The following is a 72,089-nucleotide window of genomic DNA, read 5'->3' as shown; positions in this document are numbered from 1 at the left end:
AGGAGGTGGACAGCAAGAACAGGGTCAGGAGGCTAGAAGTGGCATAAATGGTGGGAAGGGCTATGGAAACATGCAGGAAGAAGGTGGTGGATGGCAGAAATAGGACTGAGAGACGGCAGAAAACAAGGGCCAAGAGGCCGCAGCAGGGGAATGGAGAAGGAACAGAGAGGAGCTGAAAGGTGGCAAGGAGAAGTGGGGGAAAGCTGAGAGAGAGACTGGAATTTAAGATGGGGAAGGGACAAGAGCTCGATAAAATACAACCCAACCCATGGTTACAAATGTCAGTGGTTTTATTGAACAGAGGAGATGGTGACACAACATCTTATTGGTTCCTTTGTGTGCACACACACACATACACAATGGCAGCAGGGGTTAAAGAGGCTTGGTGCCGGGGGTGAAGTCCAGGAGAAAAGAGAAAGTCCAAATTGGAGGAGGAAATGTGCAGGTGATATCTACCTATCCCAGGTGGAAAGTTGGTCCTCCATGGCCAGGAGGGGTCTCCTTCAGCTTGGTGTTGTCCAGAGGGGGTCGCTGGCAGGGCCTCTGGGGTGGATAGGCAGCGTGATGTGGAGCTGGTCTGGTTCAGATAGAAATGTCATTCCCACTGGGTCTGTCTTCCCTGCCCCTTTTTATAGGGACAGAACTTGTGTGACCCTAGTGACAGGAGGCATACCCAGGGAAGGGTCAGCCGCTGGCATACTGAGCATGTGTGCTCCATGCAGGGGTGTGCAGTTTTGGGTGTCTGTAAGGGTGGGGTACAATAGTAGAGTTGCTGGTTTTGCAGGGTCTTTTTTACTTTCAAATGCTGGGTTCTTGTCTCTGTTCCTGGGTGAGGTCTGTGGTTCCTGGATGAATCAATGCGAGGTGATGGCCCGGTTGTTACAGGCCATTCAGTAGAGGCCTGCTACCATTGTATTTCAATCATTCCCAATCACTCCCATTCATCCAGGAACTGATTTACATGGGAGGGGTACATGAATCACACAGTTACAACACAGGGGATGCCCAGGCAGAGGACACAAGATGGAGGCTTGACATATAAAATGGAAACTTGACATTACCTTGGTTCACTTACAAACACAGGCCTAAAACATACAATATACATATGAAACAATAAACATCAATACGAAAATGATAATAATACAATATACAACAGTAAAAATCAATACAAACCTAGCAAAACACTATTTACAATATTAAAAAAAGGGGCTTGTCATATAAGAACTTAGCTTACTTAATACTACCAATAACTACTTATAAGGATAAAGATGTCTGAAAGAAAGTTAGAAATGGTTAGGAAAGAGGAGGGAATGTATTTAAAAACAAACTGGGGGGGCTTGCTACACATTAAGTTTAGTACTTGTATAACCACATTCTAAATCAATGTGCAGTAACTTATGCTATTGTGCAGTAGCGCTGGCACATGGTTTTCTAGTGACAGTAACTGCACAGTAGCCTAATGCTATTGCACATGACCATATTAGCATGGTTTTCGCCCTGCATGCTAATACATAGTACAATCAGGCTACTGTGCAGTTAGCATCTCATGTAGACATACCCCCGTGCCCAAAACCTTATCTAAGCCCTGTCCCAACTATGTAGTTGGTCCAAAAAGAGTTTGTCCCCCAAATCCTTGCTTCTCATCTATTTTATAACAACATCATTCCAACTCTACACCAATTTTCAACTAAACATTTTCATTAAAATTGGCAACATTTTAACATTTTGGCTGGTATCTATGATTAGTGTTTTTAAGGAGCCCAGTATAAGGTATATTCAGTAAAGCCTCATGTCAATAGATTTCCATAGCTGTGCTTCTGACTTATTAGGCTATAATTAACAGAAAGTATTCACATGTAAATAGAAAAACAGATTCTGTAGATTCTTCAGCCTCTAATATTTACTTGCATCATTGAAATCATTAATTTGATTTCAGTGATATGGAAATGGGATCTATGGGGGAGAACAACACTACATACAGGATTTATTGTAGTTTGATGCTCTGTGTTAGTGGGGTCCCCTTGATAAAATAAAAGAGGAAAAATCATTCCTTTCCAGATTCTTTTAAATAATGCATTAGGACATATGCTTCTGCATTCCTATAACTTTGGAAATGGTTTGGAATATGAGTCCTGTAGCAATGATCTATAGCACAAAGCAGTGACACAAATCACAGTAAGTTTGTGGCATCTCTTAACCTGCAACTTCTTTATAGCCATGATAAAATTTATGGTTAGATCATAACATTCTGTGTCCTAGAACCAGAGGCTGATCTACTGTCTGAGTTCATCACTCAAGTAAACAAACAATCTTTACCTTGAACTGTTTTAACTTTTTTCTTTTTTAAATTATTGCAACAGATGGCTAATAATCTTTAATAGTAATATGTAAAACAGAGCTATTACAGAAAGCCTTTAGTGCTATGATGTTATAGCTTCTGTAATGCTAAAGCATATACAAAGTTACCCTTATCAACAAATCCTACGTTAAGTTATAGTTATCCTAAGTTATCCTAAGTTATGGTTTCAAAACCAGCCCCTTAGCTTGTTACTAAGAAATGCCAGAGTACAGGTTGCCTGGCCAAAACTAATTCGATCTTCTTGTATATGTGGTCTGTTATTGAGTTAGTCCTTAGGTTCAAAAAAGGAAAGAAGTTCATCATGTGACATTATATTGGTACTTATCTAAGTCACTATTGTGCAGAATACATAGCACAATTTTTTGCAGCCTGAGCACAACAGAAACTGATAGTAAAAATAAGTTCTCACATTCTTTATGCAGCAGAGGTGGATCCTGAAGAGACGAGTGAGATTTATGGTCCCTGCCTAGGCTCTGTTCTAGACCTTTCAGTGGTGTTTGTGAAGTAGACCTTCTGCTCTCTTTCTTTCAAAATTGACTCCTCTTTCCCTTTCTACATTACCTTTCCTAGTTCTATTCTTCCTCCCCTAATATTTACACATAGAAGAGTTTATTTACTGTGCTTATATTCAGTGATTGTCTTCTTAGCTACTATTTTCCTGTAGTTACCTGATTTGTACATATATTAATGTATACCCACCCAAGAGTTTTCAAAGCATAGGGTATAGCATCATTTATCATTTTCTGGTTTCACCCACATCTGTAGATTTAGTCCTGTACTTTAACAAATGCAAGGAATGTAAGTGCAAGTATAACAATTTTAGGTAACTCCATGCTTTGAGTAGCAATCATGTACTTGACTGAATTGTAAGGAAAATCAATAATGCTGTCTGAACATGCTGATACCCAGCTACATACTGACAGTCCTAAGTGATAGCCCATGAGGAGCTTCACCGCTATGTAGGGAACCTGAGAAATGATCATGCTTCTGGAAGACAAAATTCCTCATAGACCAAGTACACAGGGATAGCCATTCCATATGGTAGTGTAGCTTGTTCAGTGAGGAAGCATGGTGGGGTGTCTAAGACTGAGGCTAGGGACAGACGTTACATACAAACTGGTATAAGAGCTCAGAAATTGGTTTAAACATGTAACAGAACAGATGTTCAGTACATACAAACCAGTTTCAAAATGGTCAAAACTGTTTTCAGATAAACCGGCTGAATGAAGCATCACACTTAACTGATTGAGCTCAAATTGGTTTATGCAATGTCTGTCCCAGGCCCCTTCCCAGTTTAAGTTAAACTAGAATCCCCCAGCATCTCAGCATGATCTCTGGGCTGGGCACTCTGGTCCAGTGGAGAAGGGCTGGTCCCACCCCTCTGCTCCCCAGCCAGAGCAGGGACAGGCAGGGGTTCAGTTCTGGCCAGACACTGGTTCTGAAACCGAGCACAGAAAAAGTTTATTCTACCCCTCCCTCCACTGTCTCACCAGCATGGACCTGCACTTATCCATGCTGACTACTCTAGCGGTGGGGGCATGGTCAGTCCCGACAGTAGCCTTGTCTGAATTGGCCAGAGAGGGGTTTAATTCTCCCCTCTTTGTCCCCACCAGCAGGGACCCAAGCCAGGTCCACCAGGCACTCCCCGCTCACTGCTGCAGCAGCGGGGCTGGACACAGCCAGAGGCAGGCCAGCATGGCCCCTGAGACAGAAGGGGCACAGAGGGGTGGTATTTCCCACTCTATGCACACTGTTTTCAGGGGACCACAGCCAGGTTTGCCCTCCCTGAACACCTCTGCTGCCACTCACTGCTTGCTTGAGGCAAGCAGCAGAATAACCTCCTACCTGCCCCCCCCCCAACGGACACCAGAGGGAGGGGGAATAACCCCCCTTCCTGTTCCCTTCCTAAGGGGCCCTGCTGGCTGGCACCTGGCCATGCCCCTATCCTGCCACTACAGCAGTGAGGGGGCAGGGCTCTTGATGAGGGCAGCAGTCCTGGTCATGGTGTCTGGAAACATGAGCCCCTTCCCAGTGGTGGAGCCACGCTGTGGGGTAGGCAGAACTACAACGGCCTGTGCATGGCAGCGCTGGTGCTCAGAAAGGACAGGCCCCCCCCACACACGCACACTTCTGCTGCCACCACAGTTTGCAGCAGCTTTCCCTACCCTGCAGTGCAGCTCCCCCCCGCTTGGGATGCAGCACACTCTCTGGAAACCTTGACAGGGGCTGCCATCCCAAAGCTACTTCTTAGGCTAGCCCTGCACACCCCTCCCCTCTCCACACAGCTGTGTTGCAGCCAAGGGCTTGCTCTAGAGTCCCCGGCTCCTGGCTTGAGAAACTGCAGGTATGTGCTCCATTTCCTCAGTCCAGAGGGAATGTCTGTATAGTTGTAGATTGATTCAATGCAGGCAGGTTAGACAAACCTGCAAAGATTCAATCAGTTCAGGCTCTAGCTTTTCGAATGTGTGTCCCTAGCCTGAGGGTTTTCCTCTCTCTCCCTTTGTGGATGTGTTCATCCCCTGTAAGTGAATGGATTGGGCTATCCTTGCCTTTATACAGAAAACACACAAAAAAGCAAAAATTCTAACCATCTTTGCCCTCGCAAAAAAAAGGGGCAACCTTTCTAAATACATACATGGTGCTTTTGGCTAATGTTCTGTTTAATGGAACAGTTTTGCTGTAGAGACTGGAATTATCAAGGAATACTTTATAAACAAAAATGTGCTCATTACATTTATAGGAGTATCATAGTACTGAAACACAACAGAGCGTGGTTTATTGGTCAATTAATGTACAATTTGGGTGCATTGTGTAGCTGAGTGCTTTTAGCCACCCGAAGAGTATATTAATGGACTAATAAAACATGCCCTGGAGTGCCTTAATGCTATTACAATATGGCCCTTTAATCTTCAATTAATTTATTTAAATTATCATTTTAAAATATTTCTTTCTCTTATTTTAAGATTACCTTCCACTATGTAAAGGGAAATTAAGTGGTAAAAAAGAAGTCTTAACTGTTGTATCTTTTATTTCTGTTTATAATTTATTTTAAAGCTATTTTTAATTTGAATTCCTTCTTTTGTTTTTCATCTGATCTACTCATCTCTCTAACTCCTGTGTATTTCCTCCCCACTTCTAGTTCTTTACATATTTCCTTAGATTCACATATAGCAAACAAATGTATTTGGTACAGTAAATATATACTTGTGATGGGTTATTTTGTGGGTGAGTTGGATTTTAGGTTTGGGGTTTAATTTCCTTTTGAGATTTTACTCGTGTAAATAAATGTGTTTCTTGTGTCAGAATCTGATTCTTCATGGTCAAATTTTGCTTGTTTGAAGGATGCATATGTAGGCCAACAAGTTGTAAATAAAAATATTTTTTTGTGCCCAGCTCTGTTATAGCACTTGAATAATTATTATTCGTACACACAAATGATATTTGACATGAAAATATGAGCTATGAGAAGATGTGGAAATTTGGGTGTGCATACTTAAGAACATATGGTGGTGCCATATTAGGTTCTGAAACTTCAGCTGCCTTTGAAAATGTTGCCCTTTAAAGTCTATTATAACTTAAGAGCTAAATTGGGAACTCCCCAATTAGCTTTTTAAACAAAATCAAAATTAAAAAGTCACTTCACCATCTCTGAAATGCTAATGAATTGAGCAGATGAACTTCAAAGAAACTTGTCACTTAGTTCAAGAGTCCACCAGTTACAGCATTTCCTAGGTAGCAAGGCTGCGGAAGGCTTGACTTTCACCAGAGAAGGTAAATTAGTTCCCTCAGAAGTGTTTCAGTCAGGAAGGGAGGACAGTTTCTCTTTGAAGTCAGGCCACTAGCACTTCTCAAGCAGCTAAACTTCAAAGGGAAATACTGTTTCTCTTCCTCTTTTATTCTGTACTGTTTGAGCAGAGGAGTTCTGGAGTTCTACTTTGGGGGAAGGGGAGAGTGGTAGATGCTTTCCATTTATTCATATGCATCTATTAAAAAAAATCAGTTAGAAATGGACTGTCTGGTTCCCTCTCTTTTTATTTTTTTTTGCCCTCCATCCATTTTATTTACAGTATGGGCCTTTCTACATAGTAATTTTGGGCAGCTCCTGGACCTGGATAAACCCCTGGATTGTCTACACATTAACACCTGAAACTAGTCTTAAGCACTGGTTATGCACCTCAAAGTTACACCACTCCACAGCAGGATTATCTCTGATCCATGCTACCCAACTCGTGTTACATTAAGGTGTAGCCACTCTAGGCTACACCTTAGTTTGAATACCCTACCTATTCCCTCTCCCTTGCTGGCATGGATCAGGCCTGCTACCCCTCCTACACTCCACAGCACACTAGGTCTCTGCTCACTGCCCCTTCCACCATCCGCTGCTTACTTGTGGCTACCCACTGTCCCGGGGAGAAGTCAGGGAAGGGTTAATCTGCCTACCTGGCCATCACCACTACCCTCTAGGCTGGGCTCAGCCCGGTGAAGAGCAATGGGCTGGCAGCAGCAGCCAGGCAGGCAAGTAAACCCTTTTCTACCTGCCCCTGGAACAGAGACGGGACCGCCACAAGTAAGTTGAGGGGAGGGACAAGTTTTTTTGGGGAACTGCAAGGAGCAGGGATGTAGCTCAGGGATGGGTGGGGACTGGGGGAGCCCCAGGGGCAGGGGGCAGGCACAATTTCACTAAATTGTGAAATTTAGTATGTCATTGTGAAAAGTGATCCTAAACAGTCCCCAGACTTTACCTATGTACACATTAGTTTTTGTAGTATGCAGTTGCATTATAGCATCCCTCCATCCTATCAGAAAGTTGTTTCTCCCAAAATCTATGTGAATAGAGACTCTTGCTTTAAATTCTGTTTCTTTAATTTCAAAAAGAAGGCTTTATTTAGCTAAATACACCATTAATTGGAGTTATCAACCATAATTTTTAAAAGGAACTTATGTTTTCTTGTGATATCCCAAGTAACGTGATTTTCAGAGCAGAATTATTAAACATTTTATGAAAACCAGATCCCTTCTTGGTGTCTCATATGAGGTACCCTAAATCAGTAGGTCCATTTTGTCCCTTGTTCTCAAGACAATATCGAGTACAATTAATTTCTACCCATAACACTGACAGTGATTAGATTAATCATTAAATTTATTATTGGCCATCTCCTGAGAAGTACACTTTGATACAGTGACAAGGCTTATGTGTTCCAATGACCCAGAGAGTGATGAAGGTAAAAGTCAACTATTTTGGTTTCCCTACTCTTAATAAACCACCCAACTCAGATAAATCAAAACAAAATCCATAGGTCCTACAGGCTGTATCTTGAGCACTAAAACAATACCCTATCTCTATAAAAAGTTGTTACGGAAATACAGTAATATAAATTCTTGAAAACAGCATAGTATACAGGCATAGAATAGATGTGTAAGTATTTAATCAATGTGTGACAGCATGGCAAGAATTCTTTTAATTATTTAGATAGTGTTCTGTGAAATAAGCATTTTAAGGCTTACATTACAAGTATGGACAAAACTTTCACAGATTTCATAAACGTTAGGGCTGGAAGGGACCTTGAAGATCATCAAGTCCAGTCTCCTGCTCCGGGAGCAGGAAGTCAGCTAGGGTCAAAGGACCCCAGCAAGATAAGCATCCAAGCGTTCCTTGAATAAGTCCAGAGTAGGTGCCTCAACCACACCTGGAGGGAGTCTATTCCAGGTCCTGGGAGGTCAGACAGTAAAGAAGTGTTTTTCTTACGTCCAGCCTAAAGCAGTCTCATAGGAGTTTATGACCATTGGTCCTTGTTTTTCCTTGGGGCGCTCTGGTGAACAGACATTCTCCCAGATCCTGATGAACACCTGTCGTGTACTTATAGGCAGCCACCAGGTCCCTCCTGAGCCTGCACTTTTCCAGATTGAAGAGTCCCATGGCTCCAAGCCTTTCTTCATAAGGCCTATTCTCTTGCCCTCTGATCATGCGTGTGGCTCTCCTCTGGAGTTTCTCAAGCTTCTTGACATCTTTCTTGAATTGCAGAGCCCAAAATTGGATGCAGTACACCAGCTGCAGCCTCACCAAGGCCAAGTACAGCAGGAGGATGACATCCTGAGATTTACTTGAGAAGCATCTATAGATGCAAGTGAGGGTTTTGTTTGCTTAACCAGTTGCGACATTACATTGGTGGCTCATGTTCGTCTTGTGGTCAGTCATGAACTTTAAGTCTCTTTCCACAGTGGTGATAGCAAGTGTAGCACTGCCGAGCCTATAAGTATGCTGCAGGGTTTTTCCCCCGAGGTGAAGTACCTTGCATTTATCAGTATTGAACATCATCAGGTTTGTGTCTGCCCACTTACCAGGGATTGGGGTCAAACTGATTGGCCTGTAATTCCCTGGATCTACTTTCCACCCTTTCTTAAAGATGTGTACCACACTGGCCTTCTTCCAGTCTGCAGGTACTCCACCTGAGCACCACGAATTTTTTAATATTTTTGCTAATGGTTAGGTTATGACATCTGCCAGCTCTTTGAGTACCCTAGAGTGTAATCTGTCAGGACCAGCTGACTTGAAGATGTTCAGCCTCTCAAGGTGATCCTTTACTAGATCAACACCAATGCTGGGTATAAATACACTCTCACCCTGGCTGTCCTGCATCTTGCTAGGCAGGGTGGTACCATTGGAGTGATGAGAAACTGACACAAAGTACCCATGAAGCAGGTTGGCCTTTTCCTGGGCGTCGGTTATCAGCTGTCCTGTTTGGTTCAGCAGGGGTCGAATATTACTCTTGCTTTTTTTTCTGACTCCCTACATATCTGAAGAAGGACTTTTTGTTATCCATGATATGTGAAGCCAGATGGAGCTCGGTTGCAGCCTGGCTTTCCTGATCTGCTGTCTGTAGGTACAGACCAGTGCTGAGTACTCCTCCTTGGTGGTAATTCCAACCTTCCATCCTTTATTAAGTCTCTCTTTTGAGGCTTAGGAGGTAGGTCCTCAATTTCAATGCTGAGCCAAGGGGGTTGCTGCACTCTTTTGCTACCTTTCCTCCGAGATGGGATGGCCATCCCTTGTGCTGTCAGGATTGGTCCCTTGTGGAGCAACCACTCATCTTGAATTACTCTTCCAGTCAAGTCATGTTCCCTTAGGGCCTCAACAACAAGCCTCCTGAGCTTGTCAAAGTCAGCTTTCCTGAAGGTGAGGACTTAAAAGACAATAGCAGGCAAATGAAAAGTAGTGGAAAGAAAGACTTAGATTAGACCATGGGTAGCCAACATTTTTCACAGACCCATAAAGAGTTAAGTGAAAGTATCCAATAATGACACCCCTGATTATGCAATAATAATCAGACACTGTTGCTGAATCTTGTCTCCCCTGGGATGTGGCTACACTGAATTTGTTGGCATCTACCCCAACGTTTCCCATAAGGCCAAACTCTCAAGACAGTATTATTCTCTGCCCCAACTGTCAGCCTTGGTGACCCATTTAATTTGAAGCCTGGGGACACTTGCTAAACATACCATCTCCCCATGTCACTTGGCACATGTGCTGCAGGTTGGCCATCACAGTAGACAGTTAAAATGACTCATTTTGGCTTTCTATGTTTTTTAGTGACTCCAAATGAATTTATTTGGCCTTAAAGTTGCACATTGCTAGGAATGATTATGAATTTAGGGAAGTATGCTTTGCAGAGGATGAAGGGAGAAGCAGCTGAAATGTTGTGACAGAAGTCGTGTACAGGAAGAGGAGGAATGGGGGATAGTTATTTAGATGAAGTTGGCAAGGCAAATGAGATTCATGGTAGTGAAGTGTAAATTAATCTTGGCAATGGAAGGGACATGAAGGTTAAGAAGGTGACAGAAAGACAATTAGTGATACCCCTGTAACAATGAAAAGTTCAGTAATGAGTCCCATTAATATCCCCAAACCTGGTTTTATTCTTCCCTGACTTCTGGGCTAAAGTACTATCTGTTGTTGGATAGCACTTTCAGAAAATAGGGTAGGCAACCATTGTTTAAAAAAGATCTCTCGCCAACAACATCTTCTAGGTGCTCTCAACTTTAGGCCTCATTAAAATCCCTTGAAGCCAATAAAATATTTTCCCTGATTTCTTTGGCATAGTATCTAGAAGAGACTCCAGATTGGTTCATTCCTTTGCTTCTCTATGGGCGCATCTATGTGTCATGCTGCATCACCATAGCAATGCACTACAATGACGTTGCATCCACGGACATCTACATATGACCAACAGCTACTTGGCCATAGCAACTCTCTCCCCTGATATAGCATGCTGCTACAGTGAAGTAGCTGCTAAAAATAACCATGTGCCATGCCTACAGCCAAGTACAGGCTATTACTGAAGCATGATTTAGTATTTCTAAGCGGAAGTACTAAATAGCAGTGCAGTAACAACATCACCATAGTGACACATGTAGACGTACCCTATGAAATCCAAATCTTTCAAGTATTGCATGATTTGAACCTCTCATGTTTTTATTATCAATACTACTAATTTCATGATACTTGGTACTTTCTTAAGACCTCTAGGGCCATGAGAAATTTACTTTTCATTATTTTATTTTTTAAAGGCAAATTTTAATGCTGGAAATTGCAGGGAAAAAGCTTGAAAATGTGAGCCATGGTATCTGACAGTATTAAAAAGCCAGTTCCATGACATTTTGTATCCAGTCCATGATTTCTTAGTTACCCAGTTGGAAATTGTGCATCACACTATTGGTTTATGCTAAGGTTTTCTCTTATTTTAATATTTACCTGATTATTAGTGAGCCCTTAATGAAACCATTTTTCCTACATCCCTTTAATATTTTTGATCTAAAGGGTAAAACCAGCATGTGGTCTTAAGTGGTTTTCAAAAATGTCTCATTAGCTCCTCAATTGCCTTCAGCATTTTTGGAGAAAAGTTTTAATTACTATCCAAATGAAGGCAGAACATTTTGCAGACCATAAAGTATTAAAACTGCCATGACTAACACCACAGCTGGTCTGATTCAAATCATGGAGGCAAGTTTATATCTGCTAGTTCAATCAGGCCTAAGAGTAGCTCATCGTTAGTAGAGCCAGTTGGAAAATCTCTATCTGTTCAGAGTGTAAGACATAGTTTATGGCTATCCAGCTTGCTGCTGAACAGGGAAATATCTCACCCACTAAGAATATTCTGAAATTCACCAGAATGTACATAAATTTGGTATGAAAGGTAGAGGCATAGTGACTTCCAGTCCCCTGGCTTAGTTGGAAATTTATCCTTGGATTATTTTTCCCCCAGTGATTAGTAACCATGGTCCTCTCTCATTAAAAATAGACTTGAAATAGTGGTGATAGTATTTTCAATTGTTCAAAACTTGTAACAGTAGACTTTTTTTGATCAGCTCTGAAAGAAGACATTTGGGGAAACTTGTTATTTTTAGGACATGTTATAAAGGCAGAAAATATCAATAGAAAAACTTTCATCAACCCCAACAGGCTTTGGGTCAGATTCTTAATTTTGATTTCTAATACTGACTCCACTATCCTGGGATATACCAGGAGGCCTATAGCATGAATGGTGTGAGTACATTCAAGGGTTCTGGTACAGAGAATACCCACTGAAGTCAGAAAGTGATATAGTCCTAGTTCCAACTGAGTGTGTCTACACATGCATTAGATCCAGGAACAGTTTTCTCACCAGTTAAGTACTTAAGAGAAAATGCTCCTGGGCAGGCATCCACACATGTAAGAAAGTGGTAGAAGAGTGGGCCCAGCTGCCACCAGGGGGACCTAGCAGGAGAAGCTCTAGGCTCTCCCTGGGTACTAACCCAGGGGCCAACAAGGAGCACCAGGCCAGGAGACAGCTAGCAGGGAGTCACTGGCTGGGTGGAGATTCACAGCCTGGGGCTCACTGCTAGCTGTCCCACTAGTAGATCAGGGTAGGGGGCTGGGATCTGCCCCTGCCCAAGACAATTCCAAGCCCCTGTTCCATGATTGCAGGGTGGGGGCTGGAGAACTTGTTCCCTGCTCAGCTCCATGATTGCAGAGCTGGTCAGGGAACAGACTCCCTACCTCCCACCAGCAGGAAGCTCTCAGCACCACCTCTGCAATTGCAGGGCTGGCGTTGGGAGATCTTTATCTCCCAGCCTGAGCTCTGTAGTTGCAAGGTTGTCTGGGTCATAAGGACCTCCCAGTGCTGGTCGCACAGTCATGGAGCTGGTATTGGGAGATAAGGATCTCCCAGCCCTGCCCCCCTGCTTCTCAATCATGATGGCAAAGTGGGGGCTGGGAAATGTCACGACCCGATTGCAATCTTACAGTAGAGGGGTTACAACTCCCTGCTGCTGGGGCAGGGGGACATAGTCCCCTCCCACACTCTAGTGGCCAAGCCTACTCCAGCAGCAGGCAGCTCCTAGGGGTAGGGAGCAATCTCCTGCCCCCTGCTGGCTGGCTGACCAGGAGCAGATTTGCATCTACATGAGCGCTACTACACAGTAATGAATCACAAGTACATTTGCTACTTGCAGGCATAAAAGTAGCAATGGACATTAAATCTTAGCAGAAAAATATGACTAGCTGGACTTCAAAGCATCATAAAAGTATTTTTCTTCCTGAGTTATTTCTTATTTAGTTTAAAGAATGTGGTGAGCGTTGTTGGTTCTGCTAAATTGAAAGCATCCTTTAGAAGCAGTGACTGATGGAACAAATGTTCCTGTTCCCCCTGGACTTAGTTGGCTAACACTGTATCTCCTGTAACCTAGTTGCATTCCCCTCCTCACCCCAATCCCTCTAAAGAATATGGTGGGCATTCGTGGTTCTGCTAAATTTGAAAGCATCAGTACCCATGCACTGGGGTTGGGCAGCAAAGAGCTCTGTCAGGCTAGGCAGCTTCTAGCTGCACAATTTTTCCTACCTTCCCAGCTCTAGTCCAGCAGGGGCTGGGTGTTTTTTTCATTGCATCAGTGGTGGGAGAGGGTGCTGCACCTGTACCAGGGACACACAGCTGGGTTCTGCACCCACACGGCCATCATTTCTCCCATCCTCCAGATCCCTGGCTATGGTATAGGCACAGCTTCTAGCCTGTGGGATGCCATTGTTTTGACCACACCTTCCACCTGCCCCAGTTTCAGCCTGGGCTCAATTTCCAGCCAATGGGAAGCTGCGCTGGGGCTGGGCATCTTCCAGCTGTGCCCACACCACAGTTTGGGTGAGGGGAGGGTGGAGCAACAAAAATTGGCAGAAGTAAAGACACAGTTTGCAGATGTCTACCCTGGCACAGCTCCTCACCTGTTGGCAGCTGTGCCCCTGCCACAGCTGGGGAAGGGAGTGCTGGGAGAAGCAGCAGTGGCACAGGAATAGCTCCCAGCTGGCTGACACTGATGTGACCACAGGGAAAGCCCCCGTGCCACTATGTGCTGCCAAAACTATTTAGCCTGCATTGGACCAGAGCCAGGTTGTTCTGGCCTGCAGCTTGTAAAAATCTGTCTGCTCATGGTAAGGAGAAATGCCTCCAAAGTCTAAAAATGCTTTGCTTGCATTTCCTTAGTTTACTGAGAAAAATTTACAGAAGAGCCTAAATCTCATCTGAAGTCCATGGGATTTAGGTGATTTTTTAATATTACCAATTGTGTTTTGGATTGACAGCGAATACATATTTTGCCTGCAGTTTTTTCCCCTATAAAACTGATAACTGAAACTTAAATTTTCTAAGAACTTATATAATGGCATGTAGAAACCACTTTGTAGATGTCTGTAAGAATCCTGTTCCTCTCTGTTTATGAACTGGAAAGGATCTGATTAAATAAGCTTGGAAGTATGTAGAGGGAAACAGTCAGTCTTTAGGTCTGAAAATTTACCTATCCAGCCTTGATTTATTTTAAGTAATATTTCACTGTTTTGTAAAGACCTTGTGTGAATTTTCATGGAGATAAATATTTTTGTTTTGAATGTAGTAATGATTAGGTAGACCCTAACTGATATGAAAATAAGAGCCTTTTCTAATAGTAGAGGTCTGACATTTGAGCATTGCCTTATCTTGACAGAAATGTGGAATTTGTTGTTGAACTGAAAAGTGCCCAACTCATTTCTTCCTCTAGCTGAGGCAATGGCCAGGATGAAACTCTATTAAATGATCTGACAGTTAAACAATTTGTTTAATAGATGGTATCATTAAGCTTCTGATGACTGCCAAGTTAAGATTCTATATTGCCTACTTCTGATTGTGTGTGCAGGAGCGAGAATAAATCCAGGCTACCATTTGCACATTTCACAGGAAATATAAGGATACATACTTGAGATTTGTCTCTTGGAAGTACAGATCTTTTTAATCTATTCCTGAATGATTTAAAACGGGCTAACAGGGAATCAACTCCATGCACCCGCAATATTGAATGATTCTATCACTCTCTTGCTTGGACTAGTTATTATTTGAGCTACTGACATGGTTAAGCACCTTAGTGAATCAGGGCAAAGGGTCTGATAGAAGATACCTGCAGTCAAAGATAGCATTATTACTTATCTGTTAACTTTAGCACTATGCAGGAACAGAAAGGACAGCATTGTTCCTTGTTTGAAGGAGCTTATAATTTAAGTACCTGATCCTTTAAGAAACATCATGCAAACTGATCCCTCCATTTGCATGGACCTTCAAAATAAATCAGTCTTCATATACCACTCTTTTGAGGATCAGGGCCCTGATATAATGTAGAATTGAATGACTTTTCTTTAACAAAAAGCTTGGACAGCATTTCCAATATTGATAAGTATTTTCATAACTTTTGTATTCATTTTAACTTTATGTAATGAGCAGTACAAATTAGATGCAAAGTATGTCCAGTGAGGTGCTGCCTAAAAGACTAGGGTTATTTGTGTCTCCTGTACATATGTGAGGATTTTTTTAATATTATTTGTATACTTATGATCCAGATTGATTTAGATATCTGGAAAGTGAGAAAGCATGTCTTTGTTCCTTGTACAAAATACTTGTGCTTTGACATGTGTGTAAATGCCTACACTAATGACACATGTCAAAGAAAAGGCAACTTACTGCAATCAATATAGTACTGCTGTTATGCTGAAGCACGCCACTTGTCAAAATCTTTTAATAAGAAATGGAATAACATGATGTTACATAGATGTTGTTGCTTCAAAGGAGTCTGCACTATACAGCTGGTGGCTTGAAATGAATGCCAAATAACATAAAAAAGCACATGTTATAAGCATATAGTTCCCAGAATATACTTTGTAACAGTGACACATTCGGTTTCAGTTGTCAGTAATCTTACCTTAAAACATTGTTTTGCCTGTAACACTAAAGTTGTTTTTCAGAAGTTCTTGCTCATTAATCTTTGCTTGAAGCCACATAATTAAAACCTAGCAAGGTATTCTTTGGTATAATATACGTATTTTACATATAGAGTTACAATGTAAATCCCACTCCTAATACAATGGACCTTCTAACCTGGCACTTTCATAAAACCAAGATGCTGCCAAGTAAATTGGCCACTGGTGCTATCAGCGCCCTGCAGTGTTTTTGTTAATTATCTTGCCATAGTGTCTGATGCAGATAGCAATCTTTCCAAAAGAGCAGACAGATTTAAAGAGGCAGAATTAATTAAAATTGATTTGTGCAGTCTGTCATGTTGAGATCTGCTGGGAGACTTCTCCGTCCTCCCCTCTCTGATTCATGCTCTTGTAATACATGGAACAGGTAGGCTCCTCACCTTGGAATACTAATTATGGTGAATGAATAGGATTTGTGTGCTGTGATAGGTAGTTCAACGCATGAAAAGCCATCTAAATTTAGTTCATTTGTGTTGCACCCTGAGGGAATAGCTCTTTCTTCCAACTTTTTGGGTTGGAGAGCAAGGGGACTAGAAAGCAAACTACAAGGTTATAAATGTGTTGCTAAGGGCATACTTAGATTTCATACTTGCAAAAATATCAGACTGGAAATGTTCATTTCAAGTAGGATGGTAATTGGTGATGTGAAAAATCAGAGTAAGAGGTAAACTATCCAAATAAATACAGAAGAATAAAGAGTAAAATTCAAGCATGTTAAACTATTTATGGCCTTCATGAACAAAACCCAAAAAGTACTGAGTTCCTCAATTAACCCCTATTGTTTTTACAATTTTGCCAATATTGAAGACACTTAATTATAACCACTTAAAAGAAGCCTGTAATAGGACTGCTCTGAGATGACAACCGATTTTCTGAGGTGTCCATGTCAAGGTTCTTGACTTGCAGGCACTGCTAAGCACTAGTTTTCTGGAAAAAAAGATCTCCTTGAAAGACACTAATGTAAAAAATCCTCTATATCTAGTCACTTTTGAAAATCCTGGGCTTTGTCTCTCACTCTAGCCATGAGCTGAAGATTTGTTATACTTTAGTTGAGAGGGCTCGAGATTTGATGGCTGCAAGCTCAGGGCCTTGCTCTAACTTCTCACCTTTCCTTATATGTGAGGGGTGCCTGGGTGATGGTGACAGGTCATTGAAGGTTGGACAAGGGTGTTTCTGGGAGAAGGTGGAGGCCACCAGCAGGACAAATCAAGGAGCAACAAGCAGAGTTCTCTGAAAAATCCTTAGTGGTCTTGACAATGTTACAAGTAACATAAGTTAGCCACTGGTGATTTCCAATTGATTGGACAAGGAACTGGTACAGGGATATCTACCCCCCCATAGTGCGGTATTTAGGAAAAGATTATAATTACATTGATTCTGAATAAGTTGTTATGATTAATAAATTACATTATATATAAATATATATTGTAATATATACATTCTATGTACTATATATCTACATTATATAGAAATGTTTCCCCTGACATTGGACATTTTCTTTTTCTTTTTACAAAGGCTTTGCAAACATATTTAAAAGAAGTTAATTTTTAATTCAGGAGATTATAGATTATAGGGTAACATGTGCATTAAAAAAGAATTTTTACATGAAAAATCTTAGTTTTCCTTAAGATAAAATCTTTCTATATTTTTTCAGGTTGGTAAATTCTGCCTGGGCCTTTGATATGGAGATTGTTGCTGAGAAAGATACCGATTTCAGTCATCTAACTTTGAAGGGGGATTATAGACAGTGTTGAAAACTAGAATATATACAGAGTGCATTTAAGTAAGAAAATATTTTCATGTGTCACCATGTTGCTTCATCAGAAGCTAAAAAAGCCTTTAAAAATGAAGTGCCCACACCAGTCAAAATGAACACTTGATATATTAGGAGAAAGAAAAAAAATACATTAAGCAAAATGCTCACTTTGACAATGATGTATTAGATACATTTGCACAGTGAACTCACAAGCCAGCTTATTCTGTCCACTGCTACAGCTGCCTTTCTTCATCACTTTAATAATAAGAACATTCCCTGCTTTTCCCAGTGTAATTTCTACAGGCAGGATTCATTGCTGGAGGCAAGCTTATTTATTTTTGATACACTTTGACTTCAAGAAGAGATGCACGTGTCCCACAGAAGAGAAATTGATAACAGAGGTAGTCAATCAAACATGTTCAGCATGATTTTTCACTCCCATTCACCTGTAAAAACTTACACATTAGAATGGCAGTGTAAACCCCTTGTACTGAGAAGGGAACTTTTCAAAATGTGTCCATTTTGGAAAGGTTAGTGAGCCTTTCTTGGGCATGCTAGGTGGATAAATGGTGGTGGCTGGAGGCCAAGCTGGGAGTGTCTGGAGAAAACTCTTGGTGAACAGAGGGAGGACCTGGTAGACTGAAACAGACTGTCCTATTGAAAACATTGATGGATCAGGCCTGTGAGACCTCTAGTTCCTGCTGGTCAACCCCCTCCCCGCCCACAAACTCCCCCCCCCCAACCCCCCAAAAGCTAAACAAAAAAACCTCTGGCTGGTGTCCCAGGCCAGGTACAGGTTGAATTTTATTAGTAGATGTTTAGGATTGTGAATCCAAAAAGATTACAAAGCTAGTAGGGAAATACAGATTACCTGAGCGAGGGACTAACGTAAGAGGGATGGGGGTGAGGAGAGGAACACAACCAGGTTACAGAAAATACAGTGTTAGCCAACTAAGCCTGAGGTGGGGAGGGGGACTTTTACCAACATAAGTGATCAGAAACTGGTCTATACGTATAACAGAATAGAAGTTTGGTGCAAATGTATTGGTTTAAAAATGGTAGAACCCAGTCTAAGCTTCCTCACCCCCCCTCCAAAGAATGAATGTGTGCTCTGTTTGCTACTGATCTAAACTGCGCCACTTACAGAAAACAGCATAACTTAGATTGATTCTTGGACTTCTTGAATGTCTATACCTAGTCCCAGGAATTGAAGGAGGTAGAGGGGAAAGTTGGATGACTTTTCTCTCAGCCAGGGAGTCATGCATCCTACTCTGAACACTGGCTGGGAGGAAGAAGTAACACAAGCATGTTGGACTCGTCCAGAGAAGGTGGATTCATTCTATTGCTGGCTAGACTCAAAATATGAGAGGTATCAAGGACAGTGAAGCTGGTTAACAACTTATTTGCTACCAAAGAGCAATCTAATGTTTATATGAATCGGTTGGGTTTTTTTTACTTGTAAGGCTATCTTTGGTTGTTTGTTGTTCAGTTGCTATTGTATCTGTTATTATAACAAAAAGTATGAGTGAAAATATAAAACAAAACATTTGATTTCTTTCAATTCAGTATTATTCACTGAGAAAATGTGACGCCAAGTATTCCACACCAATTGCTGCTGGTTTTTATATATGTGTAGTGAACTCAGAGAGCTTGTGCATCTGGCATTGTATAGCCATTTTATTAACATTTTGTAAATATTTTGTATGATATAAATGTTAACTGTTTCACAAGATGTAAGTCAGTGGAAAAATCTGATCCATTTGGCTCAATAAAACTGATAGCAAAAATACTAAGTATGCTTTCAGGATAATTATTATGTATTTATATGGAACTTTATGGAGGTAAGCAATATAGTATTAGTGATTGTGAAACATTTAATTTCAGTTTTTCTATGGACTGTTCAATTTCTTAATGCAGCTACAATAAAAATCAAATTATTAATTTTTCAGTGTTAATAAGAGATCTGGGGCTTGATTATTGCTTTTTATCTATCTAGATCAGTGTATATTGGGTATAAAAACCTGTTGTGAAGGAAATGAAGGACAAACTTTAAATAAAAAGAAGCACGGTGCGAAGCGGATAATCAAGCCTTTAACTCTATTCCCCTTAAATAAATAAAAGCAAGAAAGAGAAAGAGTCATAAACCACTTTTTCTGTATTCCTCCAGGAAGAATCCTGTGTAAATAGATTGTCTGTTAATGTCTTGAGCATGCTGAATGTTCAGCTCTTACTGATCAGTAGAAAAAGAAAGCTCCCAAGGCATTTTTTTATCTTAGCACTAGCCATCTAATACTGTCCTGTGTCTAAAGTGGTAGTATGAAAGGAGCAACATCTGTTAATGCAAGAGGAGTCATTTGCTAATCATAGCATGGGGAATAAGTGTAGAATCTCCAGAAACTTGGAATTACCATATCAATTTGGAAGACTTTTACTGTTGTAAACATACAGAGAGAGCCTTATCCACAGGCAACTGAGTTCCTTCATTCTTTGATTGTTAAAGCAGAATATGAGTTTGCTTTGAATTGTGCCTATGCAATCCCAGTCAGTAAACTTCCAAGAATGGAAAGAGAGAGAGGCTTGTTTGAATTATTATCTTAATGAATGCCCATCTTCAGTATGGATTAGGAATAGGAATATGACAAAAATGTTGCTTTTTAAGTTGATATGTATTCATTTATATAATGGCTTCATTTCTTCCTTTTTACTTTTTTTTAATGCTTCCTTCTCTTTTAGACTAAAATAAATGTAACTGCAATAAAGAAAGTGTCCTTCCAAACTTGAAATGAAAAACAAAGCATGCTGTTTACTACCCTTAAACCATTTTTATGTTCTTATCTCAACTTTCTTTTTCAGCAGCTCATATGAGTTACCTGACAGTTGCTCTTCCCTTAATTTTCAGCTGCTGATCTGAACAATTTGAAAACGCAAAATACAAAAGATAAAGTGAATAGTTGAACACAATTTTCTGGGAGTATTTGCCAATATCATTCACTGTGTGCATCAACAACTCTCATTTCATATCTAAGTTTGACTTCAACTCAAGTGATTTTTGATGGTGTGCTCTTTATGTGTATTTGTTTCTATAATGATAGTACTAGTAACAATAAATCTTTATGCTTGGAGATTTATTGTTGGAAAGGACATTTACAGGAGGACAACAGTATCTTAGGTTTCAGTGGGTGCATCTACATGAGACACTATGTTACCATACTGATGAGGTATGGCAATGTAGCATCAGCAGGCACAAACCGTGACACTAACACTATCTTGCCATAGCAATGAGCTATGTCATAGAATCATAGAAAATTGGGGTTGGAAGAGACCTCAGGATGTCATCCAACCCCCTGCTCTAGTAGGACCATCCCCAACTAGATCACTTCCCACCCAAAGCTTTGTCTAGCTGATTCTTAAAAACCTCCAAGGATGGAGATTCCACCACCTCTCTGGGTAAGGATAACTGGCTGGCTCATTGCTACGGTGACATAGCATCAAAAAATAGCCATGTGCCACTGGGACTGCGCAGTACCAGCAGGTACTGTGCAGTCATTTAATACTTGCCTAGTGTAACAGGCATGCCTTTTGGAGCTTGGATTGAGTCCCAGGCTTGAAATCTTGCTGTTTTGATTGGTGGAGCCCATCCACCAATCAGACGGCAGCAAGAGGAGTAAAGCCACGCCCCTTTCCTAAGGGAAGGGGGAGGGGAGTTCCCCCCTACGGACCTGATTGAAGACTGCAACACTCACGTCCAGAAGATTTCAGGAGCAGAGCCCTGGAGAGTATAAAAGGAGCTGTGGACCCAGCATAAGGAGAACACATCCAGGACAGAGAAGAGAGATGAGCAGGGCTTAGAAGACCTGAGGAGAGCTGCTCAGCAGTAGCCCAGAAGCTCCCGCTGAAGACTCCCATTAGCAGGGAATGGCAGACAGCTCCAGCAACTAGGCTCTTGGTGTACAGCACGGCACATGGTGTCCAGATCCTGGGAGCTGCTTGAGGTAGCTTGGGTCTGCAACCTCTGGCATGTGGCCAGAGACATGGAGCACAGGCTGCTGCATAGAGTAGGACCTTTGGAGCGCTTGGTCAGCTCGGGTCCCCAACGGCTGGAAAAAGGCTGGGAGCTCAGTGTGGGAGGCACTGCGGGAGCAGACCAAGCCTGGTGCTGCACGAGCCAGCCCAGGCCTCTGACCCATAACAAAAGGCTGAGTCCAGGGAGCTAGACAGTGCTCAGGCTACTGAGCCAGCAGACAAGGCTGAGCCAGAGGCCCCAGAAGCTCTACATAGAGGAGCCCTGTTCCAGGGGACAGCAACCCCCACAAAGCCCACTGCAGGTGAGAGAGCAGCTTGGCACAGAGGATGAGGGCCACCCTGTGGGCCTGGGAGCCATGAGTTGCAGGGAAAAAGGATTCCCACAGGGGAGGGAGCGTTCCCCCCCCCCACAGTTAGTTAAGGGCTCCTGCAAGTGGAGGTCCCACTGGAAGGGCTCCCCTATCAGCTTCCTTGTAGGGCTTGGGAAAAGCCTAAGGGCATTGGGGTTTCCCCTTGGGATTAAGTTTATCTTTGAGGTTCTTGTGGCAAAAGCGGTGTGATGGTATGCTTTATATTTTGTGAACTCTAATGTTTGTAAATTAGTAGATGAACAGAGACCTAGAGCTCTGCTGGGACACCCTGGTGCTATTATTTCACCTGTTGTTTATTTGTACTTGCTTGTGAATTATTAATGTTCACCTATACTTATCGATAGTTTATCTGTTGCCTATCTATGTTTATTTAGGGGTTTATCTGTTTCAGATCAGATACTTACCTGTGAATTATCTGTATCTAGAGCACTGGTGTAAGATTTTATGTCATTTACCCAGAGAGTATTGTTTATGTTACTTGTTTAGATATCTTTTATATATATATATTGTACATATGTTTATACCCATGTGCCTTTCCCTTGTGATAAGTTAATATAAATACATTTGTATATAGATAGCCCTAACTGGCCTGGGCTGGTTCTATAGGGATGGAGGGAAACTGAGTGGTCTGCAGTTCTCTCCACAGCACCCCTGCCAGCTAACAATCCCCTTCAATTGGAGAAGGGGAGTATATACCCAAGTTACCTGGGCTACACTAGCAAGAACTAAATAACTATGCTATAGCAAATGAGCTGTCCTGGGCACATGTAGATGTGCCTAGCAAGAAGCAAAGAAATTAAGAGAATTCTGGAAATCCTGCCTTAGGAGACACTAAAGAAACTCATTCTGGTTTTTCAAAGACAGAGTTCAGAAATGACAGTCTACAAGTATTTGAACACAGAAAACAGATAATTGATAGGCTGTTCCTTAATATAGCAGAAAAAGATATAGTTTAACCAGCAACCAGAAGACATTTTTTCTTTGCACAAATTGAGACTAGAATTAATGTACACATGATTAAAGTGAGGGTACTCATCATGGGAACAACTAATGTTTAGATTCTGTGGATACTCTTATAGCAAGTCTTTACAGCAAGATGGGTGTATTCTTAACAATAAATTATGACTTGGAACAGGATATCCATTTACTGAACGCAGTCTTTATTTTCCATGGCCACCTTTCCCTCACAGGAAACAACACAAACATAAACGAGCAATCAGCAAACAGACAAGGGTATAATCAGAGAGTAACTGTGTCTCTGTGTTGCTTCCTGACCAGCACAATTTTCCCTTTCCCCCTCTCTCTCTCTCTCCTTCCCTCTTGAGTGATTTCCCCAGATCACTGCTGCAGCCTCCAGCTCCACTGTCCTCCTTCACTCAAAGTCTTTCCACAAACCCTGGGAGAGTCCCTGGCTCAGTGCTGCAGCCCACAGCCCTCTTCCTTTCTCAATTCATAGTTTCATAGTTGGTAGGGTTGGAAGAGACCTGAGCAGATCATCAAGTCCAACCCCCTGCCATGGGAAGGAAAGAATGCTGTGATCAAACAACCCTGGCTAGGTGATTATTTAGCCACCTTTTGAAGACCCCAGGGTAGGACTGAGTACCACTTCCCTTGGAAGTTGGTTCCAAATCCTTGCCACCCTGACTGTGAAGTAGTGCCACCTGATATCTAGCCTGAATCTACTCTCAGTCAACTTATGGCCGTTATTCCTTGTTACTCCCAGTAGTGCTCGGGGGAACAGGGACTCTCCCATTGCCTGCTGGTCCCCCTTGGCAAGTTTATAGATGGCCACCAGATCCCCTCTCAGCCTTCTCTTGTGGAAGCTGAACAGGTTCATGTCCCATAGCCTCCTCTTGTAGGGCCTGCCTTGCTGCACCCTGATCATGCAAGTGGCCCTCCTTTGGACCCTCTCGATGCTGGCTGCATCCCTCCTGAAGTGCGGCGCCCAGAACAGGACACAGTAGTCCAACTGCAGCCTGACCAGTGTCGCATAGAAGGGGAGGATCACCTCCATGGACCTGCTCGTGATACGTCTGCGGATACATGACAAGGTGCAGTTGGCCTTACTGACCGCATCCTCACATTGGCAGCTCATGCTCATCTTGGAATCAATAGCAACTCCAAGATACTTTTCTGCCTCTGCACTAATGAGAAGGGAGTTCCCAGCCTGTAGGTATGCTGCTGGTTCTTCCTCCCCAGGTGCAATACCTTGCACTTATCAATATTTAAACCCATCCTGTTCTCATCTGCCCACCCCTGTAACCTGTTTAGATCTAGTTACACCCTGTCCCTCTCCTCTAGAATACCCACTTCTCCCCACATCTTGGTGTGATCCGTGAATTTGAACAAGGTGCTTTTCACCCCCTCATCCAAGTTGTTTATGAAAATGTTGAACAGTGTAGGCCCAAGGACAAAGCCCTGGGGAACCCCACTGCCCACATCCGTCCAAGTCAAAAATGACTTGTCCACCACCACTCTCTGGGTGTGGCCCTCCAGCCAATTTGCAACCCATCTGACTGTGTAGGCATCAACACCACCATCACTTAATTTTTTTATGAGAATGGGGTGAGAGACAGTGTCGAAAGCCTTTCTAAAGTCCAGAAAGACTACGTCCACCCCAACACATGCATCCAAGGATTTTGTGACCTGGTCATAGAAAGCCACCAAGTTGGTCTGACAGGACCTGCCTCTAATGAACCAATGTTGGTTGCCCCTAAGCCTAATCTCCCCTGCTGGTCCCAAGCAGATATAATCCTGGATAATTTTCTCAAAGTGCTTCCCCAGGTCCGAGGTAAGACAAAGGGGCCTATACTTTATTGGGTCCTCCTTCCTCCCTTTTTTTGAAAACGGGGACTACATTTGCCCTTTTCCAGTCCTCTGGTACCATGCCAGAACACCATGAATGCTCATAAAGCTGTGCCAAGGGTCCCACAATGACCTCTGCTAATTCCTTCAGCACTCTGGGGTGGAGATCATCAGGACCTGCTGATTTGAACATATCTAGTCCCACCAGAAGTTCCCTGACTAGGTCCTCATTGACTCTGGGCATGGCTGCACCACCCCTGGGTCTGTTGGGGATCTCAGTGTGGGGAATGACCCGGTCCCTGCTCAAAAAAATGGAGGCAAAGAAATTATTAAAGAAGTTAGCTTTGTTGTCTGGTGTGACCCCCAGATTTCCTAGCATGTCCTGCAGAGACCCCACATTACCTGGTACCTTCTTTTTACCCTCTATGTATTTAAAAAAGGACTTCTTTTTATCTTTGTTCTGGGTCACTAGTCCCACTTCCATCTCTGCCTTTGCCTGCCTAACAGGCCCCCTACAGTCTCAAGCAATGGAGGAATAATCCTCCTTGGTGATGGCCCCTCCCTGTCATTGGGTGTACGCCTCCTTTTTAGCTTTGAGATGTTCCTGGATGCTTTTGGTGAGCCATGGGGGCTTTTGAGCACTCTTGCCCCCTTTGGTCCACATTGAGATTGTCACTCTTTGGGTTTGGAGGATCGTCTCCTTAAGGAACAACCACTCTTCTTGGACTCCCAACTTCCCTCCCCTCCAGGACCTCAGTGCCTCCCTGACTAGTTTCCTTACATCATTTAAATCTGCCCTCCTGAAGTCCAGGGCTGCTGCCTTGCTGCAGGCCTTTGACACCCTGCACTGGATGGTGAATTCCAGTATGCGATGATTGCTATCACCCAGGTGGTCGAGAACCCTCAGTCCCCTCACCAGGTCATCACCTTTGTTTCCCTATGAACCTTTTAATTCCCTTCCCTATGAACCTTTTAACTTTAGGCCAGCCAGTTACCCTTTCAGCTGGCCTAGTCCTCTAGGCAAGACAGTAATCCCTTTCCTACTGCCTGCAGCTGGAGCTGCTGCCTCTGCTACATGCAGCCTGCTCCAGCCTGTTGCAGGATGTTAGTAAGAGTTTCACATTAAAACAATGAAAAAGTGACTGTTCAGACCAACGTCAATTCTTGTGTCATGAACACCCTTTTGCATGGGAGTGAATCCTGAAATATATTCTATTCAAGAAAAGTGCTTCTGCAGTTTCCATGTACATTGGCTTCATTGCATTCTAGGAATTTCTTGGTAGGACAGAGTTCCCCACACTGAGGTCTTGGAACATGCCAATATTCCAAGCACCCATTCTCGTCTTAGTCAGCTTTCACTTCAGTGGCTTGGACATCTGTGTAGAATAGCTGATGGCCATATAACCAAGGATCTTTTGCATGGAGAACTCCTTACATGAAGTAGATCATGTGGATGTCCTTATCTATGATTCAGAGATGCTTGCAGAAGAGATATGAAAGCAAGGAACATTGAAATGGCTGGGAGAAGATGGCTGAGGATCGAATTGCTTGGAAAGAGTCTATTAAGTTTGGAAGGAAAGCTTTTCAGGAAAGAAGATCCCAACATGCAGGGGAAAGAAGAAATCTCAGAAAGAACCCCATAACACTTTTGGGATTGTTCAGTACAAACTTCACATGTAGAAGGAACTGTCATGCAAGAATTGGACCCTGCAGCCACACCTGCATATGTTCAGTGAGCTGTTGCCTCACTCAGCATAATTCTCTTGTCTTGTGAGACAGACAGGTGCATACTACTACTCGTAAGAGTTAAAGGCTCAGTGCAGAAATTACTGGGTGAGCTCTTTGGACTTTGTTATGAAAATTTTAAAAAGTAGATGTCTTTCTTTGAAGGTATTCTAGATTATATATATGGCTTTAGAAGTTTGGTTGAAAAAACATATGAATGTTATATATATTTCATTCTGCATATATAAAATGGATTACATCCAAATAGATTGATCCTGACGCTATTTGGGGTAGCTGATAAGATTTACTGTCCAATAATATTGTAGCAGTGGAATTAACATCTAATAAAATGAAAAGTAGTAAATGAGGATATGTCAACATAGGTTGTTTCTTTTCACTTTCTTCCTCAGATATTTTAGAAATGTCAGAAGTTTAACCATTATTTTTAGGACTGTAACAGTTGATTTATCTTCTGTATTAATAAAAAGGATAATTCTGTGGTCTGGCTGGTGGGCTAGATGTAATGTAATTATTCAGTCCCTGGGAAAGGAGTAGGTACTTTTCACTGAACAGTTTTCACTCTGCATTGTTTACCTCTGAAGGTAAAGCAGGGTTAAATTAAGGAGAGTTTGCTTGTTTTTCATGCAATTGAACATGAGGAGTCAGTATTCAGATATGAGTTAATAAGACTGATGGATTAGGAAGAGGATTTTAATGTGGACGATTTATATGCTATTCCAGGTGCTGATACAGTATGGAGTGGAGCATAAATATTGATGCAAAATAACTATTAATAACACTTATCTGAATACTTAATCAATCGCAAGAAATGACTGAAAATAGTTTCTAGCCATAGCACTTGGCAAATATAATGATCCATGCTTATATTGTTGGCTGGAACATCTTTAATGTCAACATCTCTTTTAATATAAACACATATTTTTAAAAATGTTCAAGATAAAGACATTCCAGGAGGGTTTTTTTTCAGTTTTGTCACATACAGTCAGTCATAAGTGTCAAAAGTGGTAACAACATTGGCTATAAAACATCTAAATGTGCTTAAGGACCTTTTATTATACATTTGACCTTGCCTTAACTTTCCATACTTTTTGTCTTTGAGGACTAAATGAGTGGTACAGGGTAGATGAGTGGTACAGGGTACAGGGTAGATGAGGACTAGATGAGTGGTACAGGGTGGATCCATACGGTGAATTCAGTCTCTGACCTCAATCATTTGCATGCCAAATTGGGCCCTGGTCCCTCATGATCTGGTCCCACACCAGATTGGGCCTCTTATCCTCAGCCCCATATGTGCTGGGTGGACCTACTCAGTCCCAACCATGGCAATGTGCACATTAGATCAGATTCCTCTGCCCTAGGTCCACATGCATGGGATCAGGCCTGCTGTCCCAGCTCTGCATGAGGAGGTTTAGGTTCCACCTCCCCAGCCCTGGTTCTGCATATACTGAATCAAGTGCACTGCTTCAGCCCTGGTCCTAATCCCATGCTTGCCACATAGGGCCTGCTGTGCAGACCCCAGCCCCAGCCCCATGTGTGTCATCTGGCCTGCAGGGATTGTAAATTTGGCAGTGGGGGAGTGCTGGCAGCATTAATTGTCACTACTCCCCCACCTGCCAAATTTACAGACCCCTGCTGTGGAGGATCCCCATGAACCAGATCACATAGCACTGCAGATCATAGATCTTGCCCATGGTCCAGGGTGTTGGGCCAATTATCTATTCTATAATGGTAACTCTGTGTATCCTTTCTCTTCATACTCTTGTTATGCAGATTTAAGGGGCTACTTGTATCTGTTTCGATTGCTTGTGCACTTGAGTTATAGTATTTGGGGTTAAGGGCAGGTGGGTAAGATTCTGTGTCCACTGGCCTTCCCTTCCAAATTAGTGAAGTGTATAGGCACACAAATATTGTTAATGCAAAGTTATACAAGAGTCACTGAAAGGTCAGCCCTCACTGTAAGCTTTACAGAGATCATCAGTGGGGTGGGGTGGATTTCAATATTAGGTTAAAGTTGATGTATGCATGTGTCAGAGAGACCACATGGTATAAGGAGTAGGACAGATTCCAAAATAAGTTGTTCCCTGGATTGCCTTGTGGCTCATGAGCTCATCAAAGAAAAATGTTTGCGAGCACAGGTCCCTGTAGTAGGTTCAGAGGAAAACCTAACACTCACTATTGCTAAAATAACTGAAATCCTTGAGCCTGCTTTTGAAGTAAATCAAGTCTGAGAGAGCTGAGGTTGCATAAGTAATCTGAAACCTAGTGGTGGAGCGGTGACCCCTGGAGGCAGCAGCCACTGCTAGAACAGTCGGACAGAGCTGTGGTCCACAGCATCACAGACTAACAGCTCTCCTCACCAGGAGGCAACCCTTGCTGCCATCCCTTTTCCACCTGACTTGAGTAGGTGGAAGCCCCCCTGGTTTATTTGTTGGTAACTGGATGCATCTATATGTGCGAAAAATCTGAGAGCAGTTCACTCAAAAATAAAGGTCTCTAGAGTAAACTCTCCCAGGCACGTCTACATGTGCAGGGATGTGGGAAATGATTTCCCGCTCCTAGCAGCAGACAGCTTCTGCTGCCTGAATCCCTGCATTGGGCCCCTGAAGCATCCAGGAGAAGCTCTAAGCTCCCCCTGTTGCTAGTCCCAGGATGGCAGGAAGCACAGGGCCAGGAGACAGCTGTCTCTTGGTGGGAGCTGGGACATTGCTCCCTGCCCCTGAGAGCTACCTGCTGCTGGGGTGGGATCTGCCATCAGAGCCTGGACAGAGACAATGTCCCCCTACCCCGGCAGCAGGGAGCTCCAGCCTCTGGTCCATGGTCATGGGCCCAGGCTGAGAGGTTCTTCTCTCCCAGCACCAGCTCTGAAGTTGCAGAGCCAGTGCTGGAAGATTCTCCTTTCCCAGCGCCAGCCCCAGATTACAGAGCTAGCACTGGGAGAGAAGAATCTTCCGGCATCAGCTTCATAGTCCATGGCTAGCACTGGGAGAAAAGAATCTCTCAGCACTGGCTCCACAACTGCAGAGCTGGCACTGGGATAAAAGAATCTCCCAGCTTCAGCTCTGTGACTGTGGGGCTCAGTCTGGGAGATAAAATCTCCCAGCCTGGGCCCTGTGACTTTGGAGCTTGGGTAGGAGATATGGTTCTCCCAGGCCCCGCTACCACAGAGCTTGAGCTGGAAAATAAGGATCTCCCAGGCCGGGCCTCCCCACTGCCTGACTTGGGCTAGGGGATAAGGGTCTCCCAGCCTTGTCCCTGTGATTGTGGAGTGGGAGTTGGGAGCTCCCTGCTGCCAGGGCAGGGAAACATTGTCCCCACCCAGGCTCCAGTGGCAGAGCCTCCCCCAGCGGCAGGCAGCTCCCAGAAGCAGAGTCCTTCACATCCATCTTCAGGTGGAGCATCGCTGGGCAGTAGCTGCCAGCACTCTGGCTGAGTTTGAGTGTCATTGGGTGCTGTCTGGCGTGCTCTGCTCGGTGTCCCCGCAGGGAGCCCTTATTTTGGCTCTATGACCTACACGTGCACACGCTGTTTTCTTATGATTTGTCCCCAGTAATCAGTTGAATTTTTAATGGCTCTGACCACCCAACCAGTGGCAGCCCACAATTTTTAGTGGTCTAGGCCCATGGCCTTTTAAACTTTCAAATAGGCCCAGGAGCAAGGAGTAATCTCCCACCCCTTGCTGCCCAGCTGACCAGGAGCAAATGTGCTCCTGATCAGGCATATACATGTGAGCTACTGTGAAGTAAGTAATCTAAAGTAGATTTACTACTTGTATTTTCAGGTATAAAATTTACTCATAATTAGAGGAAATTACTGTGCATTAAGCATCTGCACATGTAGACGGTGACACTTACTGAGCGGTAATTAGCACTAATCTCAAGTAAAGCATCCTGTGTAGATGTGCCCACTGTGACTGTGATCTGCTCTGGGTTTCAGTAGTTCAGTTTTCTTTGAACATTGATATTTAACCCCTAAATTTTAACCTGGACCTTCTTCTTACTGCAATCCAGTGCCAGGTATAAGAGTTGCAAAAGAATAGAAACTTTGCCAGAAAGTTCTGCTTTTGAACAAGACCTGATTGTAAAACATTTTTCAGTCAATCATTGATGTTGTTTCTTATGAAACATTCCAGTTTTACACAGGATAGTGCTTACTTCAGATTAACCCATACTTTCTCTCAGTGTTGGCTATTTTTAAATGTGTGATACTGATGCCCTGTCTACATGTTTACAGGTATAGCGCAATCAACTGCTTAATTGTTCAGTTACCTTAAGACCAGCTACATGTGCACAGTACTGATCATGTAATTAAAAGCTCCAGCCAACTATAAAGCTAGACTTAGGTGTACTAACTTTATAGCTGATTGCTACTGATCTTTAATTTGCATGTGTAGCAGGGTCTCCCCTGCAGCAAAGAGCCCCATTAGCTAAGAGGGCTCCTAGCCACAGGGGTGCAACAGGCCCAGTGTGAGAACCCTGGGCCCTGGTGATGATGGCAGTCACAATGCCTAGGGCTTGAGGGTGTGTGAATTTTTTAGGCTTATGGGATAATGGCAGGAGTGAGTCCGTGGGCTTGGAGGTTTCATGTACTCCCGAGCCTAGGAGACTGCATCTGGGAGCCCCTCAAATGATGGTTCTTCCAGCCACAGGAGCTTGTTTCTTGGCAGTGCAGGTCAAACCCAGGATTGGGGTCACCTGCACAAGCAATAAGGCATAATAAAATCTAATGCATGATTCCACAATCCTGCTGTAATGGGGCTCCCACCCTATTACTAAGAGGGGGAAAGAACCCAGGGCCTGCTGGCCAGCCCAGCACCTTGAACAGACTTAATGGCAAAAAGTCTTAAAGTCTTAAATCTGATGGCCAATTGGCCCAGGTGTAAATGAAGATTGGCAGGCCTGGGATGGAAGTAGAGGGTCAGGTGACCCAGGGAGAGGCTCAAAAGCCCAGGGCTTGGCCCAGAAGGGGTGGCCTGGAGCGACAGGAGGAAGCGCCAGCCCAGGCTCTCTGGGAAAAAGGACTTTGTATCACAGAAGTGCAGAAGAGACCCTGTACTATCATCAATACAAGATAAATGCATCAAACCTTTTGTGTTGGCACTATTGCATGGTAACATTAACCCCAACAGGGGAGCTTGTTTTGGGAGTAGATGCTCATGTTTCAGATTTTAGTTTGGATCAGAGGACAGGAGTGGCTGTAAGGGGTTGTTTGAAGGCCACTGAGGTGCAGCAGAGGCACACAACTCTGAGCATTCTTGGGGCCTGGAACCCCTAGAAGGAGTACAGGCAGGAATCTGAATGCATTCAGAGAGAAGACTGTAGTGTGTCAGAGGACTGCATATCTGATGGCAAAGTCTGGAGAGCATAACTATTCTGCTCCAAAGCCTATGAGGAGCTAGAGCTGGAGCCTAAGAACTTGGCATTTTGGTGCAGTGGACCCCGGGCAGCGGAACCCAGCCAGATTAAAAGTAGGCCAAGGTCAGGAAGGACCCGGGTTTAGGCTAGGACCTACCCCAAACCCACATCCACCTCTTGGGGACAGCCTCCCTATGAAACTGGAACATCAAGTTGTGGCAGGCAAGATAACCATGAGGGCAAAAGACACAGAGTGTGTGTCCACAGCTCAAATAGAAGCAGTGCAAATTTAAGCCAAGGCTTTTTGCCTCAGTGCATGTGCCTGGAAAAGCACTTTGGTGTGGGAAAAATTGTGGCACTTGGGGCAAAGTAACCCTGGCTTGCACCTCCTGGATCTACAGTCAGGGGAAACTAGAGCTTGGGGACAGCACCTGTGACGTCCCCAGCAGTATAAAAAGCTGCCCTGTTCTGGCCCCACCAGTACCAAAAGCTGCCTTGGCAAGTAGTTAGGGCTACTCACTCTTAGGAGCTTCTGGGACCCAGCCCATTAGTAGCTGGGGACACTACCTCTTGTGCCAGCTGGACTACTGAAGCAGCCCTGAGACCTCCCTGCACCTTTTACCCACTGCAGTAATCTGGCAGTGGGGGCTGCTGCCTGGCTGTGACCTGCTGCACACCTGCCAGATCTGAATGGGGACTGCACAGCCAGTAGAGGCATCTGCCCCTCTGGGCCAGCTGCCGGTGGGCCATGGCTGCAGAGTTGGCCTTTGTGTGGCACTACTGCCATGTGTGCCCCTGCCTGGCCATCTGGGTAGCTGTTGCCTGGAAGATGTTTCGGGTGTGGTGGCCTACTTTGAACTGTCAGAGCATATCCTCCTGGCCACTTGAGGTTCAGCCACTTCCAACTGGGTCCAAGGTGCCAGCTCTGAGCAGGCTTCTGTGCCTCCCAAGCAGGAATTCTAGTGTTCCCTATTTGAAAACTGAAAAATCCCCCATAAAAAAAAATCCCAAAGTTACTCTGTAAAATAAACCAAAATCCATGTTCCTCCACAGTTAGAACAAAAGACTGTGGGTGGCTGTGGAGGGATGTGAGGTCAATGTGCAGGGGTCTGCTCAGGAGGGGTGGGCCCCCTACCCCCCAGCAGGGTGCAGCCCCCCCTGCACAGCTCATGGATTGCCCCGCACAGAGGCCACAGCCCCACACTCACTGCAGTAGGAGCTGCCATCAGGATCACTGAGGCCTCATGACAGAGCCCCCCACACAATACAGAACAGCGGGGGGCAGCAGAGCCCAGCCCCAGCTGCCTGGCACCTGCACTGTCACTTCCCCTTTGCATGGGTGTGGCCAGGGTAGGCATGCTGTCAGACAGCTGGGGCTGCTGTAGCTGTCACCCAAGACCTGTGCCTTGTGGTGGGGCTCTGCCATGAGGCCCCAGTGACCCTGATGGCAGCTGCTACTGCAGTTGAGTGCGGGGTTTTTTTGTCTTAATTGCCATGATGCTGGGGCCACACGGGGCAGCCATTAGTGGGGCTGGGGTGAGGAGAGATGGGGGATGAGGCCTGGTGAGGCAGTGATCAAGGGAGCTCGTGGGGCATGCAGGGGATGGGGCCAGGTGAGGCAGCAATTGGTGGGGTTGAGGGGTCAGGCAGGAGATGGGGCCAGGTGGGGCAGCCATGGGGGGCTCAGGAAGGCAGTGATCAGGGGACTCGGGGGATAGGTGGGGAATGGGGCTGGGGGGTCAGTGATCTTGGGGGCTGGGGGAGCAGGTGGAGCTGGGTGGTTCCCCCATGCCCTGCTCCCTTCTCCTCCAGCCCCTCACCACCCCCTGCTTACGAGCAAGAGTCTAGGTCCAGGTCACTGCAGCTTGTACTGCTGTCTGCCCTGCATGGGCGGGCAGTGTGCTTCAGCACCAGGGTGAGGGCCAGCCATAGAGATGCTCTGGCTAGCTACCAGAGCATCTGTGTAGAGGACCAAGCTTCTGATTGCCTGCCCTGCTTTTTTTCCCCATTTTTTTTTTACCCCTGGATTTCTAGGAGTTTGGATCCTGGCAGTGAGCCAAGGCTGGAACCTTGTCATACCATCACAGAGCATTCAGGCTACACATCTCCTGTGGCACAGCAGGAGGTGTGATTGTGTAGATTGTGCATTAGATTCCATTGCACCTTGATATGTACATGCAGAGGGTGTCATAGTGACTTTTTTGAGAGGTATAGTTGCAAATATTGTCCATCTTTATATAAACCTTCATATAAAGATTATGATTACTTTTTAGGTAAATAATGAGGTGGTTTATTTAGTATGGGAAAGTAATTTGATGCTGTACATTACTAATACAAGAAGCTACTGTAGAAAATTACTATTACTTGGGTAATTAATTAATTATCTGTTCATTGAGTAAGGATATTCTTTATCAAGCTCAGAAAGAAGTAACTTCTCCAAAAATTAAGAAAGACCACATCTTATGAACATGAATTTTCTATGATCTATAAAAAATATTAGACTGCTACATGTGTAAGACGAGACTTGTTTCTGAAAATAGATTATATCAACAAGACTTCAAAGTTATAAAGTCATATAAAGGAATTATTTTAAAAAACATATCGTAATATTTTTAGGGGATACAAAATTACTATTGCAATTTAAAATACTAATAATTTCTCAGGTTATATGACATACTGTGTAGATAATGTAGCATCGGCCAACCATTAGTAAACAGAAAAATAATGGGTTTTAATTCAGATTTAAATTTTTGGTATTCAATGATTTTTCTCTTACCCCCCCCCCCACACACACACACACTTAAGATAGCTCCTTGGTTGCCTTTTCTAAAGTGACCGACTTAAAAACTTTCTTAAACATTACACATGTTCGGGGTAGAGGGGTGTGTGTTTTAATTAGAGCATTTCCCAGACTGCAGCTTTAAATAAAACTCTGTGTATTAAGCCCCCATACATTTAAAAGTGGCCGTGGGATGCTTTAACTAAAGCTCATTCAACAAACTTTAGTTAAACATCCCAGTGGCCATTTTTAAACCCACAGGGTTTAAAATGACACAGAGCATTCTAATTAGAATGATGAACATTGGAACATGTGTATAGACACCCTATAGTATTTAGCTATGATTACTCAGCTATGATTACTCAGGTCTGCCCATTTACAAACTGTTTAGGATGTCCATGATATACCAAATGAAATTGGCTAACCTGTAAATTGAATTTATTTGCTTATCTCTACCTTAAGAACGAGTACCACTGATTTTGAAAATAAAGTACGTTTCCCCTCTGAGTTTAGATCCACTGTCAGGCATAATCTCTGTTAAAAGATCTCCAAAGAAAAGCAAAAAGGAGATTGTGTTTGAAATAACCCTTATTGGTAATTAGTTTTTAATTATTTTTTTTGTAATAACTGTGGCGGGCCAGTAGGGGGCACTCCTGGTTTGAGCAGCCCACCTCCCTGCGCCCGACCACCTTCTAGGCTCCAAATGCCTCCCTAGGGGTGCCTCACGTCTGGTCAACCCCCTTCCTGGAGCACAGTCACTAGCCTGGGGGTAATGTAGCTGCCACCACCCTGAGAAGGGACTGTCTCGGCCCAGTGTCCTCGGGGAAACACAGGCCTATAGTCCTACGGGTACTCGACCCAGTACAGGCACTTGGGGCACTTCCCCAAGTCAGGGGGCAAAAAGCAAAGTCTCCCTTAGTCTGCAGACCTAAGGGGTCTCTTAGGCATAATTTAGACCCACCCCTCAATAAGTCTCCCACACCGGTCACAAAGGATAACTTTATTGGTTACAGGGGTAAGGTGAAAATAGGGTACAAGATTGAGTAATATCCTAGAAATCCTAAAGAGCAAACAGTCTGGCTGAGGTAGCCTTTTGATCATGCATCTGAGTTACAGCCAGCTAGATATCTAATCAGATCTTGAGCAGCTTACTCGCAAGCATCTTCCAAAGGCCGGTGAAGTTTCCCTTTGGAGGCAGGCCATTTCTAGCTCATGAGTTTTGGGAGAGAGAGCCAGTTTCAGATGGTAAAGCTCCTCTGTGTCCCCCGCATGGCTGCTGCCCCCACCTCCTGGGCAGTCTTAACTTATATAGCCCCTGTGACCTCATTCACCTGGTCCAGTGGAGGCCAGCTCCTGTTGGCTGTCAGCCAACCAATTTGAAATACATCACTAGTTGCCGGGCAGACTCTAGCCTATCAGGTAGAAGCCCCTCACCCAGGTAGCCGATACCAGTCACGTAGGCAGAGGGAGCAGGTTTCCCCCCTCCCTCAGGAATGTAGCCAGCTCAAGTTACCTAAAGAGACAGGGTAAGGGTGGGTCTCCTCTGCTGGGCCCATCCTAATCAAATGGTCACAGCACAGAGATTTAATCACATTGTCACAGGGCAGAGATTTTGGGGAGAAACCAAGGTGGCTTTGTGCCACAATAACAACATAGCCATAGTTCATAGTTATTCATAGTTATTCCTAGTTCATATTTACTCATCCAGCTACATTGTAGGGGGGGTTTGAGATCTGTTATATTTTAAAAAGTAGTTTAGGTGCTTATCTTCAGCAGAAAACTCTTCACTCTGCATCTTACCTGTTTTTTTGGCACCTCTGTGCATACTTAAGAGTGGGTATAAGGTACATCCGTGTTCAGCATTCCCATTTACTAGGCTCTAGGAAACTCCCTACACAGTATAGGAGTTTTTAACACCTCCATTCTCAGATGTGTGGTTCTCTCAAATCGATATGGATAGTACATAGAGGCCAGATTCACAAAAGTACTTAGGATTTTGCCTGGTTTTTGTATTCCACTCTGGGGCCAGATGCTTAAGTCCTTTGTTGGATCTAAACCCAAGTCCTGTAAAACTGAAGAAAGTATTTATTTTAGGATACGTCTCTATTGAACTTACAGTGGCTTATGTGGACATAACCAAGCTTCCTTCAAAGTAACTAACAGAAATGCTTGCTAGCACTGTAACTAGAGAACCATGGAGCACAGTATAAGCTAGTGTCTGAGAATTTAGTTAGCTTCTCAGAAGGTGGTTATAGATTGCACTGAGGTCTGTGCGGTTGAAGCTACGCTGCCAGCAGTAACCAAGCTAAAGGGTATAAAGCTAGCTTGGGTTTGTCTAGATGAGCTGTACTGAGTGCAGTGTAGACTAGCTCATTACTTAAAAGAAGCCATTCAAGTGTTATCCAGTTGATACAACAATTATTCTGATAAATTCACCTACTCACTTTAAGTTGCTGCCTTTGGGACCTGCACAATAATGAATACAAAGAATTTTATATTCAAAATAAATCTCACTATTTCTCTCTGACCACCAAGGTTAATTCATCTGTTCCCCAGAAGCCCTTGTTCTGAAGGAGCTGGTGTTTAACCGTAGAAGTTTTTAATAGGGTAACGTAAACTGCATTTTGACTCCCACTAAAATTAATATAAGAAACATTTTTAAACCTTTTCCCTTGGCAAACCTCTTCTAAAAATCATCTTGCTATTAATGTTGAAATTATGGTGATGTCACCCTAGTGTAGAAACAGGGCAGGAATAAAAACCTGCTGTTTGCTACTACTGTTTCAGTTTACACATGATGAAAAGATTGGGGCAATGGTAAATGGCAAAGACGTCATCAAGACAGAACACTCTGGATCTCAAATAGTATGGCCGTGTCCAGATGAGCACAGCTGTTTGGTTCCCCGAAGACAAATAGCAGTGGGATACCTTTGTGCTGCTGCTATTTGTCCCTGGGGAATGTCTATGTCACACCCATCTGGCATGTGGCAAATTACCTGGGGTGGGATAGGGGAGACTGAGGCCAGCACAGTTGCTGGCTCCAGCTGCCTTACTTGGGGTTCTGGGGGCCAGGGAAGCTGCAGCCACATTGCTCCTGCAGCTTTGAAGCCTTGCCAGTATCCAGAGTCTAGCTCCAGCTGGCCAAGCTGTTTTTAAGTGGTACATGACCAGGGGTCAAAAAAATCCCCAACAAGCCCATGCTGCAAGGTAGCAGCATGGGAAATGCCTGAATGTGCAGTATGTGGTGCCACAGATGGGTCTGCACCACCACATACTGAACAGCTGTGCTTGTCTGAATGTGGCCTTTGTGTTTTAATTAATCCAAATGTAAAGTTATAAATCAGGAGCAAGATTATAGGCTTTACTTAGAGGATAAGGGCTTTCTACCTGAAAAACTTTAACAAGACCTGTGAGTCACATTCAATAACCAGTGGAATGTAAACTCTTACTGATAACCCTGTGGATATGTAAAATACAGCACAATAGTTCTTTTTAGGATACTAGAAAAGATGTCTTTGTATGCCTTAAATGTTTAAGTTTTGGGGAAGATACTCCTGTTGATATTTTTTTTGCTTTGTAACTAAACAGTTTCCAAAATTGCAGTCTGCAAGAATTTTTTTCCAATTTGCAATTAATACTGGAAACGCATACTCTGTGTAAGGCAAAAATCCTGGTAAGTAATGTTTAGATATATTTTTGAAACATAAAATTATATAGAATACTAAAATGGAACAGAAGTCATAAAGCTGCATTCTAGAGTTGGTGCATTAGACCTGGAGGTGATAAATATAGATTTATGGCCCAGCAGGGGGTATTCTCCTGAAGCTTTTCATGCCTATCATTTACTAGGGGAAAGCACAAATTTCCTTTTAAAGTAAAGCTCTATCTAATTAGCCCAAATGCTTCATCTAATAAAATAAACAACCAGAAACATAATTCTATGAATGAAAAAGCTTCCAAACATCAAGGCTATGTATAGACATTCAGGGGGGTTAGGGGGCAGTTAGATTGGTTTCAAAATGGCCACCTCAATTTTGGCAAGTCAGGATGGGGGGTGCATCCATGGGGGCACCTGCAAAAGTGATAGTTTGGATCATGGATGAAGGGGGTGTCTGCAGGGGAAGGGGGGGAGTAGATGACATTGATGGGGAGATAGCTGGGGTCTGAGAGATTTTGGTTGGATCAGGTGACCTTACAAGGTCTGTGGGGTGGGGGGTTGGGATGGACCAGGAGCTATTTGGGAACTTCTATACAGTTACAGGTTTAGACTGATTTCTAATTACTAAGACTGGGTCTGAGTGTAAGGTCTGCACCCAGTGAGAACTAAGATATATTGGGTGGGTAGTTTGAGCCTGATTTAACCTCCCCCTAACCAGTGTATGGTCTAGTTACAAGAGGGGAGAGGGAACTGCGTTGAATAAACAGGCAGTTTATATTTTCTCCCTTTCTCTCTTGAAGCACTAAAGCAAAGTAGGAGAAGTAGTTTAATTACCCAACCAAATTAAAGTCACTATTCTTAGTATGCTTTCCATCCTAAGCTACAACCCACTTATGGCTTACCCCTGAATGTAATGTGCAGAAGCAGGTTAACTTCTAGCTTTAGGCTGACTTGAAGATGTTAAATTCTCACTTAAATAAAACCCATATTTATAGGTTAGTGTGTAATTTCAGATGTGTCTGAAGCATTCTTACATGATGAAACATGCAGCATTATCTTCCAAGGATCTTTGGTCCAGGGGTTGTGCATTAATTCTTAATGACTAGCAACCCAATCCATATCTTTCCTGTGTATTATCATATAGGTAAATCATTTTGGGTGCCTGTAGATGTGCAGGACAACTGCTCCTATGCACTGTAATTGAAGCATGTCAGAGCAGACTAGATAAATCATTAGCACTAATTAGCACATTCCAGCAGCCTTGGTGTTTCATGTATTCAGCATTCCTATGCTTCAAAATGGTTCTGGGGTGCTTTAATAAAGCTCATTGAATGAGCTTCAGTTAATGTCCCCACTACTATTTTGAAGTGTGGGACACTGAACACACAAGGTGCTGTGGGTGTTTCAGAGTGGCTCTAATTAGAGCCTCTCTAATTAAAGTGTCCCTCCTCACTGCCAGAGCATGTATAAAGATGCTCTTTGGCTCTCTTTTGTCACCAGTTACCTATGCTTATTGTCTGACGCATTGTACTACATCTCAGATTAGAATTTCAACTGATCTAAGCCATAGCTTTATTGAAATTAGGCACATATACACATGTGCTTTACTGAGCAGTAGACTATTTTACAGTACTGTAAAGCATTGCCGTGTATACATGTGCCACAATTAGGGTGAAGAACATTAATTTACTCTGGCCTAGGGTAGTTGTGTTGGACACAGGACACATCTACACATGTGCTTTACTGTGCAGTAGACTAATTTGATGTGCAGTAAAGGGTCACCATCTATACATGTGCAGCATTTAGGCCAGTGTAGATTAATTTACTGTGCCATTGGATAGTCCCCTCAGACACAAGTACTATCTAACTGTGGAGTAAATTACTGTGCTTAAATACACATGTAGATGGTGACATTGGGATTAGTTTACTCTGACTCAAAGTGCACTAGAGTTTATTCAGTTTCATTAATTGCATGTGTAGACATAATTGAGAGCAACATACGTTTGTGTTTTTGAACATGTGGTCTACAGTATGTAACATTAATAAAGTGTGGGTGAGAATTAGTTGAGGTTAACATTTTAAATCCATGCTCCATTCATGCACAGGACCACACAAGGTGCAAGGCACTGGAGAATCTTCAGCTGTGCTTGAGAAGTCCATTGAAAATTACAAAAAAAATAAAATAAAATCAGTGTGCAATTTTGTACATAAATGTACTTGGTAAAATAGTCAGCAGAATTTTCCAGTCCACTGCGTTCTCTTAGTGAATGTCTTACTAATTCTCCTGAATAAGAAAGGGTGCATATAGTTTTTAGAAATGCAGGGGTAAATTTGTAAGAATAATGTATTTGTTTGGGCAATTGGTTACGTGCTCAGGTGAATAGATATAATTATGTAGGATATTTATATTTAGGGTTGACCCCTGAGGTCTCCCTCAACATGTCTGAGCCATCTGATCCACCCCACCCCCCCAATTTGCATCTACCAGTGAGGTGTGCAATTAAATAGTTGATGTTATGTTTCCTAGCCCACAAGAAGAATCTTTTTCTAGGAAACAGACTGCTAATGACATGTTTCTTCTGCACTTCGCTTGTCACTGTAGGCAGTGGAAACAAGAAATGAGGAATGGGAGATTTAGAAGTCAAGAATGTGAAGTGGGTTTGCTACTAATGGAACTCCTGTGCTTTACAGCCTTACAACACCCAGGTGAGTTCCAGATGCATGATAGGAAGGACAGAGTAGAAGGCAAGCCTAGCCTTGGGCCCTGAAGTTCAGAAGAGCTTTTAAGGTCAAGCTGAATTGCCACTGGAGATCAAACTTGGGGGTTTGATTGTTTATGGTCAGCAGCTGTGGGCTTGAGGGTAACCAGTAGTATAATTATGGGTGTGTGAGCAGGGAACCAATGCTGGGTGCCAACATCAAGGAGGTACCAAATTGAAGTGGGGGGGACTGCCAGAATTAAATGGGGGAAGCTGCAGCTGGTATGCAGGGAATACGTACCTCAGCTGCAACTGCTACCAAGGTGTGATTCTGTAATTACAACATATCAGAGCAAACCCAATTAATCAAGTCTGCAGAACCATGCTAATCAGTATACTCCAGCAACCTCTGTATCTTAGTGGTGTCCCCACACTTCAAAATGGAGGTGGGGTGCTTTAAGTAAAGCTTGTTGAATGAGCTTTGGCTAAAGTGCCCATGCCACTATATTGAAGTGAGGGGATGATGACACATGAGACACAGCTGGCACTTTAATTAGTGTGGTTCTTGGAGCCACTCTAAAGCATGCCCCCTCCTCACTTTAGGCTAGGGACAGAAGTTACACATAAACTGGTTTAAATCTGTAACAGAATAGAAGCTCAGTTTACATAAACCAGTTTCCAAATGGCTGAAACTAGTTTAAGATAAACCTGGTTGTATGTAGTATCAGACTTCACTGATTTGGGTCAAACCAGTTTATGAAACTCTGTCCCAGATCCCTTCCTGATTCAAATTAAATCATAATTCCCCAGCATCCCAACATGTTTTCAAGCCCTGGGATGGGCTGTGCTGACTACTCCAGCAGAGAAGCATTAGTGGGGGCAGGGGACTGCCCCCCACCAGGCAAACCCTCGGTGGGGTCTGGGGCCAGGGAGGGAGTTAAATCCACCTTCCCCAAAGCACAGAGCTGCCCTGCTGCTAAACTTACTGAAACTTACTGCTGGCTGCAACTGTGGACTACAAAACCTAGAGACACCTGGAAACAGGAAGAGGAACTGATGAGCAATCCTGCACAGTCCTGCTTCCATGATTCTGGACTGCAAATTCCAGAGACCTCAGGGGCAGCAGGAAGCAGAAGAAAGCATACATCCCATGCTGGCTATGTGCCAGAGAGCTGTGCTATAGTGCTCCCTGGCTTCTGGCCTGAGCCACTACAGCTCACAAATGGCATGTGGCATTTCCTGAATCAAAACTGAATGTGTGTCCAGTTGTTTCTCAGTTTAATTTCTGCAGCTTAGACTAACTTGTAAAGATTGAATCAACTCAGCCTTAGGCTTTTTGACTGTCTGTACTGAGGCTTGGAGTACATATAAAAACACCCTTCTTTTAGATTCTGTGGCAGCTTTATCCTGTCTCCCATGGCATGAGCCATAACCAGCATGTGGTATGCTAGCTCGTGCAGAGAGGTGTCTGTGTAAGGCACAGGGAAGGGGTGAGTCCCTGCTTGAGCAAAAAGTGGTGGTTGGCGGGGAGAGGTAGCAGGAGGAAGACAACACTATGTCTGCAGTCTCTGTTGGAGTTGCAGCCAGGGAGTAGAGGGGAGGGACCAGCCCTGTGGCTGGAGCAGAGAGCCCCACCCAACCCAGAGAGCATGGCAGGATGATGGGGGACTCTGATTTACCTTAAACAAAGAAGGGGTCTGAGACAGACTTTGCATAAACCAGTTTGACACAGATCAGTTAAGTTTGGTACTCCATTCAACCAGTTTTATCTCAAACTGGTTTCAGCCTTTTTCAAACTGATTTATGTGCACTGAACATCTGTTCTGTTACAGGTTTAAACCAGTTTCTGATCATGTAAACCAGTTCATGTGCAATGTCCATCCCTAGCTGATGGAAATGATTTTGTGCTGGGCAGGTTGACATGAAAATTTCACATCTGAACACCTGGAGTTTCATGAGCTTTCAGATCCTGATCAAAATGTTTGTAGATGAACCTATTTTTTTATTCCTTAATTCAAATAAGTGTCATTTTCTTTATACTGTTGAGAGATGAGGGTGGCAACTTTTGTTTTTTAAAGACAAAGCAGAAATGTCCACACCATTTTTTTCTGTCATGTGGTAAAGCAATTAACAAAAAAAATGATGACAAACAGTTCACAAAGCACTGTTTTTCAAGAAAATAATAATTCAAACTTATTTCAACCATATACATTTATTTTCTGCAATCAGAAGCATAATTTTGGAGCAGGGTGGATAGAAGGCCCAGAAATGATAGCCATTACTGGCCCTGTGCTGCCAGCATTAAGGAGCTGCCACTGCACTGTGTGCTGCCATGGTGGGACTGTAGGGGGTTCTACTACACTGAGCCACCCACCTCACTGTGCTCAACCAAAATCACACTTTGGGCATCTCCCCTGGGGCACCTACATGCAGCCAACCGCCTTCATGGAGCAAACCTGCAAGCCTGTGGTAATCGCTGCCACCACCTGGACACTGGTCTCTGCTAGGGCTTTGTGCAGCCTGGGGTACACAGACCCTGGAGACTTTGGGGGTGCTTTGCCCACTGGTTGTATTTCTGGGTGCTTCTTATAGCCTGGAGTCACCCAGGATGTTTTCCGGTAGGTCCAATTCAGTTAATATTCAACTGAGTTCTGTGAGGAGCAAAAAGGCCTGTCCCTCCTCTGAAGCATTCACAACTAGGTGTGCTGTATCAAATAGCCTTTATTAATCTGAGAGGTGGAGAATGGGGAAGGAGTACAGGACAGAAGAGTATTAAGCAAAAAAAACCCCTGCCTTAAGCAAAATGGGATGGGCTATTGGCCCTTTTAACATGCAGCTAAAGACTAATTTACTCACTAAATTTCAGGTAGGCTACTTATAGATATATCCAGAAATCCAGAGAATTCTGGAGGCCCAAGCTTCTGTGTATGTTTCCAAAATGCCTGCTGGAGAAAGTCCCCAGACCAGGTGACCCGGCCTTTAAATAACTTTTCTGACCTCATCACCTTGTTCCAACCAAAAACAAACTTTCTCTGAACACTTCTGATGTCTCCCAGTCCTTTTAAAAGTCATCAGTAATCCCTGGTGTCACAAAACTGGTCCCACAGGTTTCCTGGTGAGAACCTTAAGACAAAGGATCTAAAACAAAGGATACAGCAAGGGGGGTGGGGGAGAGAAGTTGGGAGGAAGCAAAGCATACAGCTCAAACAAGACACAAAGTAAAACAGAGCCAGGCAGAGGGGATTTTTTTATAGCTGCCACTGCTCAAGTTGCAGAGCTGCCCTGTTATGCCTCTGACTAAAGCAGTTGTTATGTGTTTGTGTCTCCATTTCAACAGAGGTTAAGCAACTTGCCAAAGATCACATGAGTTATTCCTCAGAACAAAATTATTTTATAATCAGCTTTTAAAGTCACCCTACTGGAGGTGATCTAGAACCCAGATCTGTTCTGTCTCTCACAGATCATTTATTGCTCTTTTTTCTGCCACTTGTTCTTGGAAAGCCACTTGACATATTATACTTATTTTTTCACATTTTTATGGAGACTCTTAACCTTATCCCAGCAAGAACAATTTAAACTAGAAAGGTTAACTCGCCCCCCTCCTGCCATGCTGTCACTGATCAGACTGTCTTATGGCCACCTGCCTTAACGGTACATGAACAACTGCTGCACCATGCTTCTGTTCTACTTCATGCCCAAAGACCACACCACACAGACTTACATTTCTTTTAAACTGACACTTTTTAGTATTGCTCATTAATGAAGAAGCAAGGTGACCTTATTATTTTTCTTGTTATTTTTTGTTGGTGTGGGACTTAGACTGGAGATAATTGGCATACTTCCTAACAGTCTCCAAAGACCAATTAACAACAGGGAGTCAAGTACTCAGCTAGCCTGTGTTTCAATTAATGCCTGCTCCAGGAGGAGCTAAACTGAAGCATAGCTTTTGAAAATTGGTTATGTTATTGATACAGCTGGGTCTGTCGTCAAAGACCAGGATTCTTGCTTCATAGCAGATGGACTAATGCTCTAGCAATTAAAACATTTTCATGACTTCTAAATCTTTCTGACCTTTTGCATTTCTTTGTCTAGATTAATAGGATACAGCTTTATTAGGTAGAATGGAAATGTAAAGGCAATCTTTAAATACTTGTGATTTTTCTTTTTATTCAAAAAGGACCCACTTCAACATTTTTGTTTCACTGTCATAAAGGAATTGATGCACAAATTACTAAATCATTAACTCAGTTGTTCAGTGGCCCAGTTGCAATCAGCAAAGATATCAAGAAGCTCACTTAAATTAAGGAGGGTGGGATAGTCTTATTTGTCAGGGGTTTGTACCACAACACCTCATTTGGATTCTGATCTATGCTACCACAGTAATAACCATTCTCAGGATCAGAATGAAAGAGATGATTTTAAAATATTTTCTATCATAATGCCCACTTTTTATATATATGCATACAAAAAGAAAGTTCAGGCTTCAATATGCCATAGTATTATAAATACCCTCTTGCAGACTTCAAAGCATGCACAGCAGTTGTTTAACACTTATTAGACAGGTAAGAATTTAAGAAAATGGAGTCAATATAACGTAGCTTTTATTTGCTGTTGTGACAAAAATTGTCCCACTAGCCAAATCAACATGTTTTTAAGTTGATTTGCTGATTTACTTGATTACATCAATCTGTTTCAGAGAATTGGATTCAAGTGGAATGAAAATTAAAAAATAATTTCTGAATACTTTTTCAGACACATTCTTCTCTTTTTTTCATTCTTTTTAAACATAATTCTTCTCTCTTTTTTTCTAATCTCACTATCTGAGTTGAAGCACCACATCCTATTTTTAAGCTCCCAATAAAAGATGAGGAAATCTGTAAGATGATGAACAACCACAGATGTAATTGATCCTAATTGGAAATGTGGGTACTTGGCCTTTGTGCAGTATCTGATCATTTATTTTAGGTTCATAAAAAGGAACACAGCAATGTTGAAAGGCACAAATAGTAATTACATGAGACAAACCAAGTTAGATATCCAACTGTTGTTTGTAACTTAAAATCTCTCTCCACGTTAAGCTTATGTACAGAACATATACAATATTTTAACATATGGTCAAAATAAAATATGTTAAAACAACCCTTTTTCTGAATCATATCCAAAGTAGTGCCATCTCAAGTGCAAATTCCTTTCCAATATGGGTGTAATGTATCAGTCAAATGTATACATTAAATTTATCGTATTAATGGATAGCAGAAATGTTGGCATTTTTATGAAATAGACATTTGTATTCCAAGATGATAAAAAATAAATGCAATATCCCTTTCTAGTGCTTTCCTTAAACATTCCCCTCTGTGTCATTTGTTAACACTGAAGCTTTCAATTAGTCTGAATTAATTCCCCTTATTAATATCAGAGTTTGCCAATATTATCTTGACACTGAATAACTCCAGTGAGACACACAAATGACTTGTAACAGTGATGTGGGAGTCACAAAATTCTGTAATTATAAGTTCCGTGCCACAAAATGTGAATTAAGGGTATTAATGTTTATTACACCAATTTCTAAAGCATCTTGTCCTTTCAAATGAAGACAGTATCTTCAAATTTGGGACAATTTTTGGAGGTGTAGAAGGGAGGGACAGATCATACAGTCATGCTACAGGGTTATGGGGGTTTTTCTTTACAAGTAGTTACAGAACTGAATTTGGTGCATAGAATTCCTCTGAAGTGTGATGGTCAGAAAAAAATGGGATTTGGCAATTTGTCAAATTCAAAGTGTTCTGTAGAGTTTCTGGAGCTATCCCAAGGACATCTTATCTGCTGAGCTGGTTTCAATCTGTTTATTGCCTTGGCAATTTCTACTGGGCTCCTGGGGATCCCATTCCAGCTTGTGGTACCCAGCTGGATTTTAAGGCTTCCTGGGTCTTCTGCACAGAACTGCCCGTGAGGCAAAAATCTGAAATATTTTAAACTATTCAGCTTCTAGAAAACCTAAACCATTCACTGCCCCAAAACAGGGTTTCATTGGTTTTTCCCAGTTAATTTTGAAAATTTAGTTTTGAACTGATTTTAAAGTATTTTCACAAAATGGAATGTTCTTTCTCTAGAAAGCTTCAGTTTGGGCTGTCATTTCTTTGTGCATACTTATTTGGTAACGTTTTGCCCCTGTTTTGCAGAAGGATAAATATAACTATACAAAATGCAAGGCTGGGGAACTTGAATGGTTTATTGATACTGATGAAAGTATGGCAACAATATAAATTGTAATTGCAAATAAACCTGAAAACAAGGTGAGTGTTATGTATTGTAAGGACAAATAACTCTGATCCCTGTGCTATGACAAAAATATAGACATCTTAACATTTTGATGTTAAGACTAAGAATGAAAGGCCTATCAAATCTAGACTTTTCAGTACCATCCTTTTCATATCATTAGTGACTTACTAGTGTCATGGAAAACTTTGTATGTATGCTGACAATACAGGAATTGAACTAGCTGATATGAGCATGCGCCATAGAAACAGACCCAGTATGTGCCACCTGGTATGTGACCTCAGGAGCTGTCAATCAGACCTGACCCACTTTCAACCCTGTGCAGGCTCAATTGCTACACAGACCTTATTGCAGAGCATGCCCAGTGTGCAATTGGAATGAGGTAATACCTCTAGAAATTTCTCCCAGCCAAGCAGCCTGATTGGCTATAGGGCTGCTATAAAAAGTCTGAGGGCCCCTCCCTCGAGGAGGAGATCGGTTCAGCTGAGGACAGAGGCTGGGGCTCCAGGGACTGTCCCTCAGTTAGGCTTCGCGGCCTATCGATCTCTTCCAGCAGAGATTCTCGCTGCATCTCTGATTGCGTTTCGTTCGTACAGCATTGATCTTTCCGGATTCTTGGACTTTTTGGCTCTCAACCTCGACCTCGATTCTATGCTAACCCACCTACCATGACCATGACTTACCTGGCATCCGACCTCGGCTTCACTCACCACTCTTGGATCATCCATTCGGCTGCTTAGAACTGGCACCACGACGCATTACAGTTTCATTTGTTCGTTTCCCTTTTAATGAGCTGTTGACCAGCCCTGGGACTTAAGGAGTGGGCAGCCACCCCTATCCCTCACAGGGTAGAATGCAAGGGCTCACTCTGGAACCCCATGGGCCAACAGACCCCTCTGTTATTTTGTGTTTCTGTTACTGTAACCGAAGAAGCTACCTGTGCCTATGCCATCAAAGCGTAAGTTAAAATAAACCACCTTATTTGGAACCATACGCTTGTGTGCCACTCGGACTCCACTGCCGCTAACCCCACCTGTTCCGTGCCCAATTGCCACCACCCGGCCGCCCCACCGTGACCAATACTGTGAGCTTGGCTTGCCAGCTCTGGTTTGACAACTAGCACAAGGGAAAAGTAAGAGGATTCTCCAAAATAAAGCATCTTTGGTGCTTAGTCAGTCATGGAAGTACGCTAGGACATTAGCTGGTAAACTTCATATAACTGTGGAATCAGGGCTGTTTTACTGATGCTATTATTGAAGTGATTTTTCTTTTTAACTAAAACATCTCAAGGGTATTTTTCAAAGTACTGTATTCTGGTTAGTGTCTTGTGTACATAGAATTGGAATTTTTAACATTGTTTATCTTACCTTAATATTGTTCACAGTATATCATAAATGAAAGATACTGCATTTTATAGCCTTAATTAGTTTGGGAAAGATTGTCTGCCTTATTGCCTTCCATAAAATAAATAAATAAAGAGTGACACTTCACACAGTTGAGTCAGATTAGACAAGCACTGATGCAGACTGCAGTTATAAGCTGACTTTGCAGTCCACCAGTCTAACTGATGTCACTTAGAAAGTCTATCCTCAGCTCTTTTCTAAGATGAAATCTCTGGACTCTAGTACTACCATATTTTCTTCATGTTCAAACTCTCTGGGTATTTTCCTTAATGCTAATACTTCCTTGATGATTTACTTTAAATGTTTGCTTTCTCTTTTCCTCCTATCCCCATTCTGTAAAGAACTTTTGCTATACAGAGGAAAAATCTGGTGAGAACTCCACAGAACAGGAATAAGCTTGTTCTTTTGCGGGTGGGGTAAAAGGTAGGGAATGTCAAGCTACTTTTACAGCAAGAAACAAAAATAAAATAGTGTAGGATTAAAGGGATGAGGATGGGCAGAATGGGAACCATAAATAAAGTGTTTATGGAATGGTTGAAACAAGCAATGTATGTGCATGGACATGATGCTTTCCTAGCATCTATGATGCTCATTAGAGTCATGGTGCTAGGAGACTGACTAAAGATAAGTCAAACCACAACAAATGGATAAATCACACATTTACACTGATGTAAATTAAATCAGTATTGATGGCACTGGATTTATGATCCAGACACCTTAATTCAGGAGGACCCAAACCCTCAGACCAACCACAACCTCTCCATTTGATAATAGGCAAATTTTATTGATACAAAGTGATAGCAGATAAGAATAATGCAGGCCAGGCAAACAATTCTATATCTACCAGACCTGGGGCTGTCACAGAAGGAAGGTATGTTTGGCCAGTACACAAGCTTCACCCTGAGGTTCTTTCTTGAATGTCAGAGGTCAGCAGCCTGGAGGGTAGAGTGGGTGAGATGGACTGGTGGTATGCCTTCTGTCCATGGTGACCTTGGGATGGCACTGAGAAGTCTAGATTTGATAGGCCTCTTGGGGACTATTTGCTGCTGTGTAATCCCTCCTTTTGTATTCTTTCTCCTCTTTAATGACTCTTCATTCAGGACATCATTGATTAGTTTCTCTGTGGTTATGATACTGTCCATGTTCTGTCCTGTCTGCATATACATTTGTTCCAACAAACCCATCACGTGCACACATCTTAATTTGGTCTGTTCACCAAAATCCCAAGGGCTCTGCAGTTGGGCACTGTGACCTAGTGCCGCCTTATCTCAAGTTATGGAACAGTGTGGTACATGTCTTCAATTTCCCAGCCTGTGTGTCTGCTGGGTTCATACACTGTGGGCCTTGAAGGAAAGTTTGTCACAAACAGGCTTTTTAAAAGATGTTAACCCTTGCCATTCCCCTGGACCATTGTTCTAATGCCCATCTACTTTACCTACAAGCCAATTCCCAAGAGTAAACCCCTAAATATCATTTTTTAGCCATCAGTTGTTGTACTCCAATATCAATTGTATCAATCTCATTGGTATCCAAGATGGATGCAGATGCAGCTATCTGGGGGTACATGCACACAATTGTTAGTATAACAGTGCCTCACTACTGCTGGGGTGGGGGGCAGGTAATAATATCATATTTACCTACAGCAAACAACTACCTTGGAATGAGCTTCAGACAGATAAACCAATGTAATTTATAACCAAAGCAGTGTTAACCCTTGTTTTAACCCAGTTTAAACAAGCTGATTTCCCATGGTAATTCTATCCTGGTTTCAAGAAAATTACACTAGTGTTTGTGTGCTTCATTTTTGTGCTGGTATAAATCCTGATTATACTGTATAAACATGTGGCAGATGTGTCATGTATCCAGAACTGAAAAAGCAAAGACCCCTCAGCAGTCTTCTTCAATATGACAGAAAAAAATTAACATTATTTAAACCCCTAAGATCAGTTGCAGGCTGTGTGCACAGAAGAAGCCTTCTGAATCTGAATTAAGTTGGTTGAATTGAATGAATGGAGTTTCTTCTCAAAATAATCTGAGAGGCCTTTACTATTGTTCTCAGCCTGTCAGTGAACTATTGACAGAATAATTCTCAGTAACCTGCTGTTTTAGAGTATCTTTAACATACACTTATCCCATGGGAGGAATCTTTTCAGTTAATTGAGACACATTTCTGTTTCACCACATTACATCTATTCTGAGATTTTTTCTCAGACTCAGTTAATCTGTGTTGGTCTTCAGTGTGCTTAGACAAGATGAGTATAAATGGAAACAAAACTTCAGAGTCTGTCCTTTACATTGTGTTTTGTGTTCACTTTCTATTAGTTTCTGGTGATGAACCTTGATTATCTGTAGGTCTATCATCTGTTTTATACAGTGTTACTGATCTTGATTTCTGTCTTTCATAAAAGTTGTTTATATGAAGGAGGAATCTGAGCCACATGTATTTCACTCTTGTTCCTTTCTTTACTCATTACAGCTCTTGATTACTAAATTGAGGAAATCAGTTTATACTATTATCCTTGTTAAGTTTACCACTAGCTGAATATACCAGACTGACAGTTCTAGAGCCTGAAGTCCTGTATTTACCTAGGAAGTTGGTATAATACAGGGAAATAGTCAAAGCTTTCCATCATCCCATTAGTAAGCATATAGCTCTACCTCAACATGTTACATCTTTGGGATTCCACGTTTAAGGTTCATTCAAAGCATGTCCTTCTTGTTCAGACTGCTATCCAAGATACTAAGCTTTTTTAATGGTTCCTGGGGGGGTTTCTGCATGTATGTATTTCCCTTCTTCTTTCACTTTCCTCCCTCTCTCCCTTCCCTCCCTCTCTCCCCTAAAAAACCCCAAAACCTCAGTACAACTCATGGTGCATTGCATTCATATCCTGCCTCCTATTAAATCCACCTTACATTTCTGTGTTGGTTTCAAACATTTTAATAGGATGTTTAATTTGCAAGAGCAATTGGCAGGTAGTTAACAGTATTCTGGAATAAACCATTGATTTCCTTGCTTATAGCATATTAGGTAGCACAAGTTATCTTTGTTGTTCAATTATTCTGAGGAGAATATCAAACTGTAGAGAAATCTGAGGAATCCTGGTTTTGGAAATGTTACTACCCTGATTTCATTTTGTGAAGCCACACTTGTTTTGAGCTTTAAATTTTTCAAGCCTAAGATAAGCTCAAGTATTCAAAGCTACATCTGTTCAAAGCTTACAGATGGTCTTTTGTGTTATCTCTGGGTTCTGTATAATTATGTGCGACATTGTGTTTCTCTGGGAGGTATTGCAACGCACAGATACATTATAATTGAAATGTTCCATGGGGTTTTCCTTAACAGTTATTATCATCAATTCTTCAGTGTATGTACCATAACCTCTAGAGCAAAGATTAAGTTCTTGGGTATTAGCTTGTATCTGTTGCTATAACATTCCCAGAGTAGAAAAAAGCCTTTCTTCTGAGGTTAAAGGAATCATTAAAGAATTTTCCTTCTCTCCCTTAATAGAAAAGTTCTGTATGGTTTGAGAGGAGGATGTGTAAGGCTTTTTATAAAACTCTGTAAGAAATTAGATTCAATAGACTAATGTCTGTAAAAACATTTTATCCATACTAAAGCCCTCTCTTCCATAAGAGAGGGCTTTATTTCTGGGTTTTATGCCTTCACTGAATTTCTTTTCCTTCTACCACAGCAAAATGAACCAGAATGCTTACCTAGTGTTTATTCCAGTTGACTGTGGTATCTACCTTCTCTGCTTTCCTGATTTAGGATAAATGGGTAAAATACATTAGTGTAGGTTCTGAAGTTGGTTGAAGAAGTCTGAAATTTCTTATAGATGAGGAATGTACACCTGAGGATTGAAACAAAAAGGAAGAGAACTATCTCAAGTTATTTATTCTCCCAGATTTCAACAGCTCTTTTCTCAAAAATGTACTTTTCTGTTGAATAAATAACCAGTTCCCAGAGGAAACTGTGCCTACAGTTGAATCTTATTAATCATAATATGAAGGACAGAGAGTCTCATTTTTTAAGCAAGCAAAACACCATAAGAGGGATGAGTAAAGATGGCAATATTCCAGGCAATCTCATATAAAGAGATGGATGCACTATCTTGCTTAAGGTATATTAGAAGATTTTAAACTTTCAAATATCAAGATACACAGAATGAATAGCAAGTAAAGTATCCAACTCTTTATTTTTACTATTGCTTGGTTATGTCTTTATACAACAAAGCACTTGTAGCAACTCTGTTGTAACCATGTAATTTTGTGGTAACTATTAATCATTTGTCTAAACAGTTAATTACTAGAGCAAGTAACAACAGGGCAATTAGATGACTGCTTCTGCCTTCCAATCCAGAATACTGAAATGAAATGTGAAAACTGTTGGGAGTCTATTCTTCTCACACTATATGAGCTAAATTTCCATTGACACTAATAGTTGCTATCTGCATGTATAAAGAGGAGAATGGGGCTGCTTTTATGGACATTTTTTTCCCTAAAGATTCTTGGCAACTTTAAGTGTAATTACTAAACAGTCTTTTTCCCAGTAAGTAGTAAAGAGAAAGTAAATATTGGCTCAGTCTTTGAGAGTCTTACTTTTTGGATAGAACTTAGTTTTCTTCCTTAGTTTGTTCCATTGTCCCAGTACTTCAAGCTGCTGTGTTCAGTTAAAACACATTAGAATGCATCTTGCTCTATGTGCCAAGGGACAACAATGTTTCTTTATCTTCTGTAAGGCACTGCTTCAAAAAGAGCTTCAGAAATCCCTCCTCTTAATCTCCTTTTTTTCCAAACTAAACATATCTAGTTCCTTCCCCTTTTTACACAATGGCTTGCTCTCTAACCCTTTTATCACCATGGCAGGGGTTATCTATCCATGGGCTTGGGTGGGGACTTGGAGGACTAAAATTTAGGCCTATGCAAATAGGGAAGTATTTGATTCGGATTCAAATTTGGCTGATTTAGAGGACAATGATTCAGTTTGGAGATGCTACATGCTTTCTGGGAGATGGGGTCACTGGGGTTGAGTGCTGCCAGGCTCTGGCTGACACGTGGAACCACCCCAGCTCCCAGACAGTGCACAGTGCCCTGCTGAGCCACGCTGCACCCATGCAATGGGGCAGTTGCCATGTGGTTGCCAAGCAGGGGGGAAATCCCCCACTGTACCCCACTACCCCATGCTGTGGGGGTGGGGCTCTGCCATGAGCTCTCAGAGGCTCTAATCGCCACTCCTACAGGCAGTGAGTGTGGAGCTTTAAAAAAAAAATAGCCCCGCACTCACCGTCTCTGGCAGTGGCCAGAGGGGCTTGTGGCAGACCACCCCCTCCATGCAATGCAGGACAGTGGGGGGCAGCGGGATTGCTCCCCACCCCCGCCTGGCACCTACATGGCAGCTGTCACATCATGCGGGTGCAGCACAACTCAGGTGCCATGCCCATGCCCCTGCCCCTGCCCCTCTCCATGAGTAATACACCCCCCCACCACAGCTGAGCAGCTTGTCCCAGCCTCAATCCCTCCCTCCCTCACATCTCTTCCCTTCCCCAACCCCAACAGACTTACCAGCTGCAGGCAGCTGTCAGCTGTCTGTTTAGTCTCTGGCCAAATCTCCAAATTGGCCAAATTTTTTCCAAAGCTTTCCCATATCAATTCAGACGCTCCAAATCAATTCATAGCTTTTAATTGGTCTCCTGAGTCGATTCACATTCAGAGATTTGGTCCCTGAATTGGGCCAAATCTCCTCCGAATCAAATCAGCTACCAAAGCTTTGTACAGTCCTACTAAAAATAGCCCAGTCAGCATCAGAGGTAGAAAAAACACACCCCTGAGGCTGGGGTGTACAGCTGAGCATTCGCAGCCCTGGGGCTGTGCTTTGAATGCATACAGGTGTGGTGGGCTAGCCAGGCTTTGCCCAGCTCTCTGGACTTAGAAGACCATGAATGCAACTGGTGGGGCAGAACCCATCAATCAGAGACAGGCAGGGGAGGAACCAGGAGGAGAGTTTGTTCCCCCTCTACTCCAAAAGGGTGGGGGGCAGGAGTGGACTTAATTGGGAACTGGAGTTACAGCCCCCCTAATTAGTTCATTTTTAATCTAGGGGCAGAGCCCAGAAGGGGATATAAGCAACTGCATGCTGAGCATGTGAGGCAGTTGGCGAGGGATTAAGAAGGAAGAGGTCCTGGGGCTAAGAGGAGTTGTAAGAGCTGCCCAGGAGGTGTATTCAGCTGCCCAGAAGAGCCCAAAAGATTCCACCACTGGACAGAAGTGGTAGGCAGTGCAGGCATTGCTGCAAAGAGGGTCTGTGAGGGACCAGGACCCTGGGAGCTGCAGCAAGGCAGCTCAGGTCTCCAACCCCAGCATGAGGCCAGACTGTGTTACTAACATCACTGTACCGATGGTCCAAGAGGAACTGGGATCCTGGGACCTGCAGCGAGGCAGCTTGGGTCTTCAACCATAGCATGAGGCTGGGCACAGGAGCCAGCAGTACCATGAGGTGAGTCATTGCAGGGTGTAAGGCCCAGGAGAAGGAGGGGCCAGGTGATCTGGAACCCATTCCCTGCAGTGGGTCCACAAGGGCCCCAGGAATGGCGTAGTTCCTGAGTGCAGGGAGCAGGATGCAGAGCGGCATGGCCCTGGGTATGCATGAGGCAGCCCAGGCCCACCACTCCCCCTAAGAAGGATTGAGCCACTGGGATGCATGAGCAAGTTATGCTGCACCCCCAAGGCTCGGACTGAGCCCTCCCCAGAGAAACATTAGCCAGGTTAGGAAGCTTATGAACACTCCCCCACCCCCCAGCTTCTTGGGACAGTGGGTCAGTGGGGCAATGGGTCTCCCACCAGGGAGTGACACTCGGGGAAGGTCGCCTCAATAAAGAGGCAGGAAGAAGAGCTCCCCTAGAGGAGGGGAACCACTAGAGAACTCTTGCATCTCATATTTTGGAGGGTGTATTGATTGTTTTATACAAACTGTGCATTTCTGGAGTGTTTATTAACTGTTAACTGTACATCTTGTATTTTAGAGTGTCATTTATTGTTGTACTTACCTGTTCATATCATTTGGGACCATTATGCTTACCATTTGTATTTGGGTATGTATATAGTTATGTTTATATGTATTTATAACCTGTAAATATTCACTTTAGTTCACTACTTTTTTATATAAACCTATATTAAATTTGTACCTAGTTAACACATCACTTTCTGTTCCTCCTCTATTAAGACATGATAGTTGGGAGGGAGCTGTGAGTAACTACAGTTTCCACCCCAGCACGTGTGCCCTACTGGCTTCCCCTTCTATTGGTGAGGGCGGACACTCATTTTGGGGACGCCCAAGTTACACAGGTATTTGATAGATTGGGTTAACCCATTCCCCATCTAATTTAGATCAGTCCCACCATTTTTTGCCTGATTTAATCCCTCTGAACGCTTGCAAAGATAGGCACTTAGATTGACAACCCTTGCTAGATCAAGCTAAATGAAATAGCTGTACATGCCCAAAGTGTTCCATGTGACAACCATCTTGCAACTTGGAGACAGCTAGAGATTGATATCCAAGGGGTAGCTCCAGACCACTTCATTGCCTCATTTCCAAGTGTGAAGGGATAGCACATAGGGGAAAAGACATATTGCTCACTGGTATTCTTAGAAGCACTGAAGAAACCATGAAGACACAGATTAGAATGTGCCAGAGCAATTTCATTTAAATGAGTCTGCTAGAGCATTCTGATTGGAACACTCCAGTGTGCTGCAGCATCTTGTGTAGTCAGTGTCCCCATGTTTCAAAATGGCAGCAGGGCGGGGTTTAACTACAGTACATTGGACAAACTTCAGTTAAAGCATCCCCACATTTCAAAATGGATGTGGGGCACTTTAATGAAAGCTCATTAAGTGAGCTTTCATTAAAGTGCCCCTGCTGCCATTTTGAAACACAGGACACTAAATACACAAGCTGTAGTGGGCTTTTTAATTAGATCAACACCCAAGACCTGTTCTAATGAAACCACTGCCCCTTCCCCCTACCCCGGAACATGTGTAAAAATGTCCAGTCTAAGCTTATCCTTATTGCCCTCAATAGGACTACTCACTTGGCTAAATATTTATGAGAACAAGTGTTAAAAGCATTGTTAGATTTTCCTGTCACAGGATTGCTTGCAGTGTTAACACTTGAAAGCCTCTGCATACCCTGCAATTTTTGTAGCAACTCCACAGAGGATGGAATAAAGGAAGGAGTGTCTGCGTGCACATATACATACACACGCGAACTGCCAGGTGTAGAAGAACCAAAATATTGGAAATTAAAAATATGCTACCTTAATTTATTTTCATGAAAATTTAAGAACCTGATTATATATGGAGATGATAAAGGAACTAAAAGAAAAGAGAACACTCATTTTTCATTCTGCAAACACACCTTGTATTTTAATTAGATTTTGACACATTAAAATCAAGGAATCCAGCAGTGAAAAGACTCTGAGAAAAATGGAAGAATTCATATATATTTTCACTTAGGTCAGATTCCTCAGTGGCATTGTTACTGTTTGGCACAAGTAAATTTTTCCATCTGTGCTAGGCTAGGAACATCTTTTATTTGTATGCAGACTTCATTGCAGTCATCTGTGCTATTGTCATTTTTTGAATGACTTTTCCGCTTTAAGAGTGTTTTGTATTACCTGTCTAAGATCTTTACTTTTTTCCCAGTGCATTTCCTACTGTTGATTCTTCACTTAGATGGTCCTAAATGTGTTCAGACTTATCCAAGGAACCACCTCTCTTTCTTTCTCTCAGAGATCAGGGCTTCAGCTGGTGATCTCTTGTTTTGAAGTTGATGAGGTCTTATTGAGTGATCTTTACTTCTGGGCCAACAATCTAGATGATTTTCAGATCATGTTACCATCTCTTGCCCTGGATTTATAAGATGGAAGGTGAGGAGACTGTAGGCACATCTACACACAAAATTAAATGCGACTGAATAAACTCCAATGCAGCTTGTACCAGAGTTTATCACTCCCAGGCACTACATCTTCATGTGTACCTGGGACCACGGCATGATGAGCTAGGGTGGAGCAGCCTAGGCAGGCAGAGGGCCCTGGAGATTGGCTTTCCAGCCTAGTCCTGCTCAAGCCCATCTGAAATGCTGCAAAGCAACTGGCTGGGGCATAAGGGTGCTTTAGTGCAGGACTAGCCAGCAGGCAGCCCCTACGCTGAACTACTTTCATGCACCAGGCAGCCCTGGAAGCATCTACATGTGCATTGCAGTGGAGTAAGTAATTCTGCCGTAGGATAGTACTTGTGCCTGGCAGTAGTATCCCATGGCAGAGCTAATTAGTTTACTCCATCCTAATATCACCACATATCTAGACAGTGACATTTTACTGTGGAGCTAATAGTCAACTCCACAGTAAATGTCTTATGTATATACACCCTATAAATAGTTTTAAAGGAGAGGAGGGGGTATTTGATAGTCCTGATATTTAAGACAAAGCCTTACAGGTAGTTTAATAGTCTGTGTCTCTATAGCAGACTGTACTAATGCAGTCTTAACTGAAAAATAATCTTGTTACTTGAAATGTCATGTGGACCCAAAACTGTCTCAAGAACTTCAGAAAAGGGAAAGGATGGTTTCTTCTGGTAAGAGGGCATAAGAAACCTCTAATAATGTATTGCTGGGATCGGTATTAAACAGCATGTCAATATGATTCACAAATTTGAACTCAATGTTGTGGAGTCACCAGCACTAGTCAGAACAGAAAAATAGAGACTTAGAAGAAAACACAATGAGATTTAACTTGGAAAAAAATTCCGCTAATACAGCTGGGGAAAAATCCAAAAGGCAAATATTCAGTGACAGGAAGAAAGCTGGATAGTAGACCAAGGACAGCAAATTGATGCAAGATTTTTTATAGGAAAATCAATATAAAGATTAATGTGATGTTGAGCCATGTGCACAGAATCATCAATAAACATCACAATAATCATCTCTGTCTCCATGTTCCTGGTGCAACTACTTCTTTAAAATTATATTCTATATTTAGATTGGTAAGACTAATTTAAATGGTTGTTATAATTAGGAGCAGTAGATTAGAGATAAAAAGAAACTACCAACACAGTATTTCTGGGAAAACAGTAATAATAATACAATAACAATAACATTTTTGCTCCCACAAGGAAAGTGTTAATAAGTGAATTTGCTGGTATGTTTAAAAACATAAACTTGCAAATACTGTACATGGAGCAAACTTGAGTTTTCCCCCTAGGGATAAGAGAATAACCCAATAAATGTTTTGTAATTTTGAATTTGGGTGACTCTAAGAACAGGGCATATTATATTATATATTTATTATTTACAAGTCACCATAATATAACAGGATCATTCTCCTACCCATGCTGTGGAATGGATTTACCCTTGAATATGCCTCGTCTTCCTGAAGTAGGGAGCCCCTTACCCAGGTATCTCATGAAGTCTCCTGAAATATCAAGGCTCTGTCTCCTGGTGATAATGTTTTTGCAAGGGTACGGGAGTGCAAGGCAATTCAGATTTTCTCTGGCTGAAATTGGAACCAGTTTAATTCCTAAGAGTGTTGGTCAACATGAGGGTTGGGCCTGGATAACCGTTAAAAGCAGAAGTGTTAAAAAAGTTGTTGAGCTTAAAAACAGTATGTCTTGACTTCAGTCCAGTACGTCTGTAAAAGTGTCTGTCTACAACGAGGATCTCCTTTCTACTATGAATACTGAACATCTTTCAACCTGCTTTGTTTTGTATTTAAAAAAAAAGCCAATTGCACCCTCCTCAGCCAACTCATAATCCCACAGCATATATTCATCATACAGCCTGAGCTTTAAAGCTCCTCTTCCATTTTGGACCAATCAAGGCATATCTTAGAGACACTTCCATCCTACAATCTCTGCCCCAGTCAGCCTTAAAAAGGGAAGGCATTGCCAGCGAGAATATTTTAGTAAAGGATCTGCTGAGATGCTACAACATTTCCCTTGCTGGGAAAGCAACATTAAAATAAAAAATAAAACCAGCTTGTAGCATCAGCCACTTCTCCCACAGATCCATCCCACGAAAAGTCCTGAAGGTAATTTTCCAGCACTTGCCTTTATTGTATAAAGCAGTAGTTTAACAGCTTCGTCTGTGCCTGGAAGATTTTCAAAGTGTTTCTGTGGGCATGAGGTCTGACCATGAGCCACAAAAACCATAACCATCAAAAAAATTAACCCGGTTAGGGGAAAAGGAAACCAAAATGCTTCATTGGCATTAAGAAAACAAGGAAAGGAGACCCAAGGAATACTTAGAACAGCGGAAACTTAACGTCGCAAGTGTCAGTGTTGACTAGTATTATAGTTCTCTGTATTCCAGGAAATGGTACAGGAAGTCTAGTAGAATAAGTAACCTGTACATCTGAGTATTTTGATGAAGATTAGGTTTTGAATGCTGTTTTTTTGTATTACTAGGATATTTAGGACTTGGATATGTAGGACTTGGACTCCACCTCTGCAAAAAAGTAAAAGGCATCAGAAATCCCGCTCCCATCCTTCTGTTCTGATAACAGATCTGAGTATTTAGAAATGACTAGTTGCTGGATGCCTCTTCAGCCTCCCTGCCTCAAGCAAGGAATAGGCAAAGATTTTACTCCATGTTATTCCATCTGTTGGTCAGTGCAGCTCAGCCACCACCAACTGTGGAAATCTGCTGCCTACATAGGCCAGTAGCAAATTATTGTCTTCCCTGGAGAAATAGATGTTACTAAGGGTGTCATTAGATGTAACATCTGAAATATTTCAAATGGCTTTGATACACTTTTGAAATATTTCAAACAGTTATCATACATATGTGCAGGTCAGAAAGAACACTTCCAACTATGACATAAACGTACCTGCAGGGACCAGGTAGTATTTCATACTGTTTAACCCAGGGGTGGGCAATTATTTTGGGCAGAGGGCCGCTTACCGAGTTTTGGCAAGCCATCAAGGGCCGCATAACAGGCAGCCCAGGACAGATAAGTATTAATTTTCTAAATTTTTAGAATGGCCTGGCGGGCCACTTCTTGCCCACCCCTTGTTTAACCTCATATCTATGCATCTTGACCAGTTCTCCAGGATCCCAAGAAGCAGCACTTTCTACTTCTCTCCCCACAAGGTCTTCCTGTACCCTGGCCACTGTTGTTTCCCTCCCCACTGTTATCTTCACCTGTGGGGCACTCCAAGAGCCACTGGGCTTGGCAGTTCAGGTGTTGTGGGTGCTGCTGAAGCTGGGAGAGCCTGCCAGAACTGGGATATTTCATATCTCCACTGGAGCTGGCTGACCCTGGAACCAGGAGCTTCTATGGCTTAGCTGGAGAAGCAAAGTCATCATGGTGATATCCCTGTGCTGCCACCAGGAGACAGTTCTCAAGTTTCCATGTAGTTCTCTGCTTCTGGTGTTCCAGTTCCAGTGTGGTGTGTAGGGTCTCTTGGTTCCAGGATTGGGCAGGTGGGGGTCCACTGGGAGAGTAGAGGCAGAGTAGAATACTCACTAAGGGTGTAGATAGACACAACACTTTGAATTTTCTCATTGTGGTTTAAAACTGCAAACATCCAGATGCACCAGCATATTTAGAAGTCTAAACATCTTAGAACATTTCAGAAGTATAACTGGATAATTAAGTAGTATTTGGACCAATTCTCCATGAACCAGTTCAGTGTTTTGTGTGGACAGAAAGCTTTCCCCAGCTCAGGGAATATGGGGAGACTGAGGCATTTGCGCATGCTGACCTGGGTATTCAATACTATCCCCTGGTTGGAGTTTGGCAGCACTGAAGTTTCTAAAAAGAGACTGCTACTTAGAACCTAGGGTTTGCACAGAACAGTTGTGAACCAATCCACAATATTCTTGGGCCAAATGTTCAGTCTGTCCGCACTCTCAGATCAGCTGTTCCCTGCTTCGCTCCCTCTATGAAGTAGGGTGGTGTAATGGCAGCCCTGGGGGCTGCAGAATTGGATTGACAGTCTGCTCTACCAGGCCCCCACTGCAAAGGAAAGGAGGAGTGAAGAGTGGAGCTGCAGGTCACCCAGGGCCCCTGCAGTGCTTCCTGACTGGAAACCATGCTGCTGCATGCTGGCAAAGTGATGTTGAAGTGCTGCAGCTTCCAGGGGGAAAAGCAGGTCACGGCAGGGGCTGTATATATGTGTCCAACAGCTGAAATGCTGTAAAAGCTTTAAACATGTGTAAGCCCTGGAACACACTTGGGAATGCTTTTAATATTATGTTTGTCCACACCCTGGCTGTAGTGCCTATGAGTTTTGCTAACATCATAGGCCAGTTCTGGGGCAGTACAGTTCATGTACTTCCCTTTTACTGAGCTGGTCCTAAAGGCACAGTTTAGCACAAAAATAGTTTAAATCTGTGTGTAAGAGCTTGTATCAACTGTGTAGCAGGACATAAGCATGCCTCTGTATGGCATAAGTGCAAAAAGACTCAGCTGAGGTCCTGAGATTGCCTCATTTAGCATTAACTTATTTTTTTTCCTTAAATGGTGACATTCACCAAGAACTAGCATTTAGCAAGTTGCCTTCCCCCCATTTTTCCCTAAAAAGTGCAAAAACCGCTTGCAGTAAGGTAAAATCCACTTCATCTGAACATTCAAAAACACTTTCCCCCCCACTTCAGTATCAAATTCCAGCTTTCTGTCTTAGTTACTTACCTGGCAGAAAAGATTAGAAAGATGACCGTTTGAAAAATTGGATAAAGCTTGTTTTTCTTAAAGATTCCTAAGTCTACACAAGTAGAATAACTCAACGAAGTTTACACAAGTATTTTAATTGGTATGATTTTATTTTTAAATATCCACACTTAAGACTTAACTTGAAAAATTTCACCCTGAGAGATCAAAGCTTTGTAAAGTTATAAGTGACCTAAAAACAGTAAATTTGAGTGAACAGGCACATGCTACTTTAAAACATGTAGCCACTACTGCTCCTACTGTGATATTGTTTTTTTATGAATATTTGAATGCGAAGGTAGTAAAAGTCTTCTCCCAAAAAAGATCTTGCAATAAAAGACATAAAATAGGCATAAGTAGTGTGCCAGGACTCTCATTTTGGGACACATGGATAGCCTCAGGTGCTAGAAAATGAATATTAAAGGAATTGCTGCTTATTTGTCTACTTTTTATGTGCTTTAGTGCTTATGATATTGAATGCCTTCTTTCCTACTTCTCTGAGACATGAACAATCACTAATAAATGGCTGTTTGCATGTATCCCAGAAACAATTTAGCAATGATGGTCCTTCAGAAATATAGGTATTTGTGTGGGCCAGCTAAAGACAATAGGTGCCATATGAGTAATGCTCATGGCCTAGTTAGAGTATTTTTCAACTTGGTGGGAGGGACAACTCTGCCAAAAATATTCTCCTTCAGTTAGGGGTGTGGATATACCCATAATGAAATCTCATTTTCAAAGGCTCCTTTAGCTATAGACTCCCTGTAATAATAGTACTGTGTATTCTCTTCTTTCTTTTGATCTGTTTCAACCTTAACTGCACCTGCATGTGAGATAATAACACCTTTCATATGTATCTATACAGCTTTTTATCCAGAGGTACACTGTAGACTGTTTATGTAAAGAGCATCACACTGAACACAATGAGTGGAAGCAGCCATTTCTGGAATGAATTATGGTGGTAATTATGCCAACAATACTGCACAGTTCCAAAAGTAGGGAAGAAGCTGAAAAGCAAGTACATAGTCTACCTTTATAAATGCAGACTATTGAAACCATTTGATAATGAATATTTTGCATTCATCTGCCATACAGTAAAATTATCTGATAGTATACCTGGTGTACCATGTGGCTACACAGTGGTGGGGAAATTAGATTAGCAGAGAGAGTTGCCAGCTCACATCGCTGGTAACTTTATTGTTCTGAACTGAAACCGAAACTGAAAGAAAAACCCGGTGCCTAAGGAGGCACATGGCCTAACCATAGTTGAAGAAACAGTACCATATATAATGATTAAAGCACAATACATAGTAATGTCAAACTGCAAAGATTTATTGATTCAAAAAAGCAAACTAACAAAAATAAAATAAAAACAAGACAAATTAAGAAACATGTAACACAATACACATCCCAGTAACCACTAAAGTCCCTGTCAGAGCAAGATGAGAAGACTGAAAAATTCATAAAAATGTTTGTGAATATGTTCCTGAACTCACTTCTGTGATTCACCATTTGAATTTTTCAGGTACTTTCATAGGATGTTGGCAAATCTTCTCTCAGTGAGGCATGAAAATTGAGGATATGATTTTGCTTGATTTTTCAGCCCTCAGAGGTAGTAGATATCCAGTAGAAGGAACATCTCTGTGGTCTAGTTGAAAAGCATTTATGAGCTCAACTTTCATTGACTTTCAGTGTGAGTTAGGGCTTTGTTACACATTAATTTTAGGCAGCTCAGAGAGCACTTAACCCTTGTCTTGTCCACAGATTAAGATGTGTAAACTAGCTTTAAGAACACTTTAGGCATCTTTAAGTTATGCAGCTCCAGGTCAGGTTTATCTCTGATCCATGTTACCCAGCTCATGTTCCATGAATGCGTGGCCACTCCCCATATAAGCTGTTCAAATTTCGGTCCTTCAGCATCCCAGGATGAAATGTCCCCCTCCCTCCACCCTCCAGTTATGTGTGGACAAACTTTCCACCCCTGAACACTACTGCCCTGGGGTGGTACTGGCACCAAGTCAACTCCTGCTCCCATCTTAGGGATGTGACCTGGCTGGGCGGCTTTCAGGGTCATAGACTGGTCCAAGAGGTAGGACTAGTGAGGGACTAGAGGGGGAGCCAGGTAGGGATTTGATCAGGGTCTCTGTGAGCTGGTGCTTCCCTCCTGGGAAAGGGTAGTGTCCCTGTGATCTGGGACTATCCAATCCCAATTTATTAAAACATGAGACTTTCTTGAATTGACTTATTCTTTATTTCTATATTACTATTTTTTATTTATTTTTATTTTATCCTTTAGTGACTTCAGTGGCTGACTTCCTTCATTTCACCACCTAGCCCCCAGGTGCCATTTCCTTTCCACCTCCCATTTCACTAATCAGTCCCTATCATTACACTCTCCCACTTCCAACCTCATTTTCCTTCCCCCACCAAACCTGCAGAGTCTAAGTTTTTATATATGAAGAAAGTTTCTAGCTTTCATGGTTTTAAAGGAACTCTAGTATTTTTTCATTATCACTGAGGAGAAGAAAGTACATAACACCTTCCTTTGGCTATCTCCTATTTAACTCTTTATTTGCATACTTTCCATAACAACATATAAATGAAGAAGGAATAAAAGGGAAGAGACAAGGCCCAGTTGGGTTCAGCTGTTCAGAATTTGTATCAGAGAAGCTCTGACTGACCTTGGAAGGTCCCTTCTAGCCATACTTTTCTGTGATTATTTTATAATTATTTTCTTTTTATTACTTAATTACTCACTGTGTATACACAGGCAAAGGTCTGGGGAGAAGCACTTTAATTTATGATGTGCTGGGTAAAAGAATGGGGGATCTACCCATCCAGTGTAATGATGGAAGGACCATGCATGACAAGCCAGTACTTGCTCAGGGTCTCCACATGAAAATTAAATAAGCACAAAGGCAGTAAGTCTCACTTCCCTGAGCTAGTTAAGTTAGGACCAGCATGGAGAATATTTCCCATGAACATGGGTGGCCTAATTTAAAACCAATTTCTGGGAAACATAAGAGTCCATCTCAACATAAAGGTTTTTTGTTTTGTTTTTTGTCTTCTGTAGTAGCCTGAATTTCATCATATTTGTACCAATAACTTAATTATAATATTCTAATGACTTTTGAATGTCTGTGCTAGTTTTTATTTATTTTAGAGTGAAGTACTTTGCTATCTTGAATTTAATATTAGCTTCTTTTTTCCCTACCCATAGGGAAAGTATATGCAAAGCAGTTCACCAGGATTAACCTCAAATTAGGATGAAACTAATTAAAAATATAATCTTTCCTGTTGAGCAAATATGTTTTGAACATCCACATTTATTTTAAGTTGGAGACTTTCTAAAAAAATCCATATGATTAATTTTGGCTTAAATAAATATGCAAAATAAAACCAACATCCTTTTGCCTTACTTTCAAAATAAGTTTTTAAATACCTGTGAATTTTTGTGCTCAGAGCAGATAACAAGTATTTCTATTTAAAATGAAATGGCCCTTAGGAATAATACCAATATGAATCAATCATTCATGTATCCATATTTATAATGTTTTTCTCTGTTGCTATTATAGGTAAAGTCATCATCTATATTTTTTTAGGCTATAGAGTCCACGTTGACATTCTTAATCTGTCTTTACTCAGGTGAAAAAAATTCTACTGATGTTCCTAGGAAGTTTGCTTGAGTGAAGGCTGAATAAAATCTTGGGATTCAGCCTCATAGAAAACAACAATAAATGCATAAATTCATAAAGGATGCCACATTTGACACCAACATTAATTAGTTGCATTGTCCTTCCTGACCAGATTCTGTTAACTATAATATATTATACCTGGCACATATACTGTTCTATTTGCTGGCATAGGTTCATCCTGTAGGCAGCAACTCTGAGCATAAGAAAATACTCATTCAGAAAATAAGGCAGAGGAAACTAACCTTTAGTAGCAATCACATTCAACTTATAAGTAAAGAATTGCCTCACAAATAACAATAATCATTTCTCAAATAGCTAACTTTATATATATAGTCATAGTAGGGAAGAAAATGCCTGCAGGCATTGTTTTTGTGCCCAGTTAGTCGTAACACATCTCCAGTTGTATTCTTGGAGAGGTTTTTTCCCCCCAATAACTGGTTTGAGAGAGAAATATTTGATACCATTATATTGGTTGTGTCTTTCACAATGGGGAAAAAAGCTTTAAAAAAAAAAACCCAAAAAACTCTTGGTTTGAAGAATATTGAATAATGCAGAAGATCCAAATGCTTTGCCCAGAGATAGAAATTAGCCTGCTGAATGCATTTCGATCTCACCTGGGATATTCAAATTCTGCAGAGTCTAAGCTGTTATATATGAAGAAAGTTTCTAGCTTTCAAGATTTTAAAGGAAGCTTCAAAAATGGGAAGTGAGTGTAACTGATGCAAATTTTGCCGTTTACCAAAATTTTGCAGCAACCTGCAACAGTGTTGAACTCCCTCACCCTCATTAATCTAATGAGAACATTAAATCCAGATAAGACATATCAATTTAGCTTATGTAATGAGGAAGGTGGCAAGACCCATTGGGCATGGGTACTTGGTGGTGCAGTAGGTACAGAAACTCAGAGGAAAGAAATAGAGACAGAAAAGGAAGTATTGTTTATGAAAAGACAGAATATCTACTCACTGAGCCATGCTAAGATACTGCACAAATAAATAATAATAATATCTTAAATGGTTAGCCAAACTGTGCTGTTGGAATTGCTGTGTCTAGGCTGTCTTTGCAACCTTACAACATTCTCTTGCTCCTGATATGAGGACAATGTTTTGATCTACAATATATGAGGAAGAATCTGCTTTATATATTTCACTTAGACACACTGGTATATACTGACCTTCATTCAGACTTATATTTGATGTCTGTCTATTTTCACTCCATTTTCTTCCACCACTCTGGGGCTTGGCTGAAGCTAAGGCATGTCTGAAATCTAAGGCTCAACCTAGGAGCCTGACTCATTTCTCTCTTGGTTTTATAGATTCTCCTCATGGCAAGGTGAGGCTACTGCCTCTTTTCCTCCTGCTTTCTTTCTTTATTTCAGACCTACCAGATTTATTTTTTCAGATTGGCCCTCTAGTGTTCTGTGGGTGTCATTTTGTCTCCTCTCCTCATCCCTTCAAAAAGGGGATAGTGGCATGATGTGATGGAACCAGGGACTACCCTTCCCCACACGCTCCAACCCCCCACAACCCCTAAGCCCCCCAGCTTTGTGCCATCAGCTGTGTTCTTAAGCCTAGCTGTGATTTAAAATCACTAGATCTGCCCTTGCACACAGTGGTACAAAAGTGATTTCAAGTCAGCTTCCGAATACCAGTGTATTGGCAGGAAAAGGAACAAGAATACAAGAATAAATACAGATGGACACCACACACAGGTTAATACTGGCTGTGACAGGCTGTCCAATCTGACCTCTGTTGACTATGTCTATATTCCCCCACCTTTCCAAAAGCAGAAAGTGCAACTCACAAAAAGAATATTAAATAAAAGTGTCTTGAATGTTTGAGGCTCAACTATAAAGCAAGTTTTTTCACTCTGCATTTTTAGGTAAATGGATCACTGCAAGGTTTCCATCAAATACTTCATAAGCATAAACCAGGTGTCTTTGAGCAGTGGCCATTTTTCCTTTCCAACCTTAGGGGGTTGCTGTGATTTAACTCAAGTCATATATAATGGGAAATATGTGTGCATGTGGAGATTAGATTGTAACCTTTACATGAGTTAATGTAAAGGTTCTGTGTTTAAAATAAAACCTTGCCTCATATTTCTAAAACGTGAAAAAGACCTTCAGGGCAGGATGTGTCATGTTTCTGTTCTTCCATTGCCAGTAATTAAAACAATGAAATTTATCAAGTAGTCTTACATGAATCCTTTCTGGAAGGATTAACAAGCACTTGAATGCTCAAGGGCTGAGACATCTTGTTAGTAGAGAATTCTTGTACATAATACTCTCCATATTGTATTTCCCAGAACTAATATCACTTCAGTATTCTTTTTTTTTTTAAGTTTCCAAAATACTTGTGTTCCCAAGATCAAGAGGCATTTTAATGAATTGGCCTGTTTGCCTTTGTTTTCAAGAACTTAAGTATTTGTGAACTTAGGGACATAAACATATAGAGACACATGCACAGAATTAACCATGCATAAATGCTATATTTAAAGCAGGTAAGTAAACCCTTGTGTAAAAGTCAAATAAAATTTAATAAGAATGAAACCAAATGTTGTTTATGAGTTCAATGCAGTTCTGTAAAAATACAATGTAACATATAGGGTTTAATAAATGATTGAATCATTCTGTAGTTTCAAGCTGACCTGTACAATTTTATATAAAGTTATAAAATTCTACGTTGGTTTAAAATTTCTATAGAAAGGTTATTTTCCAGTAAATTCCTAAGGAGTTCCCATAAGAGAATAGTTCACCTTTCAAATTAATGCCATTATCTCTGCATTACAGACAGAAAGGGCGGAGAGTGGGTGAAGTGACTATTATTACACAGTGGAGAATTGTTGGGATGGCTTTAATTATTGCTAGGCAAATGCAGACAAGAACATCAACCAATTATGTTTAATATTTTATTTTACAATACAGTCTTTATAAATTGAAGCAGCGATCCCTTTCCTACAAATTAGCTGCTAAAATATCTGTGGGTATTTGTAATAATGTCCCATAGAAGGCAAAATGATACACTATTTCTTTTACCGTGTACCTCACTGAGAAACGAATAGAGCAATAGAAAATGATACATTTTTCATCTCTGGAGGAAGATGAAGTCGTCAGGTGCAAAGGAACCATCCACATTTTGCCAGGTAAAATGTTTTACCACCAAGCTTACATTTAAAGTTGTTTAAAATATTCTGAAAAAAACTTCTGCCATCCTTTGAAACTAAAATATTTCTCAAAAAATTGTCCATAGGAAACCAGTCAAGGAAGGGAACTGGAAGAAACCATCTGTGCTCTAGGGATTATGACCCTTGACTGGGAGAGAATAAAATTCAAGTTCCTCTTAATACAGTAATGGTGGAATAATAAGGCTTTTTGTTTGTTATTCTTTAGACTTCATACGGAACAGAAGCAGAAGATGAGACATTTTGTTCAAATGGAATTTTTGTTCTCTGTCCAATGACATTTAAAATTGATTTGTGGTTCTGTTTGAAAAAAGTACTTCCCTTATGGGGCACCCACCCCAATTTTTGAAGACAGTCTGATACAGCCCCACTAACGTTAACAGAAGTGGGGTTGTTTGTTTAGCTTGGTAACTGATTATTTTTAACCCCTCTGATGAACTATGATCAGAGATACTGTAGCCAACTCAACAGTTACAAGTGCAGCTAGCCTGCTTTTACTACTGCTTCTCCTATTGTTGGAGCTGGGTTGCTTCTCATATTTAGTAGTAGTTACGCGTTGTGAAACTTGTTAGTGGAAGGGAAGTTGGGAGCTGCAGCAAGAAGCCACATATGGATTTTACTAAGACAGGTTGTAGCTATACATTTTATGTATTGATCGTGTGTAAGAGCACAAAGTGTTAAGAAGACTTGAAAAACAATTAATTCCTTTAAAAATATATATAAACTGTGTGTGATGGCAGAAGACGTTAGGGTCATTTGGTTATATTAACTGTGTATTCTAATACATTTAAAATATGTATTTAAATAAAGCTTTACCTTGCAATTTGTCTAAGAATGCACATTATCTTTGATAAAATACCTAAATTCACACATACTACCCTACCTAATAGAATCAGCACATCTGGCAAATAACTAGCTATTAGGGCTGCATGAAGCTTCAGTCCCTGATTCGACTCAGCAGAGATTCGACTCAATTCAGTGGCTGAATTTCTGAATCGGCATCAAATCAGAGGACCCTTCAATCTCTCCAAATAAAATTGGAGAGATTCGGAAAGATTTGGCGATTCAGACATAGACATATCTTTAAATGTTTTTTCTACATACCTCAAGATACCAAGCAGCTCGTGAATGCTGTGATGTGTCCCACAGGAGTGTGGGGGTATCCTCCACATGCCCTCATTTTACACATTGGGGATTTAGACAGTAAAGAAAATTCTGCAGAAGTGCCAACGTTGTACATTCAAAACTAACTTCAACTCTTACTAGTAAAACATCTACTGGCCTTTTAATGAGACCTAGGCCCTATCTACACATTACAGCTAAGGCATGATTAACCAGTTAATTGCGCTTTCAGCAGCCCCCTGGCCACGTGTTCAATAAATTAATGTGTGATAAAAAGAGGAAAAAGCTACAAAGTTATTCCACAAAATATGTGCCATAACTTTTTACCTGCTTCCTATTATGCCATGGTTGTGTAATGACAATTATATAGATGGTATGTGAGGTCCTATCATGCCCTTACCTGAAGATCTAAAGGTGCCCATACATTGCTAAAGACCTATGTCTGTTTTGAAAAGCAGTCACTTCATTCCAGATTCTCAAAATTATTTTGGTGAAAAGCTGATTTGATTTCAGTGTCAGAGTGGTAGTTCCTAGTAAAATTTTTACTTCTTTAAGGTCACCTGGATGCAATAAGGAATTGAATCCAGGTCTCATGAGTCCACATTCCAGAGCCTAAGTATAAGCCACAGTTTCCTTTTCTATCTTCATATTCATCTACCTTTTCTTTCTTGCTCAGTTTACCAATGTCTTTTCCCCCCCTGTATTTACCCCCTCTTTTCTCTGTTTCTTTTTCCTTCTACTAACAGTCTTCTGAATGATTTTTATCATGTACACATTATTTTCACTCTCCCCAGGTGGGATTTTAGCCATTTAATCTGGTTGTAGGTAAAGAATAACTTTTCCCTTTCTAGAGGTCGAAAATGAATAAAGCAATTATGAAGGAACTTCTCTGAACAACTTAAATTGTCCTGAGACAAATAAAGTGCTTTCCAAAAAAAATCAGTCTGCATATCACTTGTCAACCTGTCATTACTTTCACATCTGCTGCTGCTGACAGTGTCTACTGCATTGAAAATGAAGGCTTTAAACTGAAGCTGCATATACATGGCAGGGCATTCACAAATATAATACATAAAAAGCAGCAGTTAAGAGAACTTTCAAAATGCCACTGGTTGGGATCAGTACTGCAAAGTGCCTAGAGCTTTCTCGGTGTTAAGGGCATCATGTTCCTCCTAGAAAGCAATAAGTACCCAGTAGGTCAGGCTATGGGGATGAAAGGAGATAAAGTACTTCCCTCCTGTAGAGCTAGAGAGAAGAAAAAATCTTTATTCAGTGAAGAGGTATGAAAGAGGGTGTAGAATTTCTTTGGTTTTCAACTTGAAAATATATATTTGTCCTACCTAATACTCAAAATTAAAGTATAGAAGTCAGCCATCTTTTGTAACTGGCTGTCCTTTATAATTCAAACAAAGAAAAAAAGATGTCTGTGATTCTTAAGCTATTAGCTCCAGCTTAAATGAATATGACTCTAATGGAAACCAAGGGGGTCATACTTCCTTATGATGAAGTTGAATTCCAACCTAAATCTTCAAGACCCAAACCAATAGCTTACAAAATTCATGTTCAAAAAGGTACTATCACTATTTGACAGCTATCTAAGGAAAGAACTACAAAGTCAACTTTCTGTGACATTTATTTATCCTCTGTGGTTTGGACTCTTCCTTTTCATGTACTTCTATACTGTATTCTGTACATATACTTTTAACTGATTTTTTTAATCCACGTGTATTGTTTTGAATCATTTTAATCCACTGTGTTGTAGGAAAAATTGATTAATAGGTCATAGGTAAAACTCTTAGGCCCCTGACAGACTTAAGTATGATGAACTGATTAATTGCATCTTAAGTAGTGACTTGATCACAC

This window comes from Crocodylus porosus, unplaced genomic scaffold, assembly GCF_001723895.1.
Source record: "Crocodylus porosus isolate Cpor-Errol unplaced genomic scaffold, CroPor_comp1, whole genome shotgun sequence".
Taxonomy (NCBI): domain Eukaryota; kingdom Metazoa; phylum Chordata; order Crocodylia; family Crocodylidae; genus Crocodylus; species Crocodylus porosus.
This window is presented reverse-complemented; position numbering follows the sequence as displayed.